Source organism: Ciconia boyciana, chromosome 1 (assembly GCF_034638445.1).
Source record: "Ciconia boyciana chromosome 1, ASM3463844v1, whole genome shotgun sequence".
NCBI classification, from domain to species: domain Eukaryota; kingdom Metazoa; phylum Chordata; class Aves; order Ciconiiformes; family Ciconiidae; genus Ciconia; species Ciconia boyciana.
In genome coordinates, this window is record NC_132934.1 from 197451499 (window position 1) to 197523587 (window position 72089).

Here is a 72089-nt window from a genome sequence, read left to right on the forward strand (position 1 = left end):
TTTCTGTTTTGTTTAGGGGAGGGATGATTACTTAAAGTGGCATATAAAAACATATTTGATCCTCTGACTGACTTCACAGTTATTCTAATGTTGTCTTGCAAAACTTAAGCTTAAGCCCTTTCTATCATCATTTTAAAGCTAGTTTAATATTTATGGATCGCAAGAATGGATATGGAGGATTAAACACACTATCAGGTTCTGCCTGCAAAGTTAGCTGGCAGGGCGCGTTATGACAGACAGAGGCCCTGCCTCCACATGAAATCTCTTGGAGTAAAATGTTATATTTAGAAAAAATGTGTCTGTATTCCAGCTCTGCACTATGAAAAATCTAGAATTTACAGCACCTGATATCTACACAGAGGAAATCTGTGTCATTTAATATGCATTCAGCTTAGGTTTCCAAGCGTGAAGATAGTTATGAGCCTGAGCAGCTCTTAGGAAGCATATTGGCAACAGATAGAGAGTTTTCAGGGAGGATATCAAGCAAAGTAAAGACAGGAAGCCAAATCCTAAAACGCATTATTGAATAAAGGAAGATAGGCATTTTCAGTGAGCTGAACTCCTCACTCTTGCCAGTGATTTACAAAGAGGGCAAATCTTCTCCACATCAAGCAGGAAAGAATGAGGAAGAAACTCCACATGTTGAAACTCATGTCCACATATAGAGCATGTAAGTGTAATTCATAAGGGAGCAGTAACTGTGAACTTATTTGAACTCGGCTTTATTTGGGGCCAAGTAAGACATTCAGGATTTGCTACATTTTTTTTCCCAAATAAATAGCATGACAGGTTTATTAAAAATTTCAATGCTGTTTTTATTCATAAAATGATTAGCACGTTCCCAGGATCCTTCTTTAGCTCCACATTTCAAAGAAACAATCATGTTTCACCGTTTTGTCTCCACTGAATCATTCCCTGAGCGTGCTGTCTGGGTCTGATCCAGAAGTCCATCCTATCTACCAACATGTGATAGACGGTTTCCCAAATCTGTGGCCTACTGAGCACTTAAAGACTGAAGAGCCTTTGTATGTTGCTCACAAAAGGATTTCTTAATAATGGCTGTCTCCAGCAGATAAAGGTGCACAAGTTGTGGGGTGAGTTCTGGTCTGGAAACCGGAGCTAGCAGCCAAGCAGATGTGGGGGAGACCTGCAGCTCTACATTCCAGACTGCAGGTGCTTCCCTTACTGTCCTGCCTCATCCCCTCAGAAACCCAGCCTAAGCTGCTCTTCCTTGATCAAACTGCAGTTGTAGGATCCAGAGTCCAATTTTTTCTAGGCTGTACAGCAAACACCACATCTCGTTCTGCTTCAGAAACACCTTATCCTCAAGACAGGGGTGAACATGAGTGGCAACGCCCAGCTTAACGTCAGGATCTAAAACCCCATGAAGGTCCCAGGCTGGTGCTCCACCCATTAAGGTACTCTGGAAATCTCACTACACCGTGGTAGACTCTGTTTCCCTCCTACTCTCCCTGGCTTGGAGGTAGAGCAAGACAGGGAAAGCAGCTTCAATAGGAACCAGTTCAAAAGTTGCTGGGGAAAGCAGCTTGAAAGGCAGGGCTCATTAGAAGTCTGAGGAGTGGGGACTAGATAAACATCACTTTGTTTTTCAGAGTGGAAAGTACCATGCCAAAAAAACCATTTCCAGTCCCCAAGCTCCCATAGTCACGATTCTGGTATCTTCTTTGGGAGAGCCCCATTTTGTTTCTGACACTTCTCTGCAGCATCTCTCTAGACAACAGCTCTCTCTAAAGAATAAATGCGCTATGACGGTTCTGCACATAGGGTTGTCAGGAGTCCTTCACTGAAATTTTAATGCACAGTGGCTTGCTCCTAAGCTCAGAGGACCAAGTGATACATGCAGCAATCTCGAGTATGACATTCCATTTGTGTTAGGTTATTCAGCAGGGGTGTGGAAGGAATTTAAATTAATGAGAGTTTGTAAAGGGCTTTGAGGTGAAAAATGAAAAATATTCCCCATCAGTAGGGTGTAGGTCTCCTGTGTCTCACATAACGCACTCATTACATGAAAAAAAAGATAGGTGATTATGACTGGAGCAAAATTTTAGAATTTAGAATTAATAGAAATAACGGAGAATAGGTGTTAAATAAAGAGGATTGAAATCTGCAGTTCCTCTTGTGATAACGCTGCAAAACCAAGAGTCTAAATTGAAAATCAAGATTGTGAAGTTAATTGGTTACCCCATGGCAGGCTCCCATCTACAGAAGTGCAGCATCTACCCTGTGCTTTTGATCAAAAAGTTACTGACCAAAGTAATCTGTGTCACCTCTTAAGTTGACCCTGTTGTTCCATTGTTCACTCTTTCCAAAAGAATCTTGTTATGTGGCATCTCAGAGTCATGCTTCTGTCCTCTTTCACGGTCTCTTTAGCTCCCTGATGATTCTAGCTCTAACAATTTTTTCTTTCTAGTAGTCAGTTCAACTCCTCGTCCACAAAACCCATTCTGTAAATATAAGCCCGAGCCTAGTTTCATGGGAGTTAAAATCAATAAAATTTGTGTCTAATCAACCAATCACCTCCCAAAAATGACTGTACAGACAAACTCCTTGACTCGCTGTGGAGTCACACAAGTGCCAGTACAGGTGGCTGTACTGAGCTGCATTGCCAGTGAGGTGTTTCATGTAAAGAGGAATGGAAAATAATGACAGTGTGCCTTTGAGAGAAATGAAAAGGCAAAAACCGTATAGACCAAGAATTGTCATGGGGCCCAGCACGTCACACATGGATGAAAGTTTTCGTTACACTAATGTTAGTTATACATTAATTCCTAATTCAAAATGTTACTAGATGCAGGTAGATTGATATTGAAGCCAAAAAAAAGGTCTTTTTTCCATCATTATGTCAACTGCCACATAAAATCTGAAATACTGACAAGTTCTGTCATTCAAGTGTATATTTGAATAACATGGCATTGTACTTGTATATGTACGTCAGTGAATACTGCATTACTGACCATACAGTGATCATCAGGAACTTGCAAGGAAGCTGCTGTGTAACTGTGACCAGCTTCTCACGGGTACCAAATACTGTAATCCATGTATCCAACTTCAGATTTATCAAACTTCATTTCAAAAGCAATTAATGTCCCTTTCCTCCCTTACTAACAGAGTGGCTTGTCAGGAAACTGGTTTCATTAATGCAGTGTTTTCTCAAACTTCTTGTAAGTGTTACTACTTTTTGGAGGTCACCTGCCTCTGTGTAACCTCCCCAGAGTCCAATCTGTCAAGCCAGGACCAAGCAACTCCTCATATTGTCACCATCAACTTTGCTGTATATTTAATTGTTTTGACTAAAGGTGATTACCCACTTGTTTGCTGACACAGCTGGTAATTACAGATACATTTTGCTCCTCTGTCATGGAGGGACTGATCTGCTGCCAGCAGTAAATCTGCATAATGTGGGGATTTTTGTGGGGTTTTTCTCTTGATAATGTATTGAATATAAGTATAGAATTAATATTAAAATATATTTTAAAAACCCCTGGTCTTTCACAGCCCCCCTTAAGCCTTTCGCTAGCCCTCTTGGGAGCTCTTAACTACAGTTTAAGAAATAACTGGCTTAATTATTAGGAACATACTGCTATTTTCTGTTCACTTGTTTATGTCTGAGCTTATGTGTACTTCTAGCTGGAGGAACAACACTTGCCTTTTTTCTTTTTCTGTAATTATTTACACAGACGAATGATAGCCCTTTTACACTTATATTTTACTAAGCTAAAGAAACCAGGCTCTTGAAGCCTCCAGACACATAGCAGGCTCTGTGCATTTGCTCCCATTCCCACACATCTCTCTTGAGTATCAGTGATCAGATTTGTACAACAGTCCCAGTTAGCTTACTTACCATGCACCAATTATTTCTGAGATACTTCCTGTTATTATTGAAGATGATCACAATCCAAAAAACATGAAGCTGCTGGAGTTGAATTTTTTTTTTCTGGCTGTAAATGTTTCAGTGCTTGTCCTTAACCTGCTAGCCGGGAACTAGGAGACAATTTTTTAATCTCACACTCACGCAATGGCAGACCTCTCAGTGATTTCGGTGTCACAAAGTCAGTTCTTGTATATTGATGATTTTACTCAGGCAAAACTTTCAGTGTCTTCAGAGAATTTTTGTCTATAAGGAATAAACAGGACAGAATTGGCCTTTAATCACTTTAAAATAGATAGGCAAAAAAACCCCAAATACACTCTAGGAAAAAACTGCAGACTGGTGAGGGCCAGACTTAGTTGACCTTTTCCTTATCTGATTTCTAGCATGTGACTATTTTATTCACGATAAAGTATAATTTTAACAGAAGCCCAACCTATGCCAATTGGTTTTCAAGACAGGCTTAACTTTGGAGGGCAAAGAGATTTAGCTTTAAGTGGATTTGAATATGAGCTTTGCTGCTGAAATGTAATACCTGATGTAAAGTATCACATATAAGAACAGTTTATTATAATGGCACACTGAGTTTGAACTGATGAAATCTCACTGAAAATATATTACAAAACAATTTTTTTGGTGCTAATTCTCAGGTGAGTTTGCAGATGATACCTAATTGTTGGGAGCGGTCAAATCACTGGAGGGCAGGGCTGCTACTGAGAGGGACTGAGACAGGCTGGAGAAATGGGGTGACAGGAACACTGACATTCAGGACAGGCAAACACAAAGTCCTTATTCCACTTGGGTTGGAATAACCCCATGCAACAGGACAGGCTGAGGGCTGCCTCTACGGAAAGGGGCTTTGCTCAAAAGGACCTGAAGGTCCTGCTGGATGATGACAGCAAAATGCCCTTGCTGCAGACGCAGCTACATCCAGGACTGTATTAGCAAGAGGTTAGCCAGCCAGGCAAGGGATTCTTCCTCGCCATTTGGCACTTGTGAGACCACATCTGGAGTCTGCATCCTGTTCTGGGCTCCGCAGGACAGAAAAGACATGGCCATACTAGAGCAAGTCCAGTGGAGGGCCACGAAGGTGGTCACAGGGCTGAAGCACAGGGACATACAAGAAGAAGCTGAAAGAGCTGGCTTTGCTACACTGGCAGAGGAGAAGGAAATCTTAGATATCTCTTCTGCTGTCTCATGGGAGGGTCCAGAGAAGATGGAGACAGACACCTCTCAGGGGTGCACAGTAGAAGGACAAGAGGCAACGGACAGAAGTTAGAACATGGGAAATTTCTGACTCGAGATAATGAAAACATTTTTAATGTAAAGGTGGTCAAAAACTCAACCAGGTTGCTCAGAGAGATGGGGGAATTTACATCCTTGGAGCTATTTAAAATTCAACATGGCCCTAAGCAACCTGATCTAGCTGGACCTGCTTTGAGCAGGGGATTGGACTGAAGATCTCCATAGGTGCCAGAGACTGTCTTGAGTCTATGATTCCAACTTCTCAACATCAGGTGCTGTAGTTAAAAAGGCAACATGTCTGAGGGATGCAACAGCATAAAGTAAAAATGTGGGTGGAATCATCCTCTGTTCTATAAATCCTCTATGGCATTGTATTAGTATATTGGTATCTGAGGTAGCCATTTGTATTTGTCATTAATTGTTCTAATCAATCAGAGCCATTAACATAATTGTTTTTAATTGCTTATGAAATGGCAAAGAACCTTGCTGGAAGGAAAGGGCTATATAAAATATTGTTAGTTTTATTTCAAGTAAAGGAATGTTTTCTACCTAGTGTTAGCTGAATTCCAGTAAGCACAAATTTATCTTCAAACTATGCCAAAGTAAATTTGTTTTTCTGTATGAGTACATAAAGACAAAGCAGCATGTTTATGCTTTCAATAGTGCTACAAAATGCTCTTTTTAATAATGCATGAAGTAACCAGAGTTATTGCAAACTCAAGTACTGAGCAGACTGTAACAATCTTTCAGTAAACATTAATGTCTTACTCCAGTTCTACATGTCTTCTGGACGCTAAAAGAAAATCCTAGCCTGCCTCCATAGCCTCTTCTTGAAAGAAGAGGAAAGAAGAATAAAATACAGAAACTACAGGACTAAAAAGCACACTGTTCTCTGCATTAAAGCTCTTGACATGCGATTGTGATTCCAATTATATATTCTTTCCCAGGTGCTTTAGCAGAGTTTGAATTTGTGGTCAGGAAACGTCAGCCTTCACTGAGTGATTTGCTTTTTGCAGGCCAGCCTCCTTTCCAAAATGGGAAATGGTCTTTAGCTTACCAGTACCTTAAATGATGAACCTGAGACAGACCCAATGACATCACAAGGTACAGATGCTTTAAAATAGTTGTATTTTTTTAAAATGCACGTGCTTTTATTTTCAGCCTGTTTTGAACATTTTCAGTCCTGCCATCACATTTTTCAGTTTTCTAGCTTATTGAGCCAGAAACTTGTTACAATAAGCAAAAGGTGAATTTCTCAAGTAATCTTCATCACCTGAACCCGGGAATTGTGGTTGCAAGGGAACTATCAAATATCACAAGGCTTGCAATAAAACAATGAGAGTTGGCTACACTCTGACAGCCCCTATCAATGAGATTACAACAGCTGCTGCCAGAAAAGACAAATTAATGGTCCGTCAAGGAGAAGTGAAACGGAGAATTAACAAAAGGATAAACTTGACCAAGCTTGGACCAACCAAAGATAAACTAGACCAACTTTCCCATATGGATAGTAGGAATAATAGCACGTATTTATGGAGCAGGGTTTTTGTTAAGGATCAATTCGTTAATATTTGTGAAATGCTGTGGAGTCCTTTGTGGAATATGCAAAGTAGTAACGTGAGCTAATTAGCACATGTGCTGCTCCAAGGCAGCCGCATCTTATCCAAGAGAGGGAAGCAGTGCAGGTGAAGGGGCAAAACAGGGAAAAACAAATAGAGGGCAAATGGCAAGAAGAAGTGCTGCAGGGGGAGAAGAGGAAATGAAATCGCAAGGGAAATGGAAAGAGGAAATGAGACCATATAGGACAAAGGTGATGCCTGAGTTATTGCAATATAAAGACACAGGGCACAAATCTGTATGAAATTGAGCTTTATTAGTTCTGCTGCTCATGCAATAACCTGTGGTTGGTTGGTTGGTTGTTTTGGGTTGTTGGGCTTGGGGGTTTGTTTTTTTGTTGTTGTTGTTGTTTTGGTTTGGGATTTTTTTAGAAAAAACTAAGTATAACCAGAGAAAAACAAGTATAACCAGATGGGAGTATTTAACTGACCATCTGCAAGTACAGGGGGGAACTGTGGGTTTTCCAGGGTATAAATCTTCTAAGAGAAGAAATCAAAATCATTCTACTTCTGTATTACTGACAAAGAGAGCATTGTTTGAGAACTGATTGCAACACGCGCTTGAACAATAGCTTTAGATCAGCGGAAGCACAAAATATTGCTAACTGTGACATATGTTTCAATTAAAACAAAAATAATTAACCACCCATTAGTGCCATGAAAAACACGGGCTATTAACAGTAAATGCTTTTTAGCAATTTTATTATCTCCACAAAGCTGTTTCCAGTGTTTTTTCTACCTCTTATTGATAATTTTTTCCACTGCGTAGCTATCTGCATGCTGTTTTACATATTCCTCCTCAGCTTCCTTTATATCTTGGTACTGTAGAGAACTGATTAGTGGGGGAGACTGTAATGATACAAAGACTCTTCACCTGGAGGCTGCCTGTTGTCACATCGTGCGTCACTGTTGTTATTACATGACAGCTAATCTTGCTTTTGGAGAACTGCTGCGAAGATCACAAAAATACTATCTTGCTGACTGCAGTGGGAAGCTTTGCTTGGTATTCTGGTAGAGAACACAGAGACTGAAGAAGCATCTTGTACTTCTCACCTCGTAATGGATTTTCCAAGTTAGTGTTAGAGCACTGTCACTGGCTCCTGAGGTTTTCATACTAAGAAGAAACTGGAGTTACTGAGACCATGGTTTCACTAGTGCCTGTGTCAAGGATCAAAGCTATTAATTTTTTAAGAAAAGTTTCTATTATTGAAAGTATTTCATTACAATATTAAACAACCTTATTTCTAAATATACTTGTGGCCCTATCTCTCCAAAAGATTCTGTTCAGAACAATGTCAAAAAGCACACAGTTATTGTTTTTGTGCCTAGCTCATGTCCTTCCATATCCAGATCACTGAGACCCAAACTATACACATTTCTCTTGCAGAATACAATGACATCTTTCAAAAGAGTTACCATTTTATAAATGGATTCTTTTTCTAAGAACTGTAACTGTATTTTCAGTCAGAATTCCACCTGCTTTTAGGAGTCCAAAGACTCAAACAGTGATAACAGTTTAGAAATCTACTGTTATTTTCAACACAACTAAATTCTTGTATTTTACAGTCTTATTGGACATCTCTCTTAACTGATGTATATTTTAAGTGCTGTTGGTAGAAACTGGTATTCAGTTTAGTAGCACAATTTTTTTAATTTTATCTTTTAACTTTTCAGACGCTGGTAATCCTTTGCATAATAACAGGTTAATTGTTTGCCATCTCTCTCTCTATATATATGGCAAGATGCCCAGTATCAGCTGAGCTGTGAAAATTAAAGTATCAAAATATCCCCATGTGGGAACTCTGCAAGAAAGAAATACTAGCCTCTGCTTAAAAAAAACCCCACAAACCAACAAAACCCAACACCCTTACTGAGGAAAGCTTTGGTCTTCTGAAATGAGTGTAAGGCAAAAATCATAATGAGCAAATTTTACCCTGTCAGAGAACTCTCACCTAATTTATTCTGTTTACAGATTTGGTCTAATAATGATTATTTCTCACACCTCTTTGTAAAATATTCTGAGATTTACTGATGAAAAGTGCTAAGGAATAAAATAATATTTATCTATTGTACAATTGTAGTATAATTTTTATAGTTTTTATAGTTTTCTGTGATAGTAATTTATTAATGTCTTGCTTATGATTACAACTAAGACTGAATTTATTCTTTTGAACCTATGAATAAAATGTATCACTTGTCTAACTACTTGCTCAGATCCTCCCATATCCAGTTAGTCTACCATCACCCCCCATCATGGTTCCCAGAGAGCATGTATAACTGTTACGAAAATAGTTGTATTTCCTGAAAATGTACCATCAACATAATTTACAAAGATTAATCTACTGATATAGATGTTTAACTACCTGTCAGTCAGTACAAGATGGTTTGATATGACTTTCCAAATATATTTCCTGTTTGTCTCTTCTGTTCCCCAGAAGGATCCAATTTCACTCACATAATGTGTTAAGATTCCAGTCCTGTATAATTTGATGCAGCTTTGGGTTTTCTTGGAATTATGAAATACAAGTTGGGGAAAATTTCTTTTATGTCTTACTCTCTGTTACCTCATAGCACAAACCCTGCAACACCCATTGCCCACGAAGTAAGGTGCATTTCCAGAGCAAGGCTGGTTAATATATCGTGAGAATGGTGGATGACCTTCACTGGGCTATGTGTCAATAAAAATACAGATGGTGAATTCAGATGGTTTTCTTGCAAGGACCAAAACCCCCCACTATGATGTCTGGATCCAAATTTAAGAGTTTCCAGAACAAGTAAAGAGGTATATATACACAAAGCAACCTGTTCTGACGTCAGATCTGACTCTGCTATGAGCAGAAGGTTGGACTAGAGACCTCCAGAGGTCCCATCCAACCTGAATTATCCTATGGTCCTATTACGCTATGATCTTGCAGTCATACTGTATACTAGTCCAACAGATGTGATATGTCTACATTCAGATACTGCAGCAATAGTCCGACCAGTTGGTGGTTTGACTGGTTAGCAGAGCAGGTAAATGGATTCATGGGACCAATTCTGTTGTCAAGCAACATTAATAAAAACCTGACATGCCCCAGACTCAGCAAAATCATCTGTAGTCACAGATAGATGATACAGGCACAAACATACCTGTACCATGCCTACGCTTCAATTTCTAAAGCCAACCTACCCACACACCCCAGGGTAAGCTGGGCTCCTGCCAAACCACAAGATTATGAAACAGGGAGAGGCACAGGATGAGCAGCAGCAGTTTACACTTGTTATATTTTCCTCTTTGCTCTTCTGCATCTATTGGTGCCTCTGTACATTTGGAGTATAAGTTCTTCAGAAGATAGAATGGGGTTTTCTCTTAATGTCTTGTGTAGCGACTACAAAGGCAAAGGGCTCTGGCCTCTGACTTGCATTTCTAGGTGTTATGGTGATTCAAACACTATGCAATAACAACAACTACATGCTCTGAGAGACTTTCAGGGCAGGGAATTAATTCTGACTGTTCAACTAATGTATTTCTGTAAGAAAAGCATCTATTCTTTAACTGAAGCCCTTAGGAGATGCTGGATGGGCCATTTCCCTTGGCAGCATATTCCAACCATTAATGTCTTCCACTGTTAAAAAATGTGCATAATTTCTAATTCAAATTTGTTTGATTTCAGTTTAGTTATTTTTTCTTGTTACGCCTCTCACTGTGCAAGATTAAAGATCACTGTAGCCACCTTCCAGTCTTCTTTTTGATAAGCCAAACAGATTGTGCTCTTTAAGTCTCTCCACGCAAAGAATTTTCTCCAGCCTCAAATAAGTTCTCAGCATTCTTTTGACAAGGACACCAGAGGCTAGCACAGTATTACCACAAAAATCTCCCCAATGCCCTACATAGAAGGAAAGTAACGTCTCTTCCTACTTGCCGTATCTCTGGTTATCCTAGTCCAGGATTCCATTATTTGCTTATACCATAGCATTAGATGACAAATTAATTTTTGCTGGCTTGGCCACTGTTAACTCCCAATTTCTTTTCAGTCACTGCTCTCCACAACACAGCCCCTCATCTCTGCAGACATGACCTGCTCACTGTATTTTTAAGTAATTCTACTTGTGCCTATATTAAAACACACTGTATCTGAATGGGATTAATTTACCAAACAATATAGATCTTATGATAACCCTAGCCTTAATTTAATTTCCTATTTAGCCACTCTTCTCTTCACAGCATATCACTTGCTTTCTATTTGCTGAAAATACTAATACATTTATTTGTTTTTCTTAGTATTAGGATCCTTGTGCTCTCCTGCCAGCTTTCCTGAGCAACTTTACCCTTCGGAGCTTCTGTTCAGTGGATCCCACCTACCAGTTTCCTGAATAAACTCGTCTGTTCCCCTAAAGCCAGGGTCTGTAGTGTACTGCTCTCCTTCCTCGGCCCCCACAGGATCATGAACTCCACTCCTCGGTCACTACAGCCCAGGCTTTGATAACCATGCCATTGATTACCGCATCCCCCAGTTCTTCCTTGTTAGTGAAGAGCAGACCCAGCTGTGAATCACCCCTGGTTGGCCTAGCCAGTATCAAGAAGTTATCCTTGATGCCTTTCAGAAATCTCCTCGACTGCTTGCATTCTGATGTGTGGTGCTTGTAGCAGATGTGGAGCAGGCATCGAGCAGGCTGAAATTCCCCCAAAACCCAGGGTCTGCGATCAAGAGACTTCCTTGTTCCTAGTTAAAGTTCTCCTCAGCAGGTTGGCTGGCCAGTTGGCAAAGATGCTCTTGTCGCATTTTGTCAGGTGGATCTTGTCTCTCCCCAGTGATACAAGTGATACTGATGTCTTGTCTCAGGCAGGGTTAGTTACCATGCTGATCTATATGCATTGCAGTGACTCTGTAATGGCTTTCAAAGCTCTGTCTCCTCAAGTGTACACAAACACATGCACAATCCTGGTCTACCCACCCTGTTTTTCCTTAGCTGGCCAAATACATGGAATACTTAATTTGTGAACAATTCTAATCACCCCAAGAGGCTTAATGACAACAATTAAGTGAGAATTTCCAATTCTTTTACTCGTTTCCTCATATTTTACTTCATTTTAATGGTTGATAGTACAGAAAGTGTTTCTGTATTTCCCCTCATTCTATGCGGCATGAGTTCAGTTTGCTCATAACACAGCACCTCAGTTTACACGACATTTAAAAACAAAAATCAGTCTCTCTGTACGTTACTAATTTAGCATCTTCCCAGCTGCTCTGCTTAGTCTCCAGCCACGATTACCCCACACCTGTCAGATGCAGGCCAGCATAGCCATACATCCCCCACTCTTTTTGAAATGTGGTCCAATACTGCACAATATCTAAATTTTCCACTGGAACTACAGACAGAAAGAGCACTTCACACCAAGTATATTTTGCCTTCTTTCTCTGATTTATGGGTAGGAAGAAACTTCAAAGAAATCTCTGACTTTCCGTTTGAGTGCCTTTCAAGTTTCCTGCAGTTTTCTATGGCCTGTATGGTTCCACTTGATGCCACATAATTGGTTCCAAACTGAATTATCTCCCAGATAATCTTACATGCTTCTGTATTGCTCTTTGTGTTTTTGCTTCGTGGAGACAGCATGCTGTCATATTTTCCTTGTGTCATTCTTTGAAGACTTCGTCCACTCTGGATTATACAGGAGTATCTCTTGTAGCATGTCTGATTAATACTGTAAGGAATCGTATTACGGACGTATCTTGCAGCGTTGTATTTCAGTAGATGAACTGCTGGATATCTGAAGGTTTGACACTTCTAGCCGGCCAAATATCCGTTCTTGCTTTTTTGCACATAAATGGCCAATCCACTTCTTTTGTTTCTATTCTTTCTCATTCTCCTGATGCTGTCCTCCCCCATGGTTTCTGTGGCAACAGTTTCTGAATGTAGTCATCCAAGAGGCATTCATTTTCTCAAATAGTATACTTTTGAAATATACGCTTCTAGACCACAGATATTATATAAAAGAATTGCTTGAGGATATTTCAGATTGCAAGAGACTTCAGACTTTCTAAAGTCATATTCTTTATGTTTCAGCTGAAGGAAAATTCACTGTTTCCATTAATTTAGTTGCTAAAGAATGTTTACTTCTGAAGATGATAGAAAGTATCATGATTTAACATTATAGATATTAAAATATCTTTTTTACAGTGAAAGGATGCATTTATGATCTAGGCCGTATGTGCATGGACATTGTTCTTAATAATAATGCATCTTGATCTGTTAGATGTTTCCCATATATGAAAAAAAGACAGGGCGGGACATTCCACGTCAAGGATTGGAACGGGCTGCCCAGGGAAGTGGTGGAGTCACCATGCCCGGAGGTATTTGAAAGACGTGTAGATATGGTGCTTAGGGACATGGTTTAGTGGTGGACTTGGCAGTTAATGGTTGGACTTTATGATCTTAAAGGTCTTTTCCAACCTGAATGATTCCATTATTCTTATCTTAGCTAGCTTTATGCTTCTTTAATGCAAACATCAACATCTTGAACAAGTCATCCAGATTTCTGTTATAGTCTGCAGACAAACAGGCACATCTAGATGATTCATCTCATTCCCAAGTAGACACCTCAAGTAGTTGATATAAATGACTACTCTACAGATCAGCTTTATTTTCCAAGACATCTGAGGCTGGGACATGCAAATCCCGGACTCAAGGAAACCAAAGAGCTGGTAATTCAGAGACGAAGCAAAAAAAGGAGAGAAGAGAGGAATTCATAGGTGCGTGCCTCCCCACATCCCCCTCTTCCTGGGAGGGACCCTAGAGGAACGGCTTTGAGAAGACAATTGCTGTTCAGCTGTCACTTTGAAGTTAGTCTGGCATTAGAGCCATTAAGTTGATACGAGGCAAAAGTTTTCTCAGTTCTGTTTTTCATTTTGCTTTTATCGTTTGGCTGCGAGTTACACCTATTCACTCTCCTCACCTCTCCAGGCCGCCAGGGAACTCGTTCCCTGGAAGCGGCTCAGAACTTGCAGTACGGAAACACCCACTAACCCCCCCAACTCTTCCACTGCCAGCGCTCACCCGTTAGATTTCAGGTCTAGGGCCCCAGAGGGAAGAAAAGAGAAAAGTAAAGCCCGAGCGCTGAGGGCAGCCGGGAGGGACCCTCACACCGACGGCCACGCCACACCACTGCCATGCCGGGGCCCCGCCTGAGGCGGCGGAGGCACCGCCCCCGCGCCTTCAACCGGCGCTGCGCGCGCCCCCGCCCCGCCCCCTCCGCGTCGCGCATGCGTGCTCGGCGGCGCCGGGCGCCGCGGGAGGCAGCGGGGGGGCGGAGCCAGGCCCGGAGAGGAGCTCGCCGGGGGGCGGGGCGCGGAGCGGGGCGCGAGGCGGCGCCGGGGCTGAGGGGCGGGAGGGAGCCGGCCGGTGACCCGGCGGCGCTAGGGCCCGGCGGGAGGCGGGGCCGGGCGGGGCGGGGCGGGCTCGCGCGGTGCTGGCCGCGCGCGGGGCGAGGGGGAGCGAGCCTCTGTGGCGCCGGCTGGGAGCCGCGCGCCCGGCCGTCGGGGCCGTCGGGGCCGGCTGCGCCCCGCGGCGGGCGCTGGCGGTGAGGGCTGCCCCCGTCGCCTCCCTTCCCTTCCCCTCCCCTCCTACTCCCGCCCGGCCCAGCCCGGCTGCGCTCGCTCGGCGCTGTGATTGGGCGGAAGATGGCGCTGGGCGGATGGAAATCCTAATGACAGTCTCCAAAATCGCCTCCGTCTGTACCATGGTGAGTGAGGGGCCGGGGCCGGGGCCGGGGCCGGGCCGGGGCGGGGCGGCGCGGCGCGGCCCCCTTCCGCCCTGCCGGCTCCCCGGGGGTGGGGACGCGGGGCGGTGGTAGGGGCTGTGGGGAGGCGTGCGAGGGGCGGGCTGCGGGGGAGGCTGGGTCTGCGCGGCGCCCCGGCGGTGGGTGGTGCGGCGGCGTGGGGACGGGGCGGCGGGGAGGCGTCCGTGCCTCGGGAGCGGGAGAGCTGCCGTGGGCGGGGATCGGAAGCGGAGCGGGGTTAATCGGCTTTGGGAGACTCGGCCTTGATGGGGACGCTGACGGGGTGGGGTTGGGCTGGGGGCGAGGGGGGGTCCTGACTGTGAGCGGGGTAGGAGTGCGGGGTCTCTGAGCACGGCTTTTCCCACAGTCCGCGAGGGGTGTAGGACGTTGCCTCGAGTTCGGGGTTGCTCACTGCACGTATGCTGTTAGGGCAGGGTTTCTAGAAGCACCCTCCTTCTCCCCACCCGCTTCGTAATTGCCCCGGCGCTCGGAGTGCTTTACCCATGCGGCGGGGCTATAGTCGCCTCGCCTGTTAGCAGACGGGTGCTCCTCCGCTTACCCAGGAAAGTGCTGGCGTCCCGCCTCATCTCTTCAGCCAAGCACGCTCCACGCGTGGGCATGTAATTTGACTTGTTTGCATCGATCCGGGTCCTGATAGGAGGCTTCTTCCAGTGATTGCTTTTTCATTACTCTCTCTCTTGATAAATTAGAGCGAGAAGCAGATACACAGATGTGATAGGGCTCTCTTGGGGTTTTTTAAAGAGGGTTGGGGAGCTCAGTAGATTCGCTGATGGAGGAATGCTGAACTGAAGGAAGGAAATATCCCTTAGTCAGTAGAAGTCACTACTTGTCATGGAAGAGATGTGTTGATGGTTCATAGCTGAAGATCTTGCATTTGTGCTCTTTTCTGCCTGTTCCATGGCCAAATGAAAGTTCTTGTTCCCAAATCCGCTTCCACAGGGGAAGAGAAGAGATGGTCAAGGACCAGAATGCACTCTGTCATCTAGTTTGTTAATTTGCTGAATTTGGATTATAACATATCATGATGTCAAACAGTGGGAAATGCTTACATTTTATATTATTGGAAACTGACTTATGGTTTTCATAAATCTTGCTGCAGAGAGGCTTTGACATCTCAAACAGACATTTCAGAGGTGGCCCATGAGAATTTTGAATGAATGTCTGTAAGCTCACGGGGCAAGATTGCTCAGGTGGTTGTTGATCGGCTGGAGTAATGTTTTTTGTGATATGGGAGGTCACATCTTTTAATTTGGACTTGGACAGTCTGAATTATTGAATTCATGAGCTGTATACCAAGATCTTTATATGGCCAAATGTTGCAGGACACATACCATGTACTTCATGAGTTTTTGTTCTCTGAAGTAGTTAGATTTTTGGTTAGACTGTTGAGGAGTCAATGTGATTGATCCTTGAGCTAGGATGATCTCATGTTATTGCAGTTCCAGCTAGCATGTTTTCACCCACGGTTGACCACTAGCCTTTGTGTCAACATAAATTCAGTGCTGGCCTCTTGATTTAGGTCCAATATGAGACCTCACTTTTCTGCTTCTGGACAGCATAGAAGTTGTAGGTCTGGACTGGCCAAGCAGCTAGTTTAAGATTATTCTGTATGTATGGTTATTAGAAATGACATTATGTCATCGACATTTAGGTCAATCCCGAAACAATTTTTTCAACCAAAAATCTTCTTATGATTAACTAAAGTGTCTATATCCATGAAGCTGAAATTCTGATGGCAATTAGGTATTATCTGTCCAGTCATAATCGTGTGCACTGAGGTGGATGAACTCCAGGCATAAGGTTTTTCCTGTGCCTTTCTGATGCATGAGCTTTAATAGTACCGTGAGATGGGACAGCTAGCATAGGATACCTGCTATAAAAGTTTTTACAACACTTAATAGATAATATAAGATTGTGCTTAAAAATATTTCAGTAAAGATAGTATGAAGAAGCACTTGGTATTTACTGTGGAGTTGTTTAGAACAATGTGGTTATGGGCAGGCAGATCTTTTTCATTTTAAGAAGAGTCATATACTCATGTTTAAGCATATATTTTGCAAAACCAAAAAGGAATGTAATTGCTGAGTAATACTATTTTTTTCTGGCAATTCTTCTTTGTGTCAACCCACTGTTTGATAAACTGCTAGACAACTACCTAAAAATTCTTACAAGTTTTTCTTGCCTTTCCCCATGTCTCTTACAAGAACTCTCAGGCTGTTGCTTCTCTTCTTGTGTTTGTTTGGTACAAAACCAGTAACAGGCAGTTTTTGTCAAGAGACAGTTTGTGGCTACACAAACCTAACATGCATGTACACTTACAGTCTGTAACAGAGCAGTCTGGAACTATGTTGAAAAAGCTCTTCCATCGCAGTCCTGTGTTTCATGACTTCCTTTTTTGCATCCAAATTCAAGTTTCACTTCTGCTGACTCACTTATATTTTATGCATCTTATCCTTGTTGTTCAAGCTCTGAATATTAGAAAGCAATATATTATGTTTTACAGTACTGGCAGGTTGCGTGGGTACAGTGAAGAGTGATATCCAGTATTTTTAGTTTGTTAGCCATGGTGTCTTTTGAGATGATCTTGCAAGAGCACATTCTGTCTACAAAGGGTTGGTTCTTTTGTATGCTTCTTTAGTTCATTGATCTATACTCCAGCGTTCATACCAGTGATGGCAGAGCTCTTCCTGTAGTACTGTCACCTAGTGTTGTATCCCCTTTGAGCTTCCTTGGACTTCTTTGCTCTATGTCACCATTCCCGTGGTTCCTTGTGCTGTAGTAAGGCTTAATTACATGGCTGGAGTTTGTGGAAAAGCACTGGAAAATACCTTTGCCCTTGAGTGGTTTAGCCATTGTTCTTGTTGCAAAATGGATGAGGTTAAAAATGTGTGGTTTGTTTATTTTGAGGGGGGGGGTTTAATGTCTTTGCAGTAAAAGTAGAACTTGGTCTTTTACCCTCATCCATGCATTAAACTGCAGTCAAAGTCTTACCTGAATTATATGGGGTTTTTATGCATGGCTGAGAAGTGGTAAAGTAACCCATGCTAACTGCAATGAAGATGTCCCCCAGGCTATACTCACCATAAAACAGAGATTGAATCTAGCACTTCTGACTTTTGCTTCTGTTGTCTAGAATCCAGCAAACACTTGCCAGCAGTTGAAAGGTATCAACTCTTACAGTAGCTGAAGTAAAGAGAAGATAGAAATTATCCTTGTAGCTTAAAAGCTACGAAGACGTCAGTCTCAGACATACAGAAGGAAGTTGTAATGCTAGTAGTACTTGTTTTTCAGCCTTTTTTCTAGAAACTGGTTGATTATGTTAGCACAACCTGAAAAAGTTTAATGAAATTTATAAATGATGCTAATCTAGAAGCTGTAGTCTTAGACATGAAAATCTTCTTCATGTTTCAGGTATTTGTCTACGTGTTCCCTTCTCTATCTGCCAGTTTAGCATCTTATATACAGGGTCAGTGTCACTGAATGTCTTCAGTGATCGATTCAGCCCCCCGACACTGACATCAAATACATAGTTTGTAGCTAGATGTGGATTGTATGATGTAACAGCATGTTCTGCATGACAAGTCTGTGCATATCTTACAATCCAAATTTTTGGTTTGTTTTTGAAAGGAGTAAGACTTGTGGAACCATGCTGAATGGCTGGCTGTTGTCCTTTTCCTGCCTGTCTCCTGTCTAAGGGTACTGTCACCAGTTTCAGTCATATTTGACAAGGGTGAAGAGGTCTTGGAGGTACTTAAGTTCAAACAAGCATGTGGGGAAAAAAACGCAGCTTACAGGAAACAGCCTGTAAGTGCCCAGCTGAGGGAAGGCTGCAGTGCACCTACCTCCGATGTCCTAGCAGAGAGGCTTTATAAAAACACTTAATTGCAGGAAAATTTTATAACTAACTGTGAGATACATGTATGGACTTCATTACTGCTTAAGGAATTACTTGTTTACAATAATGTTTTCAAACCTACACTGTGAAATCTACACTTAGTGTAAATTGATGTTTGCCAGAGTTTGCAGTCAGCCAGAAATAGCTGATGTACTCACTCCTGTTCCTTCTAATTGCACTGTCTCTTCTGAAGCACAAATTATAATACTTAAACATTAATTGATGATCAGGTTAACAGATTCCACAGGAAAGTGTACAGAAGGCTCATGCTGGAAGAAGTGAGAATTGAGAGTTACAGCAAGGAAAGAAAAGTTGTGGAAAAACATAGCTTCAAAGTGAGGAAGTGATAGAAAAGAAAGCAGAGGAGAGGACTAAAGTAACACAGAGAAAATAGCAGTGCTGTGGTATTCCTTTATCCATCTGTCTGACTTGCTCGTGTAGCAGAGTTGGCAAGAAGGAACATGTGCTGTGTCTCAGCCCCTGCATTTCACTCTGGCATCATGACCTGAATCCACCTTGATCAGTGGACTGGAGTGTTCAGGCACGTGTTCCGTTGTGGTGGTTCTGTTGCGGTGATTCTGTTGCAAGCACGTTAAATTTTGGAGAAGTATTTGTTAAACAGTTGGGATAAGAGCTTAAACCACAGTAGGGAGGTTCACTCATCTGTTGGAGTTCTTATCAGGAGAATATTTCATGATAAATGTGACACTAAGACTCAAGCATGACTGTGGCATTTGTCATCATAATTTTTGTAGATGTAACATGCTACAATATGGTAATAAAAGATTAGTCTGTACATTTGCTCTTTAAAATACTGGATTTGTGACACTGCTTAGTATACTAATTAATTTAGACAAATTTGTTTTCAATTTACATCAAAATATGAATTTGACTCTAAATTAATATAAAACAAATGTCAAATATGACACACGAAGAAAAAATTCCTGAAGTTGGGTAGTTGTAAAGCAATATTTGTACTAGCACAGAGAATTATTTAGTTGGCATATTACTTAGCTGGATAATTTCAATTATATAAATGTTCCTTTCTCTTTTTGCCTGTATGTGTACTTATATTCATCTTGCAAGTTCTAAGCATGAAGAAACAATGAAATACAAACGTGGACTCTAGTCTTGCCAATAGAGTTTTTAGCTGTGTCAGTGGGAATAACTGGTCCTATTACTAGAAAAGCTTGAATATTTAGATTGGTCATTTATATAGTCTTTGTATTTACTTATTAAACTACTGAAGTAACTAATTTGCATTAAAACTCCTAGGAATGATTCTGTAAAAATGTGGTAAAAGGATGTCTGTCCATTAGTTGATATTGTCTACTTTTCTCTTTCAAATTTGTTGAAAGAAAGAGGTGTATAAAAGCCCTGTATAGGGGGTAACTTTTGCTTTCCTAGCTTAGGAAGTTTGCTGGAGTTAAGTGCTTTTAACAAATTATTTATTTCAGTAAGGTCTAAAGGTCAGAAAGATCTGGTCTTTCAGTTGAGGGAAAAAAAAAAATCTAGATCTTTTTGTAGCATAGAACCAGAATGGTGTATTAACATAAGCAGACCAGAACTGGAAAACACTTTTACTGTTTTTCATAAACTCAAATTCTTTTTATAATTCCATGAAAATGGGAAATCATAAAAGCAACATACTTATTTTTATGAAACAGGAATTATGTGGATTAAAAAAGGCATCCAAAACACACCACAGTGTGCAGTTTGTCAACAAAAGCAACTGAGCAAATGTGTTTGGTTTTTTTTTTTTCCTCCTCCCGCTCTGCATTTGGGATGATTAGGATTTTTCTAAAAGATGAATATAATGCTTATAACTGTCTATACTTTTTAGGCAGTGAAAAAGGTCACCATCAGATCCTCTTTTAAATACATCTCACAGACTTCCTATCTTGTCTGCTAGTAATTCAACCTTTAACTGAAAGTCTTTGAAGGTAATAGTTTTGATCTTTTGGGACCCCACTTAATAAGTGTCATTATGAGATGTGTAGCACCGATGCTATTGAAAATCCATCTGATCAGAGGAAACTGAAGCAAAGGCACCTGAGATCATAAACAGCGTTACCCCAGGAGTTTTCTAGAATTATACAGTATTAATATAACTTATCTTCTTGGAAGTGTATTGGGTTTGCATGGCAAGGTTTTGGTATCGGGGGAGTTACAAGGGTGGCTTTTGTGAGAAGATGCCAGAAGCTTCCCACCATGTCCAATAGAGCCAATGCCAGCCAGTTCCAAGATGGACCCGCCGCTGGCCATCAGTGACAGTGGTAGCACCTCTGTCATAACATATTTAAGAAGGGGGAAAACTGCTGCACAACAGCAGCCAGAGAGAGGAGTGAGAATATGTGAGAGAAACAGCCCTGCAGACACCAAGGGCAGTGAAGAAGGAGGGGAGGAGGTGCTCCAGGCACCCAAGCAGAGATTCCCCTGCAGCTGGTGGTGAAGACCATGGTGAGGCAGGCTGTGCCCTGCAGCCCATGGAGTTAACGGTGGAGCAGATCTCCATCTGCAGCCCGGGGAGGACCCCATGCCAGAGCAGGTGGATGCACCAGAAGGAGGCTGTGACCCCATGGGAAGCCCATGCTGGAGCAGGCTCCTGGCAGGACCTGTGGAGAGAGGAGCCCACGCTGGAGCAGGTTTGCTGGCAGGACTTGTGACCCCATGGGGGACCCACGCTGGAGCAGTCTGTTCCTGAAGGACTGCACCTCTTGGAAGGGACCCGCGCTGGAGCAGTTTGTGAAGAACTGCAGCCCGTGGGAAGGACCCACATTGGAGGAGTTCATGGAGGACTGTCTGCCGTGGGAGGGACCCTGTGGTGGAGCAGGGGAAGAGTGTGAGGAGTCCTCCCCCTGAGGAGGAAGGAGCAGCAGAGACAACATGTGGTGAACTGACCACAACCCCCATTTCCTGTCCCCCTGCGCCGCTTGGGGGGAGGAGGTAGAGAATTTGGGAGTGAAGTTGAGCCTGGGAAGAAGGGAGGGGTGGGGGGGGCAGGTGTTTTAAGATTTAGTTTTTATTTCTCATTACTCTACTCTGATTTGACTGGTAATAAATTAAATCAATTTTTCCCCAAGTCGAGTCTGTTTTGCCTGTGACAGTAATTGCTGAGTGATCTCCCTGTCCTTATCTTGACCCATGAGCCTTTCGTTGTATTTTCTCTCCCCTCTCCAGCTGAGGAGGGGAGTGATAGAGCAGCTTTGGAGGGCACCTGGCGTCCAGCCAGGGTCAACCCACCACAGCAGTATTTTGTTTTTTAGCAATATGATTTCATTCTGTATTGGGCAAGTAGTAGACGAAGTCCATTTCAAGTCTGGCAGCAATTGGGGAAGAATTGTAGAAGCATCATTACATCTTTTCATGTTTTGAAGATCCATTCCACGAAGGAGCCAAGCCCAGAGCCCTAATTCTCGGAGTCTCAGCTTCAGAGGAAGCATGACTATAGTTGCTGTGAAGGAAAAGATGTTGTGTATGCTCAGTGGGTCTTGAAAAGATGGTGTGGTAGACATACCAAATGCAAAGAGAAGGTAATTTTGTGCTATGCTATAATTTTCCTTGCCCAGGCAGAGATGTTTTTACTTTGTACTCAATAAAAAACCTTTTGTCTTAGCTGCCCATGATTAGAATATACAGACTGTGTCTTAAACTAATTAGTTAAGAAAATAACACTATTTGTAAGTATTTTTAAAATATGAACTGAAACTATCCAAATATTTCATAGTTAGATTATCAAGTTGTGTATTACTAACGCATGTTCTTTTGCAAATAAATGAACAACAAGGATTATTGAATCCCACTCAGTGTATTTCACTTCTGCTTCCTGGGCTAGCAACAGCATCAAAAGAAATGTGTTTCCATTTTGGTTGCAGTCGAAACAACAGATATAAACTGATTTAATATAGCTATTCTGTTTGCTCTTAATCCTGATTCATATAAATACATGGAAAAGTAGGAATTCACATATTCTGATAAAACAGAACTGGAAGAGTAGAATTATGTATTTATTCTTTAACAGAAGATTCCATCAGTCACAGTGCATTAATTAGTGTAGGCTATGAAATTCTGTATACCTTCACTAGTGGCACAGACAAGGAAGAGTCTTCTAATACATGGCAAAAAAGTGAAAGCACTAGTAAATGACTGCTTCAATACTAAGATTTATTTTTGTTAATTATAAATAATGAAATTAATTTTACACTTGTAATGTTTTATTCTTATTCATGAAAGCATTGCTATTCCTGGTTACTGAGTTTCCCTTTTACTTGTAATGCCTTTCTGTCACTAGGAAGGATAAAAGTTCTATTTTGTGGGTTTTTTTGTTGTTGTTCACTCACCTATAGCTAAGGTCATGTTTAAAAAATTGGGCTTACATATACCTATGCAACATGGTTTAGTTATGTTAGTCACCTTGTATCTTATTGTTCCTTGCTTCTTGAGGGAGGTGGAGAGCATTGTAGGGAAGGATCTCGCATAGTGCATGTATGAAGGGAGAAATGGATCTTCAGAATTTTGACAATAAATGTAAGTTTTGAGAGAAGAAATTTATTTTAAAGGTGAAATTTTTTATTTTACTCAGGAAATTTACAACTCAATGACGCTAGAGGATAAAGCTGTTACAGCAAACTACTGAAAAGATGACCCACCAAGTTACCAACTGATATTTATTCTAGAAAGGGATAGATCAAACCCCCCTATCCCACCCCAATAAGACTAACACCAGTGTAATCTTCAAAGCACATTAGGCTGGTTATGAATCAAGTCTTTGTAAGAGAAATGCTGCCTACTAGGTTGAATGATAACAACAAGGCAGGACACTTTAAAACTGCAATTGTTTGCCTACTTGCTGACATGGTTTTAGACAGTATTTTTAATAAGGGTGGCCTTTTTGTTTTTCTTTAGACAAGTGCTGGGTGCATTTTCGTTAATGTTTTAGTTCAGGTACAGTATGTGCAATTCTGAAGTGATTCTCCCAGGCATCCCAATTTACCATACTTTGGTTTGCATCTTGGAGTGGTCTTAGAGTGCACAAATTAGATTCCTTTTGGAGGAAACTAAATCACGCAACATAGTTCAGCTGCAGTTGAGTGTTCAGTCACAGAGCCAGCCTAGAACTAATCTGGCAAAACCCCTCTGAAACCCAAAGTGTGTATGTCAGATCATAAGCACCTACTGATTTGCTTTACAGATTGGCTCCAATTAGCTTATCCATATGTTAGCTGTTAGTGTGTCTCAGGAGTACTAGTTTGACATGTAGCACCACAATAGTGTGACCTCTGAGGCAGTGAGAAAAGGCAATAATAAAAGCAGAAATGGCATTTAACAATATTATTGCTTTAACAAGTGAAAAACTAAGCAAACAAACAAAAAAACCCATCATATGTCTGCGCTTTATATTTTTTTCCCCCCTTTTCCATTGAAAGGTACAATCAGGGTTTTTTTAGTTTATTTTAGAACTTTGGGAGAGTGTGTCTCTGTAAAACTTGAAAATCAGGAAAATTCAACTGTACTTAATGAAAAGATACTGCACTTTCCTCTCCCACTGTGTTTTCTAGGCTTGGATTCCACTAAACTGAAATAAAATACTCATTTAGTTAATGTTAAATGTGTTAATTTATAGAAACCTCGAGGTCTTTTGAAAATAAAAGTTCAGAAACTTAATTAAGGGCCTTCCATGGTAAACATGGATTCTTATCCCTTCATTAAGAAATTAGCATCTAAGGGGATCTTTGATAAATCCAATAATACAGCCTTTTTCTTTAACTTGGTGGGGGAGATAAACAATAAATGTTCAACTGATTTGAACGTGATTAAACTAAGGTTTCTCACAATTTATCTCGCATCAGTTTGAAGTTAAACACAGGATGAAGTCTACAGTAGTTCAGCTTTACACCTAACTTTCATTGTGCGTGAGAACACTCTTTTATAACCCTTGATATTTTAACATTGTTTCCAGAATAATTTTCAATAACAAATAAAAGTTAAGCAAATCTTGATTTCATATTGTGTTCTTGTATACACACCTTAGTTGCTGAACTTTCCACTTTATAAAACTATATTGCCTTAACTATGACAAATATGTGTTCTGTATGCCTGTATAATTATCTCTGTGCTGGCAGGGGGTAATGTAAAGCAGTGTTTGGTGATGTACAGGTTTTACACTAATATGATGCAAAAACTGGTAAATGCCAGTACTATTGCAGTATTAGCTTTTCTGGACTTCTGTTGTGCCTCTGTTCCTTCCCACTTCTGGTTAATGACCTTGTGTGCTTCTGCTCGGAAGGGTAAGGAAACTGGAGGTGGGTGTACTGACCAAAGCTGATGATGTTCCTTTCTGTCCCCTGCACAATGTCAAAGCCAAGTTGCTGTGTGGGGACTGAGCACCTATTGTATGGGTTGTTCAGTGAGCCCCAAAAAAGAGAGGCTCATTTTGGGATCTTCCCACATCCCGGTTAAGTGGCAGAGGAAGAAGTTCTATACTCTGCAACATACATCACAGACTGAAATCTCCCAAGTCTAGATCCCAAGCCCAGTAAGCCCATCTTGGCTGATGGAAAGAGATAGACTCCACTTCTGCCTTAAACCTCTGCTGTCCTCTTGTCCAAAAGATGATATGGTACCATAATACTTGGTGGTGTTGCAGTGCTTCCCCTCTGCATCTGTATTTGCATAACAGAAGAGTCAGCTGGGACTGATAACGTGTACTGTAATGCTGAATGGGAAACCTCTTGTAGCAACGGATAGTTAGGTTTTCAACCAGCTTTTATGGGTCAGGTGTGAACGTGCATTTTAGCATACTCTTCCAAGCCCCTGCTGCATACTATGTTTTCGCTCTCTGCAACCAACACGCTGTGCACTGTATAAATGACGACTTTGAGGGGGAGGAATAACATCCCTTATGATAGACAAAAAGAGAGCTGTAGAGGGAAGTCTAAGTAGCTTGAGGGTTTTTATATTGGTGTAAAACATCCATGCTGGTTTGTAGTAATAAAACATTCATAAACAACTGCATTCAAACATAGGTAATGCCATGCTTTGAAATCATGTGAAAGTCTAAGCCTTGAATGAAACAGCCTTGAATAATCCGAAAACCATAACTATATTGGAGTATCTTAGCATGTCTTTCCAGTTGCCAAGTCAGGATCTTTATTGTGCTAGAAAACTAAATACAGTGTTCATGTCTGTACAAAACAGAAACATCAAAGTTTATACCATAATATTCTTCCTTCCAAAGACAGAATAAAGCAGCTACTCCACCCTAGCTTCGAAAAGAGAAAGAATTTCCTAAAAGCCTGCTCTTGAATTTATTTATTTTTAAAGAAGGAGAGATATTAACAATAAGATAAAAAGGCCTCCACAGTTCCTTTTTTTTCTAATTTATTTGTAAATAATATCCACCTTTCCAGAGCTCGTGGGTGTATTTCAATAAGGCTGCAAAACTAAATATTCAGAAGTTGTGGAGTGCTTTAGTCTTAAATGAGGGTTTATACTCCTTTTCCTTACCGCCAACATCGCCATTTGAGCACAGCTTCTAAAGTAGTAAGCCTTGCAGCCAAACCCCCAGTAAAGGAGAGGCTTTATCATAATTGCAGGGGATATGACTGATGAAAAAGCAGCTGGGGCTGTGTTGTGAATGGAGCAGAGCTGTACTGTCTCAAGTGTGCAGTTAACGCTATCTTTGGCTCTATTCTAGTTAAAGTTGTTACCTCCTGATGGGCCTTTGACCATGTGTTTCCAGTTTCAGAACTACTAAGCTAGGTTTTGTAACCACTCTTAAGTGCTGCAGTACGACAATCATGTCATGGCAGATACCACATAATAGAGTTTCATTTTAATTTTATACATTTTGATACAGTCCTAATTTTAATTCTATCCTCCTTACCCATATCTGTAATTAGTCTGTGAAATCCTGTGTGCTGTTTTTAATGCAGTTTGTGATTTTGATTTAATTTTACTGTTGTAATGTCCAGGGCTATTTGCTATGTCTTTGGTGTAAAGAAAGAACTTGTTGGGAAGGAGTCACATCTGTTTTTAAGATTCTTTGCTGTATACTATGTGCTATTTTAGCTTCACTTAGGCCTGACTTTAGACTGGAATAGTCATGCTCATGTATTAGTTTGATAGAGGATAAATATATATATCAGTGTTGTTGTATGCAACAAAAGGGATTTAGAGTTGGATACATTTGCTTTTCTCTAAAAGCAATCAGTGTGAGAGCTCATAGAAAGCTATGGTTTTTTTGTTCTCTGAATTTCGAGAGTAGAGGTTTTTCTGTCTCTAAATAAAAAACCCTCTCTTTCCTTTGAAACCCAATGTTTATTGCACCAGTTCAGTCAACAGTCATTGGTTGGAACCACAGAGTAATTAAAGTTACCTTCTCTGACTTCTTTCTGAGGATCAGACCCAACAGATTTGTTGGGCAAAGGCTGCAGCATTTGTAATGCACACCAACACTAGCTGTACTGTGTTGTCTTTTAATTTTACAAAGTTCAAGGTATTTAGCAAAGCACTTTGAACATTTTATATTTTCACTGTAAGGGGAACAGACCAGTCTCTTTGCTTCCTATGAACAATCTGCATTTCTTAACTTTTTCTGAAATGTGCTACACAGTATGAAAATCACACTCGTTAAGAGGAGCTCACCATTTGGCCTTGTATTACCTGCTTTGCAATACTATATTAATGCAATTGTTATTAAAGAAGCTCTACTCTGAAAATAATAAATACAGAACATCAAAACAACGTAATTGCATGAAAATACATGAAAATGGTATAACTTACTTTGAGATGGTTTTGAACAAAACGTATTTGAAAACACCTATCTCTGAGGTATTTTGGATTATGTTGAAGTAATTTTCTTGTGGTGGAAGAGTGTTAGGTTCTTTATTATAAGTATGTAAGTATTAAATTATGACACAGAAGACTTGCTGTCTGCTTTAAGGCCTGTGTGAAATAGTTTTGTGGACAATCTAAACATCCAGAGAGTGCAAATCAACAGAGAACTCAAAGGACTGATTTTTCTGCATTCGTGGCTAATATTATCTTGCCTACGAGCTTGTCTTTGCATTAAGCAATAGACTAACTAAACAAGTTCAGTTAGTTTGCCATGTATGATTGTTGAGCTGGGTCACAAACTCCGCTTTCTTCCCCCCTCCAGGGTACAAACAGGAAGGTGTTTCATCAGTGTTCGATATTTAGTCTCTCATTAATTTTTGTTTTCCTCCTTCCTGACTAGAGAGGGCTTCAGTGTAAGTAAGTTTAAACCCAAAGTCTTATGGTCTGAGATCTGAAGATACTGGTTTGGTGTTAGCAAGGTCTGTAGTTGTGATCAGGGTTTTGGGGGGTTTCTTTTTGTTTGTTTGGTTGGTTGGTTTTGGTCATTTATCCTTGCCAAAAAACTTCATTTTTTTTTCTCACTAGTTAAATTCACTATGTATGTAGTTGCAACACTAATATTTTACTGCTTTTGATTTTTCTAGGGCGCCAATGCCTCAGCTTTGGAGAAAGAGATTGGTCCAGAACAATTTCCAGTCAATGAGCACTATTTTGGTTTGGTTAATGTAAGTTTCAGTCCATAACTTCATTGCTTTGAAATGCCACGAGTGGATTTGTTAAATTACAAGACTGCGACTGAGTGAATAATTAAAATACTGAAAGATATAGTCACTGAATATACATACTTATTGAAATGTGTTTCAATATTCAGTGTATTTGTTGAAATATGCTACTGAAATAATTGTTGAAATTGGACTGTGTATTTAATACTGTATTTCATTTTACTAGTTGTAGGGTATTTTTTAAATCACTTTCTTGCTATTAGAATGTATAAGTTTTTTTTTTAAAAAGCTGTTTAAAATACGTAACTTGTAGTTCATAATATGCCAATCTAAGTGGATAAAAACAGTAAAAGAAAAAATCTGTGAAAGGCTGTTGATGAATGAAGTGTTCACATCTGGTATTTGTATTAAGATTTTAAAAAAATACTGAGTCCAAAGGGGAAAGCAGTGGTGGAACAAACATACTGAGTTGTTCGATTCAATCATTAGTTTTAAGGAATAATTTAAGTTTTGATTTCTGGTATTATCCATAAAAAGTATATCTTGTTAGAAATTGCATTATTCTGAAATGAAATATTAAATGATTTTCTTTACTGGGGCTTCAGAAAGTACATATTGAAACCAAGGTGATTTATCAAGAGCTATCATATTGCATTTCTTAATGAAACTAATTACTTCTAATGCTGTCCTACTGCTATAACATATGTCTCTACCTCTAGGTTCTTAGCACTGACATGGTTCAAGAGTCTGCAGTCCGAGTATACACTGTGCAGTCAATAAACATACTGATAAGCTGACTTACATGCATCTCAAATGCCATGACTTAAATTAATAATTTTTTTCCGTTCTCATGAAAGTCGAAATACCTTCAAAATGACGCATTGTTTCTCTGAAAAGAGGAAATACAGTAGTTTAGCTGTTAATACTTGTTAGTTCTGTAGCAGAGCTTAGGCTTTCCATTAAAGCTGTTCTTATCTTTTCTCAAATCTGTTATTCTGACAACAGATAACCTGTTTTCCTAATTTCTTGTCCAAGTCCAGAGAGGATTTAAGACTTAACAGTAAAATTCTATTGTATGCCTAATCTTGAAGTTTTACATATTTTGTACCCTTAAGAAAAGTTTCAATAAAGGACAATCTTCCTAATATATAATGAGCATCAACAAATTCTGGCTTTCTGTAGTCCAGAGGGAGTAGGATATTTGAGGGGAGATCTGTTTTTTAAGCCATTGTTCTCCACCATACACATAAGAGGCAGGCAGCTAAGATATCTCAGAGTGCTCTTAACTTTCTGTGTAGTGCAGGAATGTTGCTCATTTTAACTTCAAACAATTAAGTTTTATGGACCAAAATTCTTTGAATTGTTACAAATAGTAAGATGGGATTCCATTACATCTATGGCACACTGGTGCTGTGTTTTTCAGGTACAGTGGTTGGCTAAGAAGATACAGTCATATTGTTGCTTGGATGGTTTTCAGATCTGTTATACAGATAGTGTTTACTAACACAGTATGTATATGCCATAAATGTGTAACAAGCTTGCAGAATTTAAATCTATCAGGAAAAGGAAAGGTAGTGACCTCTTCATTAGCAAACTATGGCCAGTGGCCATTCAGAAAGAATGACAGAGCTAATGATAATTAAAATAAATATTAGATAATTAGATAATAGATTAAGAATACTATTAGACTGAGAAATGATAGAAATCACAATTTTTGCCTTCATTGATTTCTCTAATTGTTTTATAGCAATTACAAGAAGTGAAGCTTTTAGGGGTTCATTAACATTTACTGCTAAATTTTTCTAATTTGTATATTGATTTTGTTTTTCCTAACTTTGTCCAGAGTAATGGAAAAAATGGAGATAATATGGAAATCAATAGCTCTAACTGTGTGACAGCTAGCCATTTGGGATGTCTGGAATGCAGGACAGGATTTTAGATAAAGATGACAATTCTGAAATAGAGCTCCATCAATTGTAAATGTAGCATTTATCCATAGGTAGTGTAAAAGAAGAGAAGGCAGAAGCACTATGTTATCTCCTCTCCAGCTTTGTGGTGGAATCTAGGGATTATTCAGAGGACGTGCTGAAAGAACAATTTGAGAGGTAAAAGAGTTAAGAAAGGGCAATTATGGGAAGCATATGGAAGACCAGATGGTTGATGGGATATTTGATTCTGGCAATAAAATCTCTAAATGGAAAATTCAGCTTAGGCTTGAAAGGACAATACCATTCACTAAATCAGCAGGCAATATTTAAGATATGTGGTAAAATGAAAATGTTAATAGTATGATGTCCCATGCATGTGGACAATCAGGAACATAAAGTCTGCCTATCATTCTTCTTTCCCTCTACAGTGCAGTAATGCAAACTATTCAAATCTATGTGCTTCACAAATTAAATCAATTATTTTATCCAATGAGTATGAAATAATGAACATTTTCAATCTCATAAGAGCTACTCTGGTAGCTCTTCAGCAGTTTACCAGACTTCTAGAGCAGAAAGTTTGGTTATTCAGTCTCTTGCAATGGATCTGTGTGTTTTGGAGTAATCCTGTTTACTGGTGTGGCCCATTGCAACAAATAAAAGTTGTCAGAGCTGCCAGTGCATCAGAGCTGGGAGGAACCCTAGTGCTGCACAAAGACAGTGTTCTAAGCAGATCTAAGTTCCTGTAGATCTCTTGTTTGTTTTTGTAGGTCTGTGGGGTTCAACAACCAAGTTTCTTCCCAGTTGTATGTTGCATCAGAAGAGTAAACTACAAGGCTATAAGACTTAGTGAGTGTGTGGTGTTTTTATTGCAACTTTCCTGATTGTCTCTTTTTATTTTTTTATTTCCACACAGGTTTGAGAGTTGTAACTTTGATTTCAGAATAAAAAAACAAAATGTACATGGGAAACACAGAATGCATTATTTTTGTGAAAGGAAATAATCTGATTTCTCAGAACTTAGAACAGAAGAACATGAACTGAAAAAAAAAAGAGAAAATTTGTTTTTTTACTTTTCTTAGATATGCACATTTTAAGATGATCCTCACAGAAACAAGGAGGCAAGCAATAAACCAGTTGAAAGCATGGGTTAAAATAACTCTTTATAGTCTCTGTTACCTTCCGCTGAATGAGACAGAGGAGTTTCAGTAGCCTGTACAGGCTGACAGTTTAAGATATAAAATTGTAATGGCAGTCTTTCTTAGAGTTTTCTACTGTTACTCTGAGGCAGACTTCACAAGCGTTTCATTTTCCTACATTTATATTTTGAATAAAGCTAGCTAAATATCCTTCTTGTTTTGAATAGTTTGATGGGCTTCCAATGCTGTACATTTTCATATTTCAGGGTGGTGTTGGCGTGTTTACACTGTCACTACAAAACATACAGATTATGGTTGCAAACTTCTTATTATACAGTGCAGTGCTTCCACATCTTCTTACAAGTGTGATGCTTCTGAGGTAGTGCTAACTGTAAAGTGAAGGGAGAAGGAAGGTGTCGGTCAGGCTAGCAGGAGAGCTGAGTATTGAAGAAGCAGAATTAGAAAGCGAAGTATAGGTGTGCAGTAGGAGGTGGAAGGATGGGGAGACTGGAGCAAGGTCTTGGGTGTTCTCTAAATGAGAGGTGTGCTTTTGTGTTGGAGTCAAAGATGGGAAGTAAAGTAATAATGGTGGTAAGACAAGCATTTATTCGTGTAACGAATTCTGTATTTTCTTAGTCTAGAGACCTCCCTACCTTTCCCCCCTTGTTGTTTAGTACCGTTATATTGTTCTTTAGTACCAATTAAAATGCACCATTATAATTATTTAGTGACTGGAAGCTTTTATTTTAAAAAGATTTTAAGTTTTGAAGCAACGAAGGTTGATTGCTTTAGGTATAAAACAAATGTGAACTAATTACATTTTCTTCAGGAGGTTGTTCTCAAACAATCTTCTATTGCCTACTGTCTTTCTGAATTTGGTTGAAGAAAACCTTTTAGGAACTTAATCTGCTTGCTTTTATTTCCTATCCACAGGCATGCAGGTTAACATACATTCGTATTAAATTAATCTCCTGAACTTTGTTCAGTGTTCTGAGTTCTCTGTTGCTTCACATTTTGGTTGTCTCTCACTGCATGTTTGCCATTCTAATTAATTTATCATCAGACTGTTCCTTTTTAAAATTGGAATGTTGTGAAATTTCTAATTTGCTGCCTTTTCATCTTTTGACACTTGCTGTAGAAATTTTAGCGCTTTTCCCATTTGATTTAATTTTAAGAACTTTCTTAACATTTTCATGTAGTTCTCCTTCTATGGCTATTTCTAATTATAAACTCATAAATAGTTAGCTTACAATATTAAATGTTTTGACATAAACCACTGTGTGATTTCATCTGCTTCCTTTAAGGAAAAAAGCCCTGGTTTTCCTCTCAAGTTCATTGACCTACTTGAGTGCAGATTTGGACTACAAAGAAGCTAATATAAGCATTTTCCCTAGCTTAAAGAAATAAAAATAATGGACATCAATTTCCTCACTTTTTAATATGGAGATCTTAAGATTTACTAATATCTTTTTAAAAAATATACTTCTTACTCATTCTTTGAGTGTGTCTTGGGTATTTAGAAAGTAGTTCTTCATATTTCATTAATTTAAAATAAAGGAAAACTATTTACTTTCCAGTTTCCTGATTAAATTGCATGGTGCTCTTGTTTGTCATTGTCTTAATCGGGAAAGAGCAAAAACTAGTTACTTCCCTGTTATTCCTAAAATGTAAAAGTTTTTAGTTATTTTTCTCTGTTGAAAGAAGCTGCTCTTAAAATATCTCTAAATGCACTCTGTTTGCTATGTAACAGTCTCCCCATCACAATATAGTCTTAGAATTTGCTACTTGTATATGCTACTGTCTTTATATAAGACATAAATATGAACATTATTTTCACATTTTACAGAATGTGCGTAGCAGGTATGGGCTTCAATTTGCAGGTTGAGTGACTGCAGCTGAAAGGTTGGGTTACTTGCTGAGGGCCTTATAAAGATTTTTCTCGCACTTTCAGTGTTAGATAATAGGTTTCACTGGAGGAGGGCAGCATAAAATGAGTGGCTCTATCCACTGACAGCTCATGATGCCTTTTCAGAGGTGATGGGGAGGTTTGCAGTGTTGGGGTGAGCTGGAGACAGTGTCAGTGATCACAAGACTCAAGTGCCTAAGAGCTGGAAGGAGTCTGGGGAAGGAGGGACATCTGGAGTGTCCTGGTACAAAGAGGGTTACGGATGCTTTTCTTGCTGACTCTGCTTGCCCCATGTCAATTCAGTGGCTTGCCTCCTTCAAAATGCACATGTCCAAATTGTGAATCCTTTTCATTTCAGTCTGGATTTGAAACTTCCACGTGTGCCATAGCTTTGAATCCTAAACAAGCCATGTTGCATTGTTTTAAGAAAACTCCTGAATGCCAATCCTGTCACCGTAAAATGAGAACTGAAAATGTAGCAACAGGTTAAAGCAGTTATTTCTGACTTTGATCACAACCAATAAGATTTGGAGAATCCAATTTCTGCAGTGTCTGAGAAGCTCTCAATTCACAGCTGAATTTCTTCACATTACAAGGTCACACTGTGCCTGTTCTTTACTGTTGTGGCTGACTTCTGGTAGATGGATAGATATTTTTACCTGGGTACATTTTGGGAGCTGTGAAACTGGTGGTATTTGTTGAACATTTTGACCCCATGTAAATGCAAAATGTTACTAATAAATTTACAAGCGAGACAAAATTATATAGTATTGTTCAGATTTACCTAGGTTTTTCTTGCATTTACTTCAGTGTACTTGTTAATCCTTTGCGAAATAGAAATATGCTTTACTGTTTTTAAGTCAAGAAGAAATTACTTGCAGAAAATTTGCCCCTGGTTATGCATTCTCTTATACTTTGGATGTAATTTTACCTCTCTACAGTAATACAATGCAAGCTAATAAATCTCTTTCTTATTTTATAGTTTGGGAATACATGCTACTGCAATTCAGTTCTTCAGGCACTTTATTTTTGTCAACCATTTCGAGACAAAGTCTTAGCATACAAGAGTCAACCAAGAAAAAAAGAGAATCTTCTTACATGCTTAGCTGATCTCTTCCACAGTATAGCCACCCAGAAGAAAAAAGTTGGAGTAATACCTCCCAAGAAATTTATAACAAGATTACGAAAAGAAAATGGTACCTTTTTTTTCTTTTTCTTGTGTAATAATTATAGCAATTATGATTTAATTCTGAAGTTGACATAGTGGAATACCTACCTATTTGTTATGCATGGAAAGTGTTCTTGGTCCTGCAGCATAAAGAAGAGGTGACCCTAGAATAAGGGTGTAACCCTGGAGCCGTTTTGAGAGAGAATCCTTGTCCCTCTCTCTTCATGTAGAACTGAGTGTCTAGTCAGTGGCTGCTTATGAAATTGCTTGCTAATTTTTCCTCTCTATGAATTGTATTTTTATAATCAAAATTCAGTGCAAAGCTTTTGTTCTGTGTTTAAAACAACATTACTCTTTGAATGCAGGAATCAGTCTCCCAAACTGAGTGTGTAGAAAGGATATTAAGACTTCCCTCCAAGAATATAGCTTAAAAACCCACAAATTTTTAAGTTCATTTAGAATTTATGCAATACTTAGCTTGACCTACTTTTTAAAGGATTAATGAATTTTAAAATCACTAAGTAGTTATGGCTAATTTTTTTAGTGTAATTGATATCCTAAATTTTGAGTGATTTCAAGAGGTTTTTAACATTTCTTATTTCTTATCTGCAGGGTTAATTGGTCAACATGTTTTAGAAAATAATTTGATGTTAAAATATAAATGAAACCTTGTAATCTACTAGTCAATTTGGATACACTTTTATAAAAATATAACACAAAAATTTTCTTAAAAATAACCACTAGATTTAAATAAACTGTATGAGGTAACATATTTAACACTGCTGCAATAGACATGTTCATACTGTTGTAATCTCTTCAAGACTATATGTGAAGACTAAAAAGGTGTTTAAATGTTATGATGAACATCTCTGTAGTAAAAACAAGAAATAAAATATTATGACGTTCATAATTTGAAGTGACCCCTCCAGCAAATGCACACCATGAGTTGTAATAATATTGTTAAACAAAGCTCTCAGGTAATGTACAATCTCTCACCTACGCAGAATAGAAAACTGTCATTCAGTTCTTCGGTAAGTATACTTGAATAAGTATGCTTGTATGTTGATGCATTTACAGAAGTAGTTCATTATGTCAATGAATGTTGACTAACTCTGACAAACATGGAGAATGGTTCAAATGGAAAGCAGAAAGTAAACCACAGGAGCCATTAAGTTCTTTTTAGAAAGTGTTCTTTTTAATGCTTAATTATGTCATGACACTAAAATTCTAAGTAGGAGAAGGCAATTGGAAAATCTTCATTAGAGAAATCAGATGTGAAAGTTCAGCTCTTGCTGGCTTTTGGGGTCTCTTAATGATGATACTCTTACCTTTTCTACAAATAAATGGCTAAATTGTCAGGCAGCAATTACATGGACATCATATATGCTGTTAAGTGCTTATTGTAAAGGTATACAATGTTGAGCTTTAAAGAAGAGTTAGTTAAACAATCAGGTAGGTATGCAACACCGATCTAGATTATGTTCCAGTCAGTATCCAGCTATATGAGGGTGATGACTGAGAACATAATCTTAATGTATTCCAGACTACAACGCTGTTATTCCATCTTTATTTTCAAAGTCTGAATACAACATACATATATTAATGACCTTAAAGCTTAACTGGCTGGGAAGCAGCTGTTGGGTTGAAGTCAGCTGAAGGTATACTGTTATGTTTGCTTAAATTTCTTCTAACCATAAAATGAACAATGTGTAGTTTTCATTCTGTTGTACTTAATGCTAATTTACTGACTGGGCACATAGGCCTGGGAGGTCCATGATGTAACACTGTGAAGAATCTCTGAAGTGTTTTACCTCAAGAGGCTTGTAGCTCTTGTTCTGTCTTGACTTACTTGATTAAATAAAGACCTTACAGTTGGCTAGATTCAGAGTTGAACTTACTTCTCAAAAATAGTGTAGTAGTTCATTAAATAAACTGTTTGGTTCATACTTCTGGCTGACCTATTGCACTACTTAACCTCTCCAAATGATCTAGATTAGCATCAAATTCCTCCCTACTTTGCTAATAACTCAGGAATTTTTTTTTTTCTGTTTGAAGTTTACTCCTGGATGCCATCAAGTGAATGATAGTAAAGCTTCCATATAGTCTTTGTATGCACTTCCAGACTTAAGCTTCACTGAGTATCTTTTTCATTCATCTTTCCAGTCCTGGGAACTATCCCTCCACTGAAGGCCAGACTCTTAGTGTATTCTTGGACTACAAGCAAATTGCAAGTTATAATTAACTGAAGTAATTGCACATTAAAGGACTTGTATGCTATTGGCCAGTGATATAGAATGCTTTTTAAATTGGCAGGTAAATTTCCTTGTAACGATTCCTGGTCAGAGAGAGACGTAGTAACTATTACTAAATCAGATTCAATGCCTTTATGGTTTTCTTAGTCCTATTCCTAATGTGAGGATTTGTAGCAGCAGAGGATTTCTTAGGTTCATAACCCAGGGGACTACAATAAACGATGTTTTCAGCATAGTACCAATTTGAACATAAACAAGAGAGTAGACTTGTAAGAAAGTTTAGCTTTATGCTTTAATCTGTATCATTGCTATACATTACAAGTATGTGCCAGTGAAACTATTCCCCTTCCACTGAATTAATCCTAAAACTATTATGCTTAGAAATGTTGACGAACTGAGGACATGAAGCGGAAAGCATAGTGAATCCCTTATTATCTATCCAACAGGTCCACCAGTAGTAAAGGTGCCACATGTACCAATCTCCAGAAGCAATATTTCAGATCTTGAAAGACAGATCTATTTATTACTTGAAGTCCTAATTTGAAACCTGTTTGCTCTTGCTGTGGCTAGAACTTTAGGCTAATTTCACATGGCTTCTACAAATACTACCTTACTTAAAGAGCTTTGAGAAAGAAAATAGTTATTTAAAAATATCAGTGTCTTTAATTTTTTAGTCTTAATCTTATTTTCATTGCTAGTATTGATGACACTGTACTTATCACAGAGCAGCAGTGGACTTAAAACCCTAAAAGTGTAAATAAATAAAGCAATGTTTTGAGCATTTATTGTTCATGTACTTCCTGTGATAGAACATACAGACGATGAAACATTTCCTGTCATAAGTTTTCAGTTCTTTTCTGGAAAATATCAACATCTAGTGCCATTTGAGATGTTCTGTGTTATCCAAGACATTGACCTAAGCTTGGCAGAGATAGCATAGCTCCTGTAGGAGATCCAGATCATCATGGACTGGCATCTGGAGGCTGGACAAGATAAGCTATAGCATTTCAGGTGGCACTGTATGTACACCTATGTTTAGGTAGTGGAATCATGCCCTAGTTTTCTTGCAGAATGGTTCGCTCTTCTGTTAATTCTGATCAGCCTAGAGATTTCTGTGAATGTAAGCTGACTTGCCCTCCCCTCTTCTCACCCCCTATATTTTTGGCTTGGTGTATGAAGTACACATTTTGCATTGGTGTTGCATTGTCATGAATGATTCAAGACGTGAAATAAAGACTGGTTTTGAAATTTGACTTTTTTAAAAAACTTTTTCGTAGTATAGCGCTAACAGATTAATTAAAAATATTCTGTTTTTTTATCTTGTAGAGCTTTTTGATAACTACATGCAGCAGGATGCACATGAGTTCTTAAACTATCTATTAAATACAATTGCGGATATCTTGCAAGAGGAAAGAAAACAAGAGAAACAAAATGGTCGCCTACCTAATGGCAACATCGACAATGAAAATAACAGCCCGCCAGACCCAACCTGGGTTCATGAAATCTTTCAGGGAACATTAACTAATGAAACCAGATGTCTTACGTGTGAAACTGTAAGTCTGCGTATACCTTGTAAAATCAATTCTTCCATGTTTCAGAACTTTGTGTTTCATGATTCATTTATCTCAACAGACTAACGTACTAGATTAGTTTCTTTCTTTAGAAATCTTACATTTGTATGAACATTTGCATTTTTCTTTGTTAATGAGAAGATTTCAGCAGCTGATGCATGAATTGTAGGAAAAAGCTTTTGGTCAATATTAGGAAAGCCCAATTGAATTTTTGTCAGTGTGATCAAAATCAACTTCAAAATTTAGATTAGAAAATTCTAAATTGATGTATCCCTAAGAGCAATGAATGTCTAAGAGCAAATTTAATGTCTTCATAACTTAATGTGATGCTTAGTGATACATTCCATAAATAAGTATTCTGAATCAGTTTCCACTGATTTCTAGTTTTTAAATTTAAAGCCATTGAAATCAAGATACTATGGTCGGCTTTTGGCACTGAGACGGTAGACTGGGATTCTCAAAGAACATAACTTAATATGCAGGAAAAGTAATCCTTTCCTAAATGTCTGTCCACAAGAATTCTTTTAATACTAGACCCTGAGAAATAAGCTCCTTCTTTGAGTAAGCTATACTAAAATTTTCTTTGAGAGTAGTTCTACAAGAAGAGAAAGCATGTATTTCAGAAAAACTTATAATTGAATTTTACCTGCTTGAGAAAGAGGAAAAAGCAGCACAATTTGAAAATTACAGAAATTCTGTCATGGTCTGTGCCTTAGATATTGTAGAAATCTAAATGACTATTTTTTCTATGACTCTTCAGACCTGTTTTCCTTAACTTAATTAGGTAGTGCACATATTTTAGCATGGTGTTGGAAGGGAGGAGTTAATGGATTAAATATACATATTTCACATGTAATTTTCTCTGTCTTTTAGAAAACCCACCTCTCTCTTATTTTAAAGAAAATAGCTTCCTAGTGTCATATGTAATGTAGCTGCAGACTTCAATAGATCATGGTATTTTGAGTAATTTAGGTGCTGATTTCTAGCTACTGTGTTTTCTTTCCTGGTAGATTTCCCCTCCCTTATAATTATTTCATGGCAACTGTCAATTGCTTCTCTTTTAGTTCTTGAACTGATTTTCTTCTTGAAACATGAGTTTAGCTTAGTTTCTTAGCATGACTGACATAATTACATTTCCTCACTATGGCATAGTGAATTAATTCTGTCAGGATTTTGATCTACGTACAGCCCTAAATACAATTTTAAAATGCTGATATGCTCTTTGCCAGCGTATTTTATTAGTTATCAGGCCTATCACAATTTTGAGAGTTTTACTAATATTGCTGAATTCTATTTTTCTGTTAGCTATTGCCGAACAGGATGCACCATGTCTGTTTGCCACTGTGCCTCCTTGGACAGTTGAATTTTAAATTTGGTGTTCTAATAGACATTGGTTTTTAGTATATTAGGGCCTTTGTTTTCCAAGCCCTAATAATCTGGAAACTATTTTATCAGCTTCCGTCTACTCAATATATCAGCTTGTGTCTAATTAAAACACAGTGACCTGAAAATGGGCACTTAGAAACACATTGAGACGCGTTAAATAAGTAATATTACTGGGAATAGTGTTTTATTTTCAAATGTAGTGAGCATATATGATTGTTTTAATGTTTATTGGAAGCTGTTGGCATTTAGAGTCTTTCTGTGTTTAGAAATATAACTTAAAATGTCAGGAGTACTTGGATATAGGTCATGTAGAAAATTACAGCAATAGTGGATGAATTAATGCTTCTTAATGATAAGACAATAGCCTTAGTATATTTTTTATTTAAATTTTGAATTTAATGCATACTTAAATATAAAGCATAATATATCTTTGCTCTAAGTGAAAATAATCATCTTGTAACTGGCCAAACCTACTCAATGTTCCTAAAATCAGCATGGCAAGACTTTATTCTTATTTCAATTGTCCTGATTATAGAAAAGAGCTTATTTTCAGGACTGTCTCATTAGCCCATCTTTAAGGTAGAAAATTAACTGACTAAAGATTCATCCTCAGTTTAAGTATGGACAGTGGAATATAAGGAACATAGATATGATTCTTTAACAAAGATTTGTGTTGTGGGTCAAGCCATACTGTAATGAGTAAATTACAGTAATGAGTAAATTACAAATGAGTAAATTACAAAACAGATTGTAAGTTGTCTTTACATGCTTTTAATGTGATTTCTTGTTATGATGCTTTGCCACTTCCTTGACAGAGGCAGTATGATGAAGTGAATGTTACAAATTTTTGTGGCTAATTGATAAAAATGATCTAGAAGTTCATTGGTTTTACAGATTTCTCTTACAATTTAAGGAAAGAATAACAGTAAACCAGAAGATAATGTAATTGATTTCATTAAGATTAAATTTGGAATGGCTAAATGTGGGGATGTGTTTCCTCAGTACTTCTACAGAGGAAAACAGGAAATTGTCTTGGGTCAAAAGCACCAAACATATCGAATGTTTTTTTCCAGCTGATGGTCTTGCTCTTGTGTTCAAATGACTCTACAAGGCATAAAATTCTTTGGCTCAATTCTGCTTTGGACTGAGAGAAGACAATAAGGAAAATCTCAGTGGTCTCTCTTACAGGAGTAACTATGTCCTACTTTTTTTTTCCTCTCTCTTTTTTCTTTTTTCTTTTTTAAAAAAAAAAAACAAGATAAATCATGCCCTTTGTTTCCGCTTCATTTAAAAATAATTTCTGTTGTAGCACACATGGGAGCCTACAGTTACAAAAGCTTTTTTATCAGTGAGCTGACTCACATTGCCAGTGAAATTTCAAACTGAAAGAAATACAGATTCCATGAGTGTTAGCCTTCTGTTGCGTGTAGCATTGGTCATCAGAATACAGCTGAGCTGTTTGGGTGCAGATTATGTCCATGATGTGAGAACAACATACCATCCCCTTTAGCCAGAATGTTGGAACACCCAAATTCTTCACATTATTCAGATGTTCCTATTAGGAGCACTCAGATGGCTTTTTGAACACATCAAGGCCTCATTCTGCAAGTGATGAGGTTTTCTGACTGTGTCCATCTTTTTTTCGTTCTATAGATGATTGAAATATATAGCATTGGTGACTTTAGTCTAAGGAACTTAGTGATGTTTATTTGAAACAGAACCTCTACAGAAGAGGTGTGGGAGAGGGCTGGTTAAAGTGGAGGGTGACATTTGTATCATTTTTATTTTTTATTAATTAAAACTGTATGAGTTAATGTTGAAAAAAAAAAGTACTGTTCAAATACTAATGTTCAAAAAATCTTAAAAATTAAGAATAGTAATTTCTGATTTATTAACATAGATGGAAAAAATCTACTTGGCTATTATTTCAATAAAGCCTTTAATGGTTCCTCATGATCCTAAGTGCACAGCGGACTGGCTAACCTGAGAGAAGTGCTTGAAGGCAGTATTATCAGTATTATCACTAAGAATGGAAGAATTCCTGGTTTCAGTACCAATCTCTTTTTAACCAAGTACAACACATCCCTTTCCTCTTCTCTGTCTCCTCCCCGCCCTTACAGCTTCTGCGTGGGATAAAGCTGCCTGTGAAATCTTTATTGTTTCATGGCATTTTCTTTGAGTAGACCAAGAGAGGAAGAATTATCTAATTGCATGTCTGAATAACACTGATCACATGACTCTCTAATTCCAGCTGTCCTAGCTGAAGACTGCAGCAGAGTATTTTCTAGAACTGATTTTTTTTTTTTCCTGAGCCATTCTTAATCCCTAGGCTAAGATGATTTCCACCAGAGTTCTTAGTGTTATAAACTCATGTTTGATAATTCCGAAAGTGGTATGCAATAGGATATTTTGAAGAATTGTCCACACAACTAAACCGTAGTACATCCCTGAAGACAGGAAATGTGCAGCACACTGAAGGTGCAGGTGGCTTTTTTCCCCCACTCTAAAAACGTACTGGAAGTTTTCCATATATGTTCTGTGGTCTCTTTAAAAGTATAAACGTTACACTTCAGCATCTAAATGATGTAGTAGATGTGATGTATACTGGCGTAGTGACATGTTTTGTACATGTACACTTACACATGGAAAGGCTAGGTACAGAAGAGTGCGAGGAATCCTTGCCCAGTCCTCTCTCAGATACTAACAGAAGCTTTTAACTTAATTTCATAAGTTTTTGGATTTTTCCCTATGGTATTCGTCCTCAAAAATAGTTGTCTTGACCACCTGTATTTTTCTTTTTATTCTCCATGTATGCTGCCCTTAGGAACTGTGTGTTTCTCATCTCTTGATAATCGGAGAACAACTCCCCAAATTTATTTTTATTCTGAGTTGAAAAGAGAACATAAATCTCGTATGTTTTAAAGATCAAGTTACATTAGTTCTCCTGTAGCTGTTTAACTTTTCCTGCTTTCGATCAAGAAACTGCAGCCAGGAATCTTTTCTAAAACCATTTACTTTTGTACTTAGGAGTCATAAAAGGCAGAGGACATTCTCATCAGTGACATTGAGTATCTCTAGATACAGAGAGGAAACACTAGCAGACAAAAGTTAAGGTTGCAGATTGCTATTTCCTAAACCTTTTAATAACATAGTTGATTTTCAGGGCAGCTGTGGATTTCATCCATCACCATTTTTCAGAATTTGTGGTGGAATTTATTCTCTGCTTCTAGGAATTTATTTTTCACTTTAATTGTTATTCTTACATTTTTGTAAGAAATGGCTATGCAGTATTCTGCCTCTATCAGAACAAGTCCCAAGCTCTCATTTACCAACAAATTTGCTATCTGCTGCTCATTGAAGAGTATGAATCTAGCTAGGAAGAGGCTTCAAGATATTTGTGCTCTTTATTAGGTACACTATGATATGCAGATACATAACTTTCAGTTGGAGGGAATCATAGGGGAGGAAAAGAGGTGAGAACACTAAATAGAAGAATCCCAGTGATTTTATTCTTTTGAAAAGAGTGAGGTATAGAAGGAACTTGGCATTAATATTGTTGAGCTGAAATCACAGCATAATGACAACTGGCATTATATACCCCCACAGACACATATACACTTCCCTATTCCTGAACAAAATCAGAAACAGAGATCTAGCAAATCTCTGAAATAGAAAGGCCACTTGTAACAATTTTTAAAAGTCTGTTACAAAGTAAAAGATGCATTCTGTCAATAGAAAATGGTACTGAAAAACAGAGGTAAATTAGTATAACTTGTTTTACCTATAATCTATTGGTTCTTTTTTCATGCAGATAAGCAGCAAAGATGAAGACTTCTTAGACCTTTCAGTTGATGTGGAGCAGAATACTTCAATCACTCATTGTTTAAGGTACATGCACAAATCTGAATTTTCATAATTCATCTTTTATCTGTTACCTAGAAAGGAGGAAGTAAAACTAAAAGCTCACAAGCTTAGCAAATTCTAGCTTATGTAGACTTAAGAGTATAAAATTATGTTTATATTGTACACATTTATATGTATATTTCAGATAAGAAACTAGTATCTATAGCATTTCTTTTTTTTTTTATTCAGGGGTTTCAGCAATACAGAAACTCTGTGCAGTGAATACAAATATTACTGTGAAGAATGTCGCAGTAAGCAAGAAGCACATAAAAGGTACATCAGACTCAGGGAGGGGAAAAAAAACCCCATCCATTTCATGAAAATACTCGTATTTCCTTGTGTGTATGTATGAGGCAGGGGTAGAATGTTCTTTTTCTTTTAATTTTTCTCACTCTTCTTCCACTTAAGAGTGACTTTGTTTCATTCCTTTTGCTTGAATTCAGTGAGCCTACTTCCATGAGTAATGAGAATCCCTGTAAAGCATTTTGGGACTCCATTGATCATTATTTATTTTATGAATGAGAGAAAGAATGGTCTTAAGACCAAAAATAAGTTAAAAAGACAAGTTAAAACAAACTGCCAGTGACTAATCAAAGATTATGGGTAATGATGAAAAGTCACTGATTTCATGTGACTTTTTAAACTTGGTTTTGTCTTGATAATAAAATAATTTTTCCAATTGCTGTAAGAATCAGTTCGATAGCACTTTTTTTTCCTGATTCAGTCAGAATGAGGCTTGTAACTTTTTTTGTTAACTGAATTTCTAGTTTCTTAAAAGTACATAGTTAATTGTCCTAAACTTCTGCTTGACAGTGCTCCTGAAAAGCATCAGAAGCTCCATGGAAGCCTGAAATTCATTATGTTTAAAAACAATTCTTGTCTGCCTAATAATTCTTCTAGTCTTGCTTACACCTTTGAAAAATCTCAAATTTTGTGTACTGTGTGGTATTCATTATCTGAGAAAGTATTTGGTTGAAGGGGTGGGAACACCGACATGCTCTACTGGTTATACCACTGATTCTGGTTATTTGGTTTACCATAGATTCAGCACATGGCTTTTGGCATATCTCATCTGCAAAGTCTGCCTGCACACATTGCCTAAGCTTACTAATTGGTGTGTATTAGAGGGTTGTGAAGCCAGGTCTGTCCTGTTGTTTTCTGTTGCCGTAGCTCTTTTTCTGTGTGGGAGGTAATGTGATCCCTGACCAATATAATCTGTGTTGGCATAAACGTGGACTGTAGGCACTGCCATATTGGCAAAACACAGCTTTTATTGTTTATATTTTGCTTTTTATGTGGGGCTTAAGTTCAGTTTCACTACAGTCATAGTTTTCTTCCATCCCTATAACATGGAGCTTATCTGTGATAGTGTCTACTCAACTAGCAAAGGTGGTGTACTGAATTTCTTCATCAGTGAAAGAGCTCCTATTATCAAACACAGTTGCATTATAAGAAGAGGACTTCATTTTGGAAAAAGATAGAGCCGAAATTATATCCATATCTCAGTAATATAATAAAAATGTAACTCTCCCTAAAAATAGTTGCTTCTGTCATCTTTCTGCCCTTCTCCTGCTTTTTTCATTTCCTAGTTCCCTTGCGAGCCATGGAGAAAATTTGGGTCTAGCAGGGTTTCCTACAGGTTACTATCAGTCTAAGTTTAATGAGAAAAAGGGAAGGAAGGTGAGTTTTCAAGGATTTTGTCCCCAGCCCCCCATCTTTTGAAAAAGGATTGTCTTGTACAAACATATTTCCTGACATTCTGAAAATATGGTCTTAGTAGACATGTCTGAAACCTGGGCTGTATTGTTGAGACTTTTGAGCTACCTTTCGGGGCTGAAGGCAGTTCTGAAGTATTCAGCATAGTGCTGATCTAAGGCAATTAGCTGTGCCAGGAAGCAGAGCACTCTAGCTTGTTTGCTGTGTTAGTATGGGCAAATTTATTGCCCAGAGAGTGGAAGCCTGTGTTTGCTGCCGGGCCAGCTGTGGTTGGCTGATGAGGATTTGTAGGCACTGATGCGAGATCTCAATACCTCACACTAGGGAAAGGGGCCAGTGAGCCCTCAGTAAAACTAGATTATCTCTTGCTGGCTTTGACTGCCATAAAACAGTGCTGCAACATTTGTACAACACTACTGTGCTAGAGCACAGCATTATCTTGTTTGGGTAGCATGAGGTAAGGTGAGTAACACTGGGCTATTTGTATCCCTTGGCAATGTTAAGTGAATGGCTTGGTAGGAAAACTTGGGGTAATTCATATGTAACGAAGTGGTATAACAAAGCTTATTTTAAAAAGCTTGTTTGACTTGGCTAGTTTACTGAGAAATTCAACTGGAACAGGATCTCTGGAACAACTTTGTTGCAATACCTCCACTGTATACCAAGTGGGATCTAGGTTTTGCTTTTGGGAACTCAGGAGAGCTATGGGGAGGTATGTTTAAAAATTGAATTCTCTGCTATGCAGTCATTGTGTCTAAATTATTATGTGGGTTCATCATGGCTGTTCTTAATATTACTATATATTATAGCTTATTATTTTAAATACATTTGCAATTCTTTCAATTGTTAAAATCCACCTTTAGTTTAGCAACACAGGACATGTTCAATATTTGTTAAATAGCCAATTATTTGAGCTTCTGTTAATGCTTGCAAAATTTGTTAAAGATTTCAGTAAGACAGGTTTCCTGTTTGTTGATATCAACTGAATGTTTTGGCTGGATATTGGAAATACTGTTGGCTTGTTTGGTTTTTTTTTTCAGGATGAAAGTAAAAAAGCTGCCTATGATTCTAGCTCTCCATTTGAAGAGATTTAAATACATGGATCAGCTGCATCGATACACAAAACTCTCTTATAGAGTAGTTTTTCCTTTAGAGCTTCGTTTATTTAACACCTCAGGAGATGCCACCAATCCTGACAGAATGTATGACCTTGTTGCTGTGGTAGTTCATTGTGGAAGGTAATAACTCTATTTTACTCAAGGGATTTTTGTATAAGTTTAACTACGTTTAAAAAACAAAACACCCAGTATCACATAACTCTAATAGCATTTAAAGACTTCTTAAAATAAAAGTTTCCTAGGAAAGAAAGCATCGTGGGGAGATGCTACCAATCCTGACAGAATGCATGGCTTTCTGGCCATGATAATTCTTTGTGGAAAGTGATAACAGTGTATGTCACATGACAGATCTTTGTATGAACTTAACTATGTTAAAAAAACCCACAAAACATGCAGTATCATGTAACTGCAATAACATTTAAAGATAATTTTTAAAAGAAGTTTCTTAGCAAGGAAAGCATTACAGAACAGATTCCTTTATAAAGCATTTCCTTTAGGATTTTTTTTTAAGGTTTCAGCAACATTTTCTGAAATGTATCCATAAATTATAAGTTTTGTTGATTACTTTGTTTCCTTGCTTTCAAAATATGACTGTTAGATTTGTATTTGATTTTGCTGTATTCAACAAATGTTCTTATGGTTTCACGTCTTAAAATCAGGGCTGCTCTACAAGCTGCTGATTGAGTAGATAAAAGCCCCAAAGTGGAAAATGATGATTTAACATCTAGGATCATAGAATAATTTACATTGTGAGGTCAACTACTTAAAGCTCAAAGCAGGGCTAACTTTGACGTTAGATTAGGTTGCACTGGGCTCAGTTTCATGACTAGGAATGCTGATGTCACTGCCTCTTTGGGCGATTTGTTCCAGTCCATCAATGTTCTCACAGTAATTTCCCCCCCCCCCCAATATCCGGTTAGAATTTCCCTTGCTGCAGTTTGTGACCGCTGCCTCTTGTCCTTTCACTCTGCATTTCTGAGAAGAGCCTGGCTCTCATTTCTTTATAACTCTTCCATTTTGGGTAGTGGAAGACAGCAGTTGGATTCCTCATTTAGTCTTCTCCAGGCTGAATAAAGCCAGTTCCCTCAGCCTCTTCATCCCTCTGGTGTTGTAGCCCTCTGACAAATGTAGTGGCCTGCCACTGGACTTCCTCTAAGTTATCAGTCACTCCCTTAAACTGACAAGGTCATGTTTGGAATCCCATGTCCAGTTCTGGGTCTCAGAATGTAGAGTAGCAGGGCTTATCACTTCACTACTGGCTCTACTCTTACAACAGCCCACATACGCTCAGCCCTGTCACCAAAATGATGCGCTGCTGGCTAACAGCTCATCTTGTTGATCTCCGGGGCCCACCTAGCCAGCTGGTTTGCAGCTGGTACTGTTGGATGGAGTTAGTCTGGCACAAGACTTTGCATTCGTCCTGTTAAACTTCATGAGGTTCTTGTCAGTCCATTCTTCCAACTTTTTGAAGTCCCTCAAAATGGCAGACCTGCCCTCAAGTTGCCAGTTACTGCCCTTTGTTCCACCCCCACCCCCATTCCTCCCTAGATAGACCTAGGATTAGAGTGGAGATAAGAGGACTGGATCTCAAGTTGGCCAGGACAGTTTTGGAAAATAAGCCTTTGTGCCATAGTCTTCTGGGACACTCTTGTTCTGGATTTTAGGGAAAATAGAACCTGTCCATTTCTGCCCATTCTGTCCATTTCTAACCATTTATTTCTCCTTCATTCAAGCTGCAGTCTTGGAAACTTACTCATTCTCAGAGCCGTGGAAGGAGATGAACCCTGTTTTCATTGGGTTATGTGATTTGGTACACAAACATGTCCCTCACAGATGGCAACCTTCCTTCCCTGATCTAGACATAAAAATTGTATGAATGAAATGAAAAAAAGGAAAAATTTAATGAAATACATTTGTACATACATGCGTGTTATTGTCTGTGTTCTTTTCTAATTTTATTTTACAGTGGCCCTAACAGAGGACATTATATTGCAATAGTGAAGAGTCATGATTTTTGGTTACTTTTTGATGATGATATTGTTGAGGTAAGCTCTGTGTAACCCTGAATGTTTTTCTCATACCAACCAGAGCACATGCACCCCCCTTGTGTATATGATTACTTAAAGTAAAAGGACTGCTATGGTAGTGAAAAGAGGGTTCAACCCCAGTCTAAATGAGCAATAACTGTGAGTGCAGAGCTGCACCTTATAATTTGTACAATAGTTTGAATTGCATTTTGGTTTTTATACTTCTTAAAAGAAGCTTCTTTGTTTATGGCCACTGTCTTTCACCTTTGTTTAATAAGCTGTTCCTGTGGCCAGAAGACATGGCAAATGAAGATACAGATAAATTGGTTTTACTGCAATCCTTTTCTGAGGGCAATTTTTTGGAGCAGGCCGTTTGTTCATATTTTCTAGGAGCTTATGTTTTAATGGAATGGATCAGCCTGGTAGTCTTTTATCGAGTATCCTGGATTGTTTCAGACAAAGGTGTAACAAATATCAAAATAGGAAGAAACTTCAGATTTTTGAGATTTCGCCCTAAAATTTAAAAGTTAATCCCTGAAACAGGAGCCCTTTGCCTCTGATGGTATTCTCGCTAATATTAGCCATGCTTCCGGGACTACTTATTATTAAAAAAAAAAAAGGGTTCTAACTAATTTATTGGAACAACAGAATTCCCTTCACCAGTTTTGACTTTGTTGCGTTTCTGTTTCATCAGTTATCTTTTATTCTTTATTGAGAGAAAGAGCAGAAACTGCTGGTGTCCTTATATCATCTCAGGTTTTTTGCTTGTTCAGTCATCTTCCTTTTTTCCCCCTTGTCTATGCTTATGCACGAACAGAAGTATGATCGTGCTGTCCAAGTCCTTTTCCTGTCTTTATTTGAATTAACTAGATCTATAAAATGAATAGTTTACATTTTCCTTACAATACACAAGAAATGCATAATTGAAAAGAAGAAAGATGAGTGAGACAGCTATTGGACTTATATTGTTAGTTGGCAGAACAAGTCAAGGGTATAGAAGAGTTCTTCTCTCCAAGCCACATTATGGATGGTTTTTCACACAGGAAGTGACAAACATGGAAATATGCAGAGCTGTTGGGAAAGTAAAAGGATTGCCTCTATGTCTTATCAAGATGCACAGTAAATTGAAATGTCTCGATAGGGTCAAAAGTTCACTTTCCTCCAGGGAAAACAGAGAGCTGTAGTAGATCTCATATCATTTCACAAACATCAGGGACAATCTCTCCAGTTCCAAAGCAGTAACACCTGGCAGACATGTATTTTTTCCTCTTAGCCTTTCTAAAGAGGAAGGAAATAATCTTTTTGTTCTTAGATTCAAAACATCTCATTGACATTTAGGCCCATGGTTCATCAAGTTGGAATGGCTCACTCCTCCTGAGAGATGTTTTATTCCAAATAATGGGAATGAAATGAAATAAAATCTGCCTAAGTGAAGGAAAATTTATCTTTCCACCTTTTTGTTGTTTGCAGCCTAATTGCCCTTGATTTAAAACGTGGCAAGAGAGCTTGCTTTCAGTTTATTTTGTAGCTGAAAATGATGACAATGAAAACCAGACAATACTCTTTTCATCTTCTTAGCAGAAGTTTTGCATCTTTCCACAAAAATCTTGGTTATAGGCAGCTTTCCAAGCTAACAAAGTCACAGGTAAACATTCTGTGTGAAAAACATAGAAAAAGTTAGCCTTCATTCTCTGCCTTCTCCTTAGTCTCCTCTGAACTCGATTGGCTTACACTGCTTAGAGTTAGAAATGATAGTCTGTACTTACATTCTTCATATTGAATTTAAAGTCTCAATGGGATATTGTTGTCTTTAAAACTTTTCTCTGTGAAATTCACACAAACAATGCACATAAGGTTGCACTCATAGTAGGTTCACTTAAAAATTTATATATAAAATGCATATATCCACTTCCCTCTGTGCAGCTGATGGCAGAGGGGAAACCAAAACATAACAGGTTTAAAAATTATTTGAATTTTATTACTTTATGTAATTATGTGAAAGTTATTTTTGTTGGACAGTAGTTTTTAGAGTGGAACTTAATGCCATGTATATGTTATGCAAGATATTCTTACTTTAAATTTTTGGGTTTTTACATACAGAAAATTGATGCACAAGCTATTGAAGAATTCTACGGGTTGACATCAGACATCTCAAAGAACTCTGAATCTGGTTACATCCTCTTCTATCAGTCTCGGGATTGAGGGGGAACTGTGGTGAAGAGAGATTTTTATGCCTCACATTTTCTCTATCTTGGAATGGAGCAAGCACTGAAAAAAAGGAAAGCAGGGAGCTCCAGGGGCAGTAGCACAGTTTGCACACAACTAAGCAAAGAGTTTGGGATTCTTAAAACCTTTGTATCATTTTCATTTTATTTGCTCAGGTATCATGCTGACTACACATCTCCCCTGCATCCCATAAGCAAAAAGAGAGATACCAGCCACTCTTGCAGGAGCTTTCCGTTAGGTGATACTATCTCTATGGTCCTAATTCAAAGCCCATTAAGGTCACTGGAGAACCTTTCATGGACTTCAGTGGAATTTGAAGCAGGTTCTAACTGCACTGCCAGATTGGTGCAATAGGAGCATTAGAAATCTGTATTTTATACAGACTTTGTGTGTAAAAGGTAAAGGACTCTTTCTGAACTTAGTTTCCTGTGCTTAAGTTTAAAAGAATGAGGTTGGGAGGGTTAACATGTAAGCAAGAAGATATATCTGGGCCCAACACAATTGCCTTCTTGATGGTAGTAGTTTAACTGAAGATATAAACTGGTGTTGGGGAGGCAAGTATGTTTTGCTTCTCTGAAGAAGCTTACGTTATTTATAATGTATGATCGGGAACAATCAGTGAAGATTATGGCTTTTAATCTCCGTATGGGGAAAGATTTGGTTTGTAATAGTTTATTTTTATTTATAAATTATTGTAACTTAGGATCTTGTGTATTTTCCTTTATTCTAACAAGTATTGGAGATTTTATATATTAATTTGAATTAAAACTAATTATGTTTAAATGTTAAAGAAGAGCCAATATAAATTCTAAAAACAATGCCTATAATGTCTGTAAAAAATGAATAACACAGAAGAGAGATTTCCTTCTCGAGGAACTGGTATCTAAGTGAGGTACTTTATTTAATTAAATTAGACTATCCTCTTTCCATTAATGAGTGAAAAAAGTGATCAAACTATTACACAGAAGAGTTTAAGAATGTGTATCATAAGAAAATGATGGTGCAGTGGTGGTATACTGGTCTTTACAGTTCTTTAATAATTTGTTAATGTTTCATACTCTAAGCAAATTAGAATGATTTGGATCAAAGTAAACCATTTTCAGAATATTATTCCCTCTCCTAAAAATGGATCCACTTCTGTTCCCAATGGCATGGGTGACTATCTTAAAAACCACTCAAGGTCTGAAGTGTAAATTATGTCTGAGTAATAAAAAGAAACAGGCTTGGAATTTCATGAGGTGAAGATACCACATTCCTTTAAAAGTAATAATACTAAGTCCTGTAGGGTGACAATTTCTGAAACTAAGCAGTTTACCTTGCTTTAGGTTTATGAAACAGCATTAAGAATTAAATCTTGACAAAACACCTGATCTGTAAGAAATGTGAACTATTGTGATTTGACATTCTTCCACTTACGAGTACGTTGTTTGACAGTAGCTGAATGTAATTTCTGGAAAGTCATGGGATGTGCATTCCAGATTATGGCAATCAGGTCTTGGATGTCCTTGTCACTCCCTCTTCAGCAAGTGATTTTTACATTATTGTAATTTTCTAAGGTTATTTTATTGATACTGTTACAACTTTTAAAAAGAATGTCTCCTGTCTGCTGCTATAACTGACTATTAACTTACCTGTATCTTTTAGCTCAGGAAATGACTTCACCTATTCACTCAGTTTAACAAATCTTTAACAGGGTCACTAAATAAATTGGGCTATTTAGCAACTGTCATACTGTAACAAATTGCTTTTGTAAAATGCAAAGTTTCTAAAGCCTTGGTTTGGCTGTAATTCTTTTATAGAAAATTATGTATCATGATTAAACTACCAGCATTGTAAAGTAAAGCTTAAATATTGTGGGAGATGCAGAAAATATGATTGGATTTTTTTTAAAGGATTCAAATAATTTTAAAACCTTTTTCAGCTTTCAGTGGGAAAAGGGTTAAGGGGTCAATCAGTTGGATAATGGTGCACGTTAGAAGGATGAAGTCCTTTGCATACTAAAGGTACAGTATTGTAAAAGAACTGTCACATTACTTTTTGCTAATTGAAAACGTTTGGTCTTTTTTTTTCCTTTTTTCTTTTTTTTTGTTTGGTGTAGTTGAAAGCTGAGGCTAGTTGCTAAATATTTTATACCCTAACAAAGTCTAAAACATTTTTGTTGTATCACTGGTTTTACTTCGGCAATGTATTTTTATAAGATACTGACTTTTATTTTGTATAGGGGTTTTGAGATAGTATTCCAAATTATATATTTCATTTTTCTTTTAGTGCAGCTGAAATAATTATAAGTTCTTAATTAAACTCATATCAGAAACTGTAACTTAAAAAAAAGAAAAGAGGCAGGGAAGTACAAAATATAACCGGTTGGTATGTAAAACATTATAGGATTTTTTCTTGGCTGTAATACAGTGGGGAGTGTGGGAAAGTTGTCAGTTGTTGTAAATGGTGGAAATTATTTGCTGTGTAACTATGTAAATGTTAATTGGGACTACAGTCCCCTATTTTGTATATTGGAGCAAAAAACTTCTATTAAATAAAGTATGTTCTCTAAAGGTAAGTACTGTATCCTTTGTGGAGCCCAAGTGGTCAGTCAGCTGGCTTTTGTGCTTTTCAGTGTTTTCAAACCTAAAAAGTATCTGGAATTTCCTGTGTTAAGCTAACTGCCCTGAGCCATGGAGGGAGAAGTGTGTTTGAATACACTGCATTATATATCTTTAGAGATGTGCTGTTATGAAAATAGTTCGGTGGTAGCCAAATTTTTGGTGGTATACTTCTCTAGAATTAGTTTTTAAGTAAGTTGTTGGTTTCTGAGGTAGAGGGGAAGGGAGTGTTTTGAAATGCTGTTCTTTCTTGACTTCCATTTCCTCAAAAAAATCTGTACCTTGCTATAAAATGTGCAGCCAAGTTACCTAAGGGATTTCTTGGATCTCCACCTTGTGGGAGGGGAAACAGAAGGAAAGAAAAATAGGAATATTTACGGCACTAACATGAGGGAGAGACTGACCAAAGAATGGGAGTCCAGCATCAGAAGAAAAAGATGCAGCTCGTTACAATATCTATGTATTATTTGCTATCAAGTAATTCTTCACTTGGAGTATATGCTACTGTTTGTAATGAATATATGTACTTACAGTTTTACAACCAGTTCATACCCTGTGTCATAGTTTAACCCCAGCCGGCAGCTAAGCCCCACACAGCCGCTTGCTCACTCCCCCCCGGTGGGATGGGGGAGAGAATCGGAAGGGTGAAAGTGAGAAAACTCGGGGGTTGAGATGAAGACAGTTTAATAGGTAAAGCAAAAGCCGTGCACACAAGCAAAGCAAAACAAGGAATTCATTCATGACTTCCCATGGGCAGGCAGGTGTTCAGCCATCTCCAGGAAAGCAGGGCTCCATCACGTGTAACGGTTACTGGGGAAGACAAAACGCCATCACTCCGAACGTCCCCCCCTTCCTTCTTCTTCCCCAGCTTTCTGTGCTGGCATGATGCCATATGGTATGGGATATCCCTTTGGTCAGTTGGGGTCAGCTGTCCCAGCTCTGTCCCCTCCCAGCCTCTTGTGCACCCCCAGCCTCCTCGCTGGTGGGGTGGGGTGAGAGGCAGAAACGGCCTTGACTCTGTGCAAGCACTGCTCAGCAGTAAGGAAAACATCCCTGTGTTATCAACACTGTTTCCAGCACAAATCCAAAACCTAGCCCCACACTAGCTACTATGAAGAAAATTAACTCTATCCCAGCCAAAACCAGCACACCCTGCCATATTTGTAGTTGTGACGCCCACATCCATAGCCTTTAACTGCATGAAAATAGTGACTTTCAGGTGTTCGGGTACATGTATGAATGTTTAAATTGAATTGTGTTTTCAGAAGTTTGTCATAAATCAGGTTGCATGTCTTTAGGTGATATTCAGATGTTAGCTCATAGGGATTTGATGCCACTTCGGATCTTCTGCCGTACCCTTTGACATCTGCATAGGACTGGCAGGTATAATAGAAGATGCACAGAAGATCTGCATCCTTCTGGAGCAGCAGCTTGAAGCCAGACAGGACATCCTGGCTTGTTCCCTGTGTCTGTCTCAGTGTTTCCACAAGCACTATGGCATATGCACTCTTTGGATCATATACAGATGAAAGTCTGTATTGCTTGATTACTTTTTTGTGGTGGTTTGTAAAGTTTAAAACCTGAAGTATCTGGGGCCTCTAGTTACTTTCATAATTCTCTTATTAAAATTAAAGGAACTTTATCTTGTGCTATTTGGTGCGGTCTCCCAGCTGTAGGTTTAAGATAACCATGTATAGATGTATTATTAAGCTTATCCTTGTAACTAAAAGAAATTTTGATATGTGAAATCTTCAGTCTTTATTTACCAGAACTTACTTAGCTTTGTTTCTTCTTACCTTTTTCTACAGAAATTTCCAATTGCCCTTACCAGAAAAATCTTAACTGTGTACAGTTAATGTCATCAACAGATCCTCATGACTTTCTTCATAACTGTTCATTCAAAATTAGTAGTTGTCCCTTAGTATAGTATACCTCCACAATATGGATTATAGAAGAACAGGGATGAATTCTCTTATACACAAAGCTTTGCCTACTTATACACGTGAAGAGGTGACATCTTCTTTTCTGTTTAACTGCTGACTTTGTTCAATGACAGAATTCAGCTTGGGCTGAAGGACTGAGGGTGGGAACTTTTAGAAAGTGTTGAAAATGCACCAACAACTGAGGATGCCAAAAAGGGTTGGGTGGTGGTTTGTTTGTTTGGGGTTGGGGGTTTTTTGTTTGTTTGTTTGTTTTCATTTTTGGATATTTTTTTTAAGTTGCCTGAGAGCAGTTATTTGAAACTAGCATGTCATCTTTTTAGATGTATTCATAGATTAAACCAGCAGTACATATTACCTTCAGTTAGCTTTATCTGTAAGAGGAGAAAACTTCATTTCAGTACATGTTAATAATCCGTGGGTTGCAGTATTACATTGCATATACTTTTGTGACTTTTTTCTAAAAGCTTAAATAATCCAGGTATGGTTTGTTTGCTTTCAAGGAGTGGCTTTACAGTGTAAGCTGTCCACTTTTCCCCCCACGTTTGTCTGGGTTGATCTTAAGTTTGTGTCTTAGAAATTCAGTCTTTGTTTTCCCTCTTGATAATGCAGTATGCACATTTATGGTTTCTGTCTTGTAAGGCTTCAAAGTCCTCTAACCTCTCACAACATAACGTGAGATGTATAATACATTAGTCTGTTTACATGCAAGCCTCCAAGTACTCAATTATTACTGAAATTAATATTCTACATAATCTGTATTCAAGGGTTGTTCATTTTGCAGCAGCTTTGCTGCTGATTGATTGTTATAAATGAACTATGCAAGTCAACTACCATGCAAACAAACACAGGCTTTATCTTTTAAATACAGAGATCTCTGGAGTCTGTTGTTTCCAGTCTTAATGGTAGAGTGTGTTGAGGCAGAAATAAACTTTCTTTGGTCTATATTCAAAAATGTCTGCAAAATTGTCTGCCCCTTACCATTTTTTTTTCTTAAGTGAGTTAATTTTTAGGCTAAACCTAAGAATCTGCTATTATAGTTGATGAATCCCTTTGGGGGAATTTGTGTAAGAATGTGTTGGATATATAAGGAGGGTTGTTTGCAGACATCACCAGTTTTGAAATGAAGAGAGTAATATCTTCCACTTTCTTCCCAAAGGTACAAATAAATTATATTCTTTCTTTCCCTCTAATGGCTTGTGATTGCTGCCTGCATAAGAGATTGTAAGGGCTCGGGAAAGGGCAGGGTACTTTCTACCTAGCTCTTTGTATAGAACTCGTGTTGGCAGCATTAGGGAGCTTGTAATTCCAGAAGGATCATCAGTCGTGTCCTTGATCTGCATTCCGCAGGCTATGTAATCTAGGAGAGAAAACGCACAGCAGGATCTGTCAGAGAATATGGAGAAGGAGCTTTACAATTATTTACTAACACACTAGATATAAAAGCGGCATTTCCCAAAAAGGCAAAATATTAAATTTAATGCAGATTTCTGGTGTTTGGAGAATTCAGGGGGTGCTCAAAACATCTGCCATGCTAGGCTTTTGTTGCTTATTGAAGCGTCATGCTTTTGTGTGTGTGTTTAACTTGCTATTTAAGCCTATATTTGAAATTTCCATCTGTACACAGATTTGTTAGGTTGATTCGATTGTATTAATGAGTGCTCCTCCAGATACAATTTATGCATGTATGCCAATCAAATGGAATATAATCTTTTAATGGTCTGATCTATAAAGCATTTTCAGCTATTCACTAGGATTCATTTCTGTATTTTCTGTTACTGATTTTAAGTTAGAAAAAAATTGAAGATCTCCAAATATTTTGTTAGTATGCTATATTATTAAGTGATTCATATCCATGGATGCCTGAAAATCTCACTGCTGTCAAGTATCTGCTGTTCAGAATTTGAATGTCATCACATCGTAACACGAGTTGATATACATAACTGCTTTGAGCTGTGATCATTACGTTATTTCAACTCTTTCACTAAATGTTGCTTTATTGTAACGGCTGCTTTAATCAGCTCTCATGAGATGTGCCAACAACACTCGGCTCGAGTTACATACTTTCATGCGTGTGCATTTATTTGAGTTTCTAGAAGCTGATTATCCTACTGTTATGTCACATCAGTTTTCTCTCTGCATCTTTCATGTCAAGGCAATGTTTGCTGTATTACTGAGCTGTATTTCAGAGATGAGATCAATGTTTAAGATTTTTGCACTGAAAATATCTGGAGGTTTTTGTCTTCTAATCCTCATGCCTCTCTGGTGAAAGTACTCTTCAATATCAAAAACACTTTTTTGGAGTCATGGGATTGAACAAATACAACCTTGATGTACCCCTTTCTTCCTCTTTTTAAGGAGACTCTGAAAAGCATTCAACATTTCTCTCTAAGATTGTTACACAACCAGAAACATACTTGAAAAATGAAACATTTGTTTTATAGAAGATACCCTACAGATTATTTTTGAGTTTGCTTAGAGTTCAGTGTGGAGGCATGGCGATATTACGCAGAAATCTATCGGAATGAGTAGCAGGTTGTATTAAGACCTGTTAGGAGCTAGATAGCAAGGAGTTATCACTGTGTTTGCTAATCCCAATGTATTCTAGCAGGACCCAAATTTTGCAGAGCAGCCACCAAGAACCTTCAGCGAATATCTAGAGAAAAACTGCATTCAGCAGGACTGTACTTGCTAAGCATATGCAAGGCTCTGAGATTGGCCACTGCTCCTTTTCATTCCCTTTTTTTGGATAAAAAGGACACCATTTTGAAGATACAATTTTGATATGTATGGGCTATGTATTCACTTTTTTTTGTGATTAAATTCTGGTAACTTTCTGAATTGCAGAGTATTAGGGGGAGGGACTACGGGTTGAGATCAAGAAGTATGTTCCACACATATATCGCAACACCAATTAGCCTCTTCTTTTTCTATACATTACATATAGAAAAATTCATAATTCACCAGAGGAGAAACGAGACAAAAGTGACAATAGTGCCTAAGCTGTCTTTTGTCTTTCTTCATTATGGGATTGTGTGCAAGATAATATATATTCGGGGGGAAAAAAGGTTAAAAAAGAACTTGGGCATTTAAAAAAAACCACAATGCATGATAATTTTGTGCTTCAGTGAGTAATAGTAATTGTTAAAGAATATAAAGCAGTGAAACGTTGCTTTTGGCCAAATTCGGTAACTTTTAAAAATAAAACTAAGTAGCATACTGAAAGCTTATTAATAAGGATTAGAGAGATGAAAAAAGGCCCAGAGCCTTGAAATCTTGTAAAAACAATGACCATTCTACCAGACTGGAAGAATAAAACAAGAAAGAAAAAGCTGTTTGTGCAGGCTGATAGGGGCAGTCTGTATTATACAGATTATCAGCCTGCACTATGAGCCTGCATGTCCAAAATATAGCATCTCCTGGTGTTTATGCTGTATGTCAGATACATCTACATACATCAGAAGACACAGCTGTTCATTCAACAGAAGACTTCCATAAAGAATGTACCCATGATAATAGTTACAGCACATGAATATTTGTCTTTAACTGCACAAATACCAACTTCAGTTTTGGAAACTGAGAAGGAATAACGTGAAAACACAGCTGCCACGTGTCCCCAAAAAAGAGAAATCTTGGGTCTATGGGGACGCTGAGTGTCATCCTCCAGAGTCCTGAATAATCCAGTCCTGCTTTGGTGTTTCCCTTCAAGAAAACATGCGTGTTTCAGAGAGCTGCCACAAATCTTCCCTGGAGGATGCTTGCCTGCCTGCCACTTACCCCGCTATAGTCTAGCGTTGCAGCCGCTGTTGAATTTGGCACTGTGCCCCCTACGTGAAGTGCACATAAAACTTCTGCCTTATGAAACATTTCTTGCAAAATTAGAGGTAAGACTGGGTAGAAGGCTGCATAAGCTCGTTGCATGCTCTTCCACTTGTGTGCAACAGGTACAGCAGCTTCTAGGACTTATGCGTATCCTTGGTGGTTTTTATATTCAAGTCATCCTTGTTCTAACTTGCTCTGTTTGGTGATTTCTAACTGAGGGGCATTTAGCATCTGCTCATGAAGATTATCTCATTAAACCATGATCTGACTCCAATTTCCATTGCTGGCAGAGCATGGATAGAAAGCAATTCCTGATGTTTCATGGCTATTTACATAAGTACTAAGAGCAGCACTGCATTTTCCATTTAGTTCCCTCAAGGGCTGGATAAGACTGTAGGGGCTCAGCATGCAGGGAGATCACAAAAATCCAATTAATCATTAAATTTAATAGGAGTTATGTATTTTAAGTACCTTTGTTGATAAGGACCACAGATAGTATAGTGCAAAAGCTGTAGTAATTCCTGTGGGAGCAAGGAGTGCTGAAAGTTTGTGGTCTTGAATATCTGAGAGAACAAACCTTCCAAGTACTCCATAAGAGCATATGGACCCTCAAAATGCAACAGATCTCCCTGAGCATTGTCTTGGAGATGCTGATTCAATGCAAATGACTTACATTTCTGGTCAAATTAAAAGTAATGAAGCATTTTTCCTATTCTGTAAGCAAGGTCTACATGAATCTTGAGGCTGGAGATGTTTTTCATCGAAAATTAGTCTGATGTTTTGTGATTGATAATTTACAGGAATACTTCTTTTAGATGATTGTTAGGTGAATTAAAGTTCTAAGTCTCCTTATATCAATGCTGTTTTCCCATTGTTGTTATTTTTTAATTATAGTAAGGAAGATGTGGAGATTAGAAGTCAGCTGTCACATTAGCATTCCATTTATTTGGCAGATTGGTCTGTTGTGGATGTCTAGATAATTATATGTAAATCACTGACTCTTGCTAATGGCCAACTTGAGGGTTTTTTTCCACAGATCTGTCAGTTCTTGAATGTTTCTCCTAAAGCGTGAGGAGGAATTAAAAAACATTTTGACATACTCCTGCAAATGTAAGCTGAATGTAGACATGCAAATGCTTAAACTCTGCAGTATCTAAATATGGATGTTTTCAAACTGCTACTTTTATACTGGAAAACAGGCTATGTATTTAAAAACAAAAACTTTTAAAATGCAAGTGCCTGAAGCTAATCGTCTCGGTATGACTTAAAATTCTAGTTGTCTTCTGAATATTTTTTCAGTGCTAACAGTAAAAGTCCCCTAAAGTGAAAAGGAGCTACATAATCTCAGTGTCTTTGGAAAGGTCATTTTAATGTAGGTGCCTAATACAGAGTTGGAAGCCTAACTTTTTACGTAGGGTTGTCAATTTTGGCCTGATTTATTAATAGAAGTTTTCAGTAGCTCCACATAAGGTAAAGAATCCATCTCCTGGATGGTGGTGAAAATCTACAGTTCCATATAATTGAAAATAAATTTTTGCATTATTAAATCCTAGTTTTCTTAAAATCACTGGAGCTAGTAATAGCAATGGTCAAAGCGTTAGGAATGTTCTAAGCGTGGCGTAACAGTATAGCATATTCAAACCTATCTGAGCACAGATTTGTGTTTATGGATGATTAATGCTATTCATACAAAAATACTAATATCAACAGCAGAGCTTTCACATACTAAGTGTGGGAGAGAAGCTCTATCTTCTTTAAATAGTCTTTTGAAAACAGTCTTTACTCATAACTTTACTGTGCTTGCTTAGTTGCACAAATCTTTCACCAGAATTTAATCTAGTCTCCTTCAGATACCATTTGGGGCTTGCAGCAAACATTCACAATGAATTTGGATTCCTTTATGAACTCAAATGAATGAGTTTCAAACTAAAACTGAGTTGATGAGTTCAGTCAAACATAGTTATGATTAGTTCATTCACAGTTCACTAATAGCTCTCTGATTACATATAGAATTTTAAATCTTCAGAACTGAATTAATACTTGGAGAACTGTGCTTATTCTGTTTTCTTATATTGTTGACCTTAGGTTTTTTGGTTTTGATAAGCATACATGCTATTTAAGAAGAAAAGCCCCCTTCTATAAAATGTAGTAAACTAAATTACATATTTATATAAATATATACATGTAATTCTGTGAAACTGTGTATGTCTTTCATAAAATAAATATTTATGATGATCCTGATTTAATAAAGTGCAATTCTGAGCTACAGAATGGCCAGCTAACTGGAGGGTTTGGGGTTTTTGTTTTGTAAATCATGCTTTGGTTGCTGGATGTAAATATTGGCCTTTCCCTAATGCCTGTCTTGTGCTCAAAGAGCCCTAAGAAAAAAAACCCCACGAAATCTGGTGTTCCTGTTGCTGGATTAGAACTGGTAAGCAAGGAGGAATACTGGCCACTGTACATAATATGTGTCCTCAATTTCATACAAACTGCGATTAGTGTTGCCCCACAGTACTCAAGAACAAGGCAAACTGAAACAATGCAGTTATGGAAGAGATTTATCCAAATTCATGATTTCATGAAAAGGCAATTGAAGGTTCACCCCAGGACCAACCTTCAGTGACTCGCAAGCGGTGCCGGCTGGAGGGAGCAGGCAGTCCCATCGGGACGCCCTGTTACCTGGGCTCCAGGCAGGGCTCTGGCTGACTTGTCAGAGGAAGAACATTACGCTGCCGCAGAATTCAAACACTCTTGTTAAACCAGTCCTCCCAAGGCAAAGCCACATAAGATATGTACTAAGTATTTGATTGTCATCAGGAATTTCACTGATGACTAACGTTGTATTGGGGATTTTTTTGTTTTAGAGTGCTGTTGTGAGGAAAAGTAGTTGCAGTCATGTCAGTGATACATGCTTTTAAAAGCAGGGCTGCACGAGCAGCTTTGTGAGAAAATGGAATCTAGTTCTGTTGAAAGATGTTTCCCTTTTGGTGTCAAAAATAAAATCCAGCAATTTGCTTGGGTGAACAATGGGGTTGCAGGAGGGAGCTTTGGAGAAGTTCCAGGTTGTTGAGCATGAATGGGCCACTTACCAAGCTGCACTTGTCCCAGTAACCGTAACACCCCAGCACTCTGAGCCCTGTGTGAGCTTCCAGTAAGATACTTGCTCAGATCCATCGTGCCACTCCTGGCCTTCAGAGCACCAATGGAATGCACGTCGACCTTCTTAAATCCCATCTTTCTCTCTCTGATTAGAGTCAACAGAATGGAGATCACCAAACTGTCAAGGGACAGGGTAAAATCCACTAGTGGGGTATGGCGCTTTCTGAAGAGGGTCAGCTCCTATTGTATTTGTGCAGTTGTGTCTTCAGAGCTACCACTGGGTAGGAATTTTCGAGCAAGGATAATTTTGTCAGAAATCAGTGAGTTGTGAAAACTGAAATGCTTTGTGGGAATGTCATTCCCCTATTTGTGGTGAAACAGCTGCAGAGCAAAGAGAGCAATCGTTTTGCTTGCCTCCCGGGTCATCGGACAGGTTTATGGGGAGCCCAGATTTTAGGATTTGGGCATAACTTTGCTTGTGAACTCTTCAGTGGCAGGAGATCCCACCTGGTAGAGCCTTTAGCCCACCAGGCTACTGGGTAGTCATGAGGGTTCAAGACAACATAAATAGCTGAGGCTGCTGTGACTGTTTAAGGTCTTCACCTGCTACAGTGGCTTCAGTCTAAGCATTTGGGTGTTATTGTGTATTAACCAGGAGGCTGGATTAACATTGCCTTCCTCCCATTACTACCCTTTGCATGTTTGACATTACAAACTTGATAATATTCGCTGGAGTTTGTTTGTAGCTCTCTGGATTTTAATGAAAGGCAACAGGGAGAAGCAGAGGTGCGGATAATTTATCAGTCCTTAGATGGAATGGAAACTTTGGATCTGTCTAAAACAACTGGCATTTGAGCTAACAGAGTAAGAGATAGGATGGTTATCTTCTGAACAGTTTGGTATGAAAAGAGTCATATGAGATTGCAAGCGGGCTTCACAGAGACTTTCTGAAAAAAATAGGTGATCTTGGAGCAAGCTTCTCACTCCCCAGGCTGGAGGAGATTGCTTCCCGCTTAACCCTCTGTTGTCTCACACCTGCCCATGGCAAGTTTTTTTAATTGCATTCCCATGCCATCCTCTTGTTTGCTTTTAACTCTGGGGAATTAAATGGTTAGTGAAAGAGCGAGAACTATGCCCTTCCCAAAGCTGTGTTCAGACAGCATCTGTGGTCAGACCAGGTTGCTCAGGGTTTTCTCCATTTGGGTCTTGAAAATGCCCAAGGCAGAGACTCTACAACGTCTCTGGGAAACCTGTGCTTGACTGTCCTTGATGTGGAAGTTTCTCCTTGCAAGTCTGAACTTCTCTCTCTTCAATTTATGATGACTATATCTCATCCACCCACCATGTACCACAGAGATTAGCCTGGCTTCCATTTTCCATGTTTCAAAACCAAAGAGCTATTATTACTTAATGTGACCTCTTGTGTGTCTGTAGTGGGTTTGCATGGCAAGGTTTTGGTAGTGGGGAAGTTACAAATGTGGCTTCTGTGAGAAGATGCCAGAAGCTTCCCCCCATGTCCGATAGAGCCAATGCCAGCCGGCTTCGAGACGGACCTGTCGCTGGCCAAGGCCAAGCCCATCAGTGACAGTGGTAGCACCTCTGTCATAACATATTTAAGAAGGGGAAAAACTGCTGCACAACAGCAGCCAGAGAGAGGAGTGAGGATATGTGAGAGAAACAGCCCTGCAGACACCAAGGGCAGTGAAGAAGGAGGGGAGGAGGTGCTCCAGGCACCCAAGCAGAGATTCCCCTGCAGCCGGTGGTGAAGACCATGGTGAGGCAGGCTGTGCCCTGCAGCCCATGGAGTTAACGGTGGAGCAGATCTCCACCTGCAGCCCGGGGAGGACCCCATGCCAGAGCAGGTGGATGCACCTGAAGGAGGCTGTGACCCCATGGGAAGCCCATGCTGGAGCAGGCTCCTGGCAGGACCTGTGGCCCCATGGAGAGAGGAGCCCACGCTGGAGCAGGTTTGCTGGCAGGACTTGTGACCCCATGGGGGACCCACGCTGGAGCAGTCTGTTCCTGAAGGACTGCACCTCTTGGAAGGGACCCGCGCTGGAGCAGTTTGTGAAGAACTGCAGCCCGTGGGAAGGACCCACATTGGAGGAGTTCGTGGAGGACTGTCTGCCGTGGGAGGGACCCTGTGCTGGAGCAGGGGAAGAGTGTGAGGAGGAAGGAGCAGCAGAGACAACGTGTGGTGAACTGACCACAACCCCCATTTCCTGTCCCCCTGAGCTGCTTGGGGGGAGGAGGTAGAGAAATCAGGAGTGAAGATGAGCCCAGGAAGAAGGGAGGGGTGGGGGGGAGGTGTTTTAAGATTTGGTTTTATTTCTCAGTACCCTAGTCTGATTTTTTATTGGCAATAAATTAAATTAATTTCCGCAAGTCGAGACTGTTTTGCCTGTGACAGTAATTGCTGAGTGATCTCCCTGTCCTTATCTTGACCCATGAGCCTTTCGTTGTATTTTCTCTCCCCTGTCCAGCTGAGGAGAGGAGTGATAGAGTGGCTTTGGTGGGCAGCTGGCGTCCAGCCAAGGTCAACCCACCACTGTATCACAGAACTATAAATTTCGTCCAGCTGCTCCTGTGGGACACCTCTAAGTAGCAGATGACTCTTCATTTAAGGTGCCTCTTGCTGGCATTTCTAACTAGGCTACTTATTTGAACTTGGTACCCTTCTCTCTTGCTGCCTTCAGACTTCTCATGTGACCTCATATATGGTCAGTCTGAACCAGCCGTTTCCTCCCCTCCCATCTAACTAGTCTCTCTGTCCCCATGCTTGCCTTCACCTCACGATTCCTAAATCTGGTCCCAATTTCTTTGTGCATGAGTCTCAGTTTCCATATGACCTGCTCCCCACCTCCCAACTCTATCTGCGCCTTGTGCAGATGTCTGCACCCACGGGGTTCTGCTCCCCGTTCCTCCCTCTGCCTTCTTCAGCCTCGGCTCCCAGACTGAGTCGTCCCACCAGCGCTAGTCCTGCTCTCCTCTTGCTCTCTCTCCCTCCTCCTCTGGAGTCGATCTCAGACTTGTTCCCTCTGCATTCAGACTAGAAGTGCTTGGCCTCTCCTTGCCTGGGCTCAGCAGCAGGATGCTTCTGCTGCAGATTCAAGTCTAACCCCCAATCGCAGCATTCGGCTTCTGGCTCATGAGTCCCACCTTTGAGACCCGCAGATTCACAGGCTCAAGGTAGATGATAGAATTCTATGATTCTATGATTCTAGTCCATGTAACATGGGGTTACCCTTCGCCAGGGCCTAAGCAAAGCTGCCTGCCAGAGAAGACACTACCACTTAGTCTGTTTTCAGCCTGGATACCCCTCACCCGTGCAGTGTTTTTGTTGTACTATACGAAAGCTACGTGCTTTAGTTCCAAGACTCCCTACCTATCAGTGGTCTGCTCCTCATCAATATCTGCACTCTGGCTTGGACAACCATGTCAGCTTAATTTTCCTAACAAAGTCACAATACCTTTTCCTTCATCTCCATTTATGTATAGTATGAGTGCTCTGCTTAAAATTTAGTCATTTGTAAACTAAAAGCATTGGCAAGATGACTTCACATCATTATCTTCTTCCTAAGCAAAGTTATCCTTGAAACTCACCTGTAAAATCATCTGACGTACTGTGTCTGCTGCTAATAATATAATCATATTCTTGTTTTCTAATTTTAAATTTGCACCTCTCACATCCATTTATATCTCCCAGCGAGTTACTGTGTTATCCTTAAATTGTAGGGGGGACCAGGCTATTATCACCTGTTTATACAGCATGGGTCCAGTGGGGCTGGGGCCCTATATGCTGTGGAAGGGCAACCATAGCAATCATTATGCATGGAGGATATTAGACACTCAAATAGGAGGCATTCATTACTGTTGAGCTCAGATTCATACTTGTATTCCCTGTGACAGTGATGGAAACTACATTTATTATTTTGTGATGCTATTATTTTTAATTCCTTTTTTTTTTTTCTCCTTTGGTGCTAGTGGGGATTTCCATCTGCCGGAGGATTCCTCATTCTCAGCTCCATGTAATGCATTGCCATTTTCATATTTTGTCCTGCATCGCAGGCACATTGGGGTTTCCTGCTGCTGTAATTAAGCTGTGGAGGCCGGGGGCATCGAGGAGGGCTCCCGGGGAGGCAGCTGTGGGGTGCAGTGCTCCAGCTGCCCTGCTGCAATCCCCGGCTTCAGGGCAGGGCGGCTTGCCCAGCCAGCATCACCTGTGAAACCCAGCAGATGTGGGTGAGGCAAGGAGGAAAAGCCATGCTAAAACAAACGGTGTGTTACAACAGCTTTACTGGATACGGCTGTCGTACCGCTGGGTTTAACAGCCGGCCTGTCTCATCTCTTCTGCAATAACAAACCGAGCTTGCTAGAGGACTGCTTTCTGCCTAAGGAAAAGCACGCGACCAGTGCTGAGAATTTCTGTTCTTCCCTTGACAAGTAATGATGCAGGATGGATCCCTGAAAAGTTGTGCCTTTGTGTTCATGCTGGGGAGTGAGTTGTTATCATCCAAACAACGCTCCAGTTCGACGCACTAGTTTTCAATGACGAGGGACAGCGTTTTCCCCGTCCCTTGCTCACGGGGTGCTGCTGCTCGTGCCTTAGGCGGCAGCTGCCTCTCCAGCCCGCTGCTACAGCCGCTCCTCCAGGATGGCGCGGGGAGACGTGGCCTCCCCCACCTCCCTTTTCCTTGTCAAAATATCAGCTCTTGTCCCACCCGAGGGAGGTGCACTGCTTGGCAGCAAGGCAAAAAACCTCAAAAACAAACTCTTGAGGAAGGGTTTTATAAACATTGTGTTAATTCTTTACAAAATGGCATGAGGCTGTAATCAGGAGTAATGAGAGGAGGTGCAGTTCCAGCATGTCACTAATTAGGTACTAAAAACCTGAGCACAGTTGTCAGCACCTCCCTCTCCAGTGATAATTCAAAATGTGGTATTCCTCCCCTGACAAATCCCCCTTGATGAATAAATAAAGTGACATTCAGTTATAATCACCTAAAGTTATGGCAAAACCCATTCACTTTAAGCTGTTATACATCTAAGAACAGTCTCTGGCAAAGTCAAGAGGACTCATTCCAATTACACTGAAACATGAAAATATGTTGCTATCTTTTTAATAAACAGTTATTGAAAATTGCACTTGTTATTTCCCCACAGCCGATGGCAGTAGCACCGCTTCCTCGCTTGGCTGGGCTCCAGCCCCAGCCTGGGCTGGGTGCCTGCCATGGCTTGTTTGGGAAATCAGGTCCCGAGCTGTAATTTATCCCTCCAGCTGGTGCCTGTGCAGCGTTACTGTGGGGATGTGCTAATTACCTGGTATTAATGCAAGCAGAGACAAGCACACCACACTTTCTAGTTTGTAGGTAGGATTAAGATGTTGGACATTGGTCCTACCTTTAACAGCCTTTTGGGTTGCTTTGGTGGTTGTTGCGCTGGGCAAAATGGATGTTACCAGCTTGTGGGAGATTTTGATATTTGGATTTTTTTTCCTCTCTATTCCACCTAAGTACAAATACACAAATGTTGGAAACTTCTTCCGAGTCAGAAAGCCTCAACGCACAAATTTTTACATTTTAAAATTTCCTGTGAAGTTGTCGTGGTTTAGTCCCAGTCAGCAGCTAAGCACCACCCAGCCGCTCGCTCACCCTCCCCCCTGGTGGGATGGGGGAGAGAATCAGAAGAGCAAAAGTAAGAAAACTCGTGGGTTGAGATAAGAACAGTTTAATAATTAAAATAAAATAACATAATAACAACAATAATAAAAAATTGTAATGAAAAGAAAAACAATGAGAGAGAGAGGAACAAAACCCAAGAAAAAAATCCCAAGTGATGCAGCCGCTCACCACCCACTGACCGATGCCCAGCCCGTCCCTGAGCAGCGATCGCTGCCCCCCAGCCAACTCCCCCCAGTTTCTATGCTGAGCATGGCGTCATATGGTATGGAATAGCCCTTTGGCCAGTTTGGCCGTGCCCCCTCCCAGCTTCTTGTGCGCCTGGCAGAGCATGGGAAGCTGAAAAGACCTTGACCAGTGTAAACACCGCTTAGCAACAACTAAAATATCAGTGCATTATCAACATTATTCTCATACTAAATCCAAAGCACAGCACTATACCAGCTACTAGGAAGAGAATTAACTCTATCCCAGACGAAACCAGGACAGAAGTGGATGTTACTTGGGGATTCATGTTTATACTTTATAGAATCCTTTAGGCTGGAAAAGACCTTTAAGAGTATTGAGTCCAGCTGTTAACATAGCACTGCCAAGTCCACCACTAAACCATGTCCCTAGGCACCACATCCAAACATCTTTTAAATACCTCCAGGGATGGTGACTCAACCACTTCCCTGGGCAGCCTGGTCCAATGCTTGACAACCCTTTCAGTGAAGAAATTTTTCCTAATATCCAATCTAAACCTTCCCTGGCAAACAGCTCCAGTTCCCTCAGCCGCTCCTCACAAGACTTGTGCTCCAGACCCTTCACCAGCTTCGTTGCCCTTCTCTGGACACGCTCCAGCACCTCAATGTCTTTCTTGTAGTGGGGGGCCCAACACTGAACACAGTATTCGAGGTGCGGCCTCACCAGTGCCGAGTACAGGGGCACGATCACTTCCCTACTCCTGCTGGCCACACTATTTCTGATACAAGCCAGGATGCTATTGGCCTTCTTGGCCACCTGGGCACACTGCTGGCTCATACTCAGCTGGCTGTCAACCAACACCCCCAGGTCCTTTTCCACCAGGCCACTTTCCAGCCACTCTTCCCCAAGCCTGTAGCGTTGCATGGGGTTGTTGTGGCCCAAATGCAGGACCCAGCACTTGGCCTTGTTGAACCTCATACAATTGGCCCCAGCCCATCGATCCAGCCTGTCCAGGTCCCTCTGTAGACCCTTCCTCCCCTCAAGCAGATCAACACTCCCGCACAACTTGGTGTCCTCTGCAAACTTACTGAGGGTGCACTCGATCCCTTTGTCCAGATCATTGATAAAGATATTAAACAGAACTGGCCCCAGCACGGAGCCCTGCGGGACACCACTTGTGACCGGCCGCCAACTGGGTTTCACTCCATTCACCACCACTCTTTGGGCCCGGCCATCCAGCCAGTTCTTTACCCAGCGAAGAGTACACCTGTCCAAGCCATGAGCAGCCAGTTTCTCCAGGAGAATGCTGTGGGAAACAGTGTCAAAGGCTTTACTGAAGTCTAGACAACATCCACAGCCTTTCCCTCATCCATTAGGCGGGTCACCTTGTCGTAGAAGGAGATCAGGTTGGTCAAGCAGGACCTGCCTTTCCTGAACCCATGCTGACTGGGCCTGATTGCCTGGTTGTCCTGTACGTGCCGCGTGATGGCACTCCAGATGCTCTGCTCCATCAGCTTCCCCGGCACCAAGGTCAGGCTGACAGGTCTGTAGTTCCCTGGATCCTCCTTCCGGCCCTTCTTGTAGAGATGGGCGTCACATTTGCTAACCTCCAGCCAACTGGGACCTCCCCAGTTAGCCAGGACTGCTGGTAAAGGATGGAAAGTGGCTTGGTGAGCACTTCCACCAGCTCCCTCAGTACCCTTGGGTGGATCCCATCTGGCCCCATAGACTTGTGTGTGTCTAAGTGGTGTAGCAGGTCACTAACCATTTCCCCTTGGATGATGGGGGCTTCATTCTGCTCCCTGTCCCAGCTCAGGGGGAAACCTGAAACCTGAGGTTTTGTCAAGCCATGATGCAAAGGGTGCAGACAGTCCCTATTTATTGCTGAGAATTTGGAGGAAGGGAAGTGGCTGCTTCTGTTTAGAAAATCCTCTCTTTTCTAGATCACACTCTCATCTGCTGTATTTCTAAAGTGAAAGCACACATGCGGAATGCCAGGCTGTGCAGAGATGCTGCATGGCACTGAAGCTGTCTGGCACGTGCGGTCTGTCTGTGAGGCACCAGGGAAGCCTGGGAGGCTTCTGGTCCTTGGCTGCTGCTGTGCCAGACCCTCCCTGCCAGCCAGCAGCTCCCCAAAGGCCTGGGGTGACAGCCAGCCTGCCCCTCCCAGCCTGGGGAGACCTAACCGTGAACAACAGGGAAAGGTTTCATCCTTGATCCCCAATGAATCGAAAATCCCTAAATGATGGAAACCCCGATGGTTGGCATTACTGTTCTTGGTAACAGGTTGGATTAACCAGGATGTCTAAGGGGGCTGTGGATGTTCAGCATCCCTGCCCATGGCTCCCTGGTGTGCTGCCGGGGGCTCAGGAACCCCCTTCCCTCTTTCCTGCTGCTGCCAGCCACGTCCTGGGGGAGAAGGACATTTCCCAGAACTTTGAAGGCTGGAAAACTAGAGGTGAAGGTGTTTACCTCTTCCCCTGACACCATAGAAGCAAGAACAAAATCCAGACCAGCGATGGCAGACAGGTTGGCAGGAGGTGCTGAACCCAGGAGTTTGAGGAGCTGAGCAGATGGGTTGCTTTTGCTTCAGAGCGGAGTGGGGTTTGGGCTCTCGGTCCCCAGTGACATGCTGGGGTGCTGGCTGACACACTGGTGGGCTCCATGGGATCCTCTCCTTGCCCTCTGCACCCAGCGGCTCCTCCTCGCTGCAGGGCGGATTTCCTCACCTGAGAGACTGTACCATGGAAAAGCTTTCCCTGAATTTTGTGCCTCACCTGCAGCCTTCCCTCCATGCTGTTTCTGCAGTAGCTTTTGAACCAAACCTGAGCAAAGTGCAGCAGTCTTGAAGGTCATCAAGTTTCTCCACACTTCATGCGTGCTGGCAGATGGGTAAAGGAGGAGACCCAAACGAATGTTTCCACTAGTTGTTTATTTTAAAGTTTTCATATTTGTCATTTTCCTTGAGTTATTGGGGAGCGAAAACCACATCTGAGAGCTGAAGATGGAAAAACCAGCTCCCTGCCAAGTGTCAATGACTTTGCCCCAAATCCCAGGGACATCTTAACATCCCTCCCAAGCTCTTCAAATAGTTCAGGTTTTTATTACAGCACTTCCCCTGTACACAGGGGACTATGCATTTTTTTAGGCTGAATCTCATTTTACTTCCATCCTAGTTCATATTTTCCATTAAAAAAATATTCTTCCTCCAATAGCTCTATCAAAACACACGTCAGCGCTCATTTTTGCTGATTATTTATAGTCCTTCATTACGTTTATGCTGGGTCTTTTCTAAGAAGCTTCCATTAGGGGCCCTTAAACCTCAGCACAGGGAGGATGGTCAGAGGTGGGGCAGGGTTAAATAACGGCAGGATGTTTTGATTCCAGGTATGACATGAAAATATTAACCCTGGTACCAGTGCTAGGGCCTTAGTTCTGGTCAATCTGCCTTGCAGTGCTCTGCCAGTGTGTAGCTCTGTTAGAACCATCCTAAACTAGGGCATACTTTTGGTATAAGCAAATATACCAGGAGTTTGCAGCTGTCTTGATGTCCAAGCCCTGTGCTGTGGACAACGCCATTGAAATTAAGGCCAGCTTCCAAGGGCAATACCTTGGCTGAGACCAGCCCACCTGCCCTCAGGCAGCCTAAGCCTGTGCTACCGTGCTGCAGCTCTGCACAAAGCTGAGAGCCGGCTCCGCTTCCCACCCCGCTGTGCTGAGCACTGATCCGAAGTGGCCAAGTCAGGCCAGCGTTTGCATTTCTTTAGCCTCAAACCTCCTGCTTTGAGGCTAGATGTATGTATTAAAGTCCCACAAATATTACAGCTGTCATCAAAGGCAGAAAGACCTGAGTAGGCAGTCACTTATTTTTAGAGCTGATGATAAACCCATGGAAAGGATTTTGCGGTTGCGTCCATGAATATCTTTCCACTTAATATGAATTATTCACCCACTCTGCCACAGTTTGCTTGTCTGGAGTAGGCAGTGACTTGGCTAAGTGCAAGGCTTAGTGCCAGGTCCTGCACTTGGGCCACAACAACCCCATGCAACGCTACAGGCTTGGGGAAGAGTGGCTGGAAAGCTGCCCAGCAGAGAAGGGCCTTGGGGTGTTGCTTGACAGTCGCCTGAATATGAGCCAGCAGTGTGCCCAGGTGGCCAAGAAAGCCAATGGCATCCTGGCTTGTATCAGAAATAGTGTGGCCAGCAGGAGTAGGGAAGTGATCGTGCCCCTGTACTCGGCACTGGTGAGGCCGCACCTCGAATCCTGTGTTCAGTTTTCGGTCCCTCACAACAAGAGAGACCTTGAGGTGCTGGAGCGTGTCCAGAGAAGGGCAACGAAGCTGGTGAAGGGTCTGGAGCACAAGTCTTGTGAGGAGCGGCTGAGGGAGCTGGGGTTGTTTAGCCTGGAGAAGCGGAGGCTGAGGGGAGACCTTATTGCTCTCTAC

The 72089-nt window shown here is 39.9% G+C and overlaps 1 protein-coding gene across 2 annotated transcripts; it reads left to right on the forward strand.

The window, feature by feature from the left end:
- The first annotated feature begins 14186 nt into the window (after positions 1-14186).
- Positions 14187-54932, forward strand: USP12 (ubiquitin specific peptidase 12). Of its 2 annotated transcripts, XM_072850444.1 has the most exons (9): positions 14187-14470; positions 27905-27985; positions 33935-34148; positions 37699-37925; positions 43141-43217; positions 43422-43505; positions 45989-46186; positions 48033-48111; positions 50194-54929. In XM_072850444.1, exons 1-9 carry the CDS (start codon positions 14423-14425, stop codon positions 50293-50295), a joined length of 1110 nt encoding a protein of 369 aa, XP_072706545.1. In that variant the 5' UTR covers positions 14187-14422; the 3' UTR covers positions 50296-54929. The 2 variants fall into 2 exon arrangements, with proteins under 2 accessions (XP_072706545.1, XP_072706546.1); XM_072850445.1 differs by lacking the exons at positions 14187-14470; positions 33935-34148 and having other exon boundaries at positions 27914-27985; positions 50194-54932.
- The last annotated feature ends 17157 nt before the right edge of the window (positions 54933-72089 follow it).

Coding starts and splice junctions, on each gene's coding strand:
- USP12 (XM_072850444.1), top strand. CDS start 14,423: ATGGAAATCCTAATGACAGTCTCCAAAATCGCCTCCGTCTGTACCATG. Junction 43,218..43,421: donor TCAATCACTCATTGTTTAAG/GTACATGCACAA, acceptor TTTTTTATTCAG/GGGTTTCAGCAATACAGAAA. Junction 43,506..45,988: donor AAGCAAGAAGCACATAAAAG/GTACATCAGACT, acceptor TTTTTTTTTCAG/GATGAAAGTAAAAAAGCTGC.